Below are 72,089 nucleotides of genomic sequence, written 5' to 3'. Positions count from 1 at the left end.
CAACAACGAACTTGTATTAAATTTTGCGTAAAAAACGGATTTAGTGGCGCACGGACGTTGGAAATGTTGGAAAAGTGTTTCGGCAACGATTCTATAAAAAAAACGGTCGTTTACCAGTGGCACGAGCGGTTCAGAAGTGGTCGTGAGTCAATCGAAGATGATGAACGCAGTGGCAGACCATCGACATCGAAAGTCGGTGAAAAAATTGGTAAAGTAAAAGAAATGTTGGTCAATAACCATCAGAGAAATAGCGGAGGACTTGAACATTGCCTATGGATCCGCCCAAGACATTGTGGTTAATGATTTGGGTTTCCGTCGTGTAGCAGCAAAGTTGGTGCCAAAAGACCTCAATTTCATGCAAAAAAGAGACCGTGTTGACGTCGCAAAAGACATGATTTGCGAGGCTGAATCCGATCCCACATTCATCAAAAGGATCATTACTGGAGACGAGACGTGGGTTTATGAGTACGACACGCAATCCAGACATCAGGCAAGTGAATGGCGTTCACCAAATGAGCCGAGACCAAAAAAACCACGTCGTTTTCAGTCAAAAAAGAAGGCAATGCTGACGGTTTTCATGGATTACAACGGTGTAGTGCATCATGAATTTTTGCCAGAAGGCCAGACAGTAAACAAAGAGTATTATTTGGGCGTTATGAGACGTTTGCGTGAAGCAATTCGCCGAAAGAGACCAGAAATGTGGGCAGAAAACTCGTGGATTTTGCACCATGATAACGCACCGTCGCACAGTGCTATCATTATTCGTAATTTTTTGACGAAAAATGCAACAAATACCATCCAACAGCCACCGAATTCACCTGATTTGGCTCCCTGTGACTTCTTTCTGTTCAATCGAGTTAAAAAACCATTACGGGGAACGCGTTTTAGCAGCCGAGAGGAAGTAATGGAAAAATCGCAGGAAGCACTGATGGGCATACCGAAAACCGAATATAAAAAATGTTTCGAGGATTGGATCAAGCGCTGGCATAAGTGTGTTGCAGTCGATGGGGATTACTTTGAAGGGGACAATATAGATTTAGATGAATAAACTTGTATTTTTAATTTTATGAATAAATTCCGGGAAATTTTTGATCAAGGTAGTATTGCAGAAAATAGGAATAGATTGGAGGGAAAGGAGGCTAATCCGCAACCTGTACATGTCTCAGACTACTCAGGTGCGGGTGGGAAACGGGGAGTCCGGTTGGGCAGTGTTAGGAAGAGGTGTAAGGCAGGGTTGCCCATTGTCACCGTAGCTGTTCAACCTGTATGCAGAGGAAATGATGAAAGAGGCATGGGAAGAACTCCAGGTAGGAATGAAAGTGGGCGGGGAATTCGTAAAATCAGTTAGGTTTGCTGATGACCAAGCTTTAGTTTGTCAGTCGGCCAAGGGGTTGCAAGCATTGCTGAGTGAATTGGAAATTCAGTGCGACAGGTATGGGATGAAAATCAATATTAAGAAAACAAAGGTTATGCGATTTTCTAGAAAGAAAAAGACTAAACGAAACATTAAAAAAGGACGGCAAAACTGGAGCAGGTAGAACAATTTACGTATCTCGGTAGTGTTTTGGACCAACACGGTCAAAGTAGTAGGGACGTAAGGAGAAGAATTGCGCTAGGCAAAGAGGCTTTCACAAGGAGGAGGGATTTGATGACAGAGAAGTTGAGTAAGGATATTTAGAAAAGACTCGTAAAAACATTGATATGGAGCGTAGCTATTTACGGTGCGGAAACGTGGTCATTGAAGCAGGAGGATAGACGTAGATTGGAGGCTTTTGAAGTGTGGGAGTGGAGAAGAATGGAGAAGGTGAAATGGACAGAGAAGAAAACAAACGAGGAAGTACTTGGTATGGTGGGCGAAGAGAGGGGTTTGTTGGGAGCAATCGTATGGAGGCAGGAAAAGTGGATGTAGGGGGTATTGGCCGGCAGTGGGATGTTGAAGACTGTAATTGAAGGGAGAATGTTAGGCAAATGAGGAAAGGGAAGGAACAGGATAGGGATGTTGGACGGGATGAAGGGTGGAAGAAAGTACTCAGAGATGAAGAGGGACCTGATATAGAGTAGGATGATGGATTTTGTGTTTTGTTAGGAGTAATAAAATGTTTGTTTGGTAGTTGTGTCCATCGAAAAACCTACCTTAACCGGTAGATAACCTTAAAAAAAATATGCGCGATAGATTTCGATTATTTGGTTCGAAAATCGATTTTCGGAAAATTTTCGTAAGCACGTCGTTTTACTGTTATAAAAAAATAATATATTGTAAACAGTTGAATTAGTTGTTTAATTTTAAATATTGTCGAAGAATATTAAACAATATATTTAAGAATTATTGATATGAGAAGATTTAATTTAATTTAGACTGATTAATTTTGAAAATATTAAGTGTTTAATATGACCGTGAGCGATGCATATTGGAAAGAGAGAATCTCGGGGTTACATGGGAATCTAAAGTTGGGAATATAGTTCACCGATCGGGGTCTAGTGTGGAAATAAAGGTGCATCACGCAAATCAAATCGATGTCGCGCCCGCGTTCCTCGACAAGGCGAAGCAGTGCAGTCGGGCGCCCAAGTTCCTCCCAATTCTCGAGTACACGACCTTGAGATTCATCCATTGGTCTCGATAAAAAATACTGTGGCTGTCGAGATGCGACAGCTGCTAACCCTACCACAATAGCCACCAAGGTCATTGTTTTTCTAAGGGGCACGAACAGGTCCTTTCAATAGAACCTCCAGTTCTGTTGAATTGTGTGCGGAATGAACTGTTGGATTGTTTTTCATACACTCCGGATGCCACCAATGGAGGGAAGCGCTCAGAACGAAATCTTATATTCGTAGAAGATGAAGAATTTATTAAAACACGAGGGTAGGCTGAAAACAAATGCACAAATGCTGGTAGACCACAGACAAAATTGTAGACCACAAACAAAAATGTAGAACACAAACAAAACAACAGAAGCACAGCTGGTGGAATGTGGAAGTAACATTTCCCCTCAACACACATGCGCAAGTTTAAATTCGTTAAATTCATCTTGTATTTTGAGAACGGGAAGACACGTATGGAGACGTGCTCCAGTGCTATGTCAACGCCAGTCAAACAGCGTGACCTAAGTAGTGACTCCTACTGAGATTCGTCGTCGTTTAACAGCAGTTTATTACGACGCTGTTGAAAGGTCTACTGTAAATCGATGGGTAGTAAAATTTCGTGGATGCGAGCCTGGAAAAACCATGATTGTTGATTAAACACGTATCGGACGTCCAATCACTGCCACAGCCGATAATAATTGCAAACTCGTCGAAGATTTGATTCAAAATGGCCGGCGAATCACTCAAAAGGCTATCGCAAATCATACAGGGACGCACCCAAAAGTGGTAGGACTGATTTTCTCTGGCGCGAACGGAGTGGTGTAGGGGGATCTGCCTGGCAGAGTAAAGTGGAGGGAGCTCTTAGCAACAGACCGACACCAACATCAGTCGCCTGCGGGCTATCGTTGAGTGAGGACACCGTTTTTAGTGAAGCAAGTTTTTTGTCCGCGTCGAAAAAAAAAATGAATCTGATTTTAGAGCAACGTTATCCCGCGAAGTTTTGTGCGAAAGTCGGGAAGACGGCAAATGAGACCCTCGATATGATCAAGCAGGCTTATTGGGACACTGCCTTAAGCCGTTCCACAGTATTTGAGTGGCACAAGTTGTTTAAAGAGGGTAGGGAACTCGTTGAAGACGACCATCGCTCCGGACGGCCGTCGACGGCAAGAACCGACATGAATGTGGACAGAGTGAGGACACCGCTGAACACAGACCGACGCTTTACCTGTGAAGAAATTGCAGACCGGTTGGGTCTGTCTGCATCCAACGTTCAACGCATTATTTCACAGGATTTGGCCATGCACAAGGTGTGTGCCAAGATGGTGCCGAAAATTCTGCCCTGGCGCGCTCGTCGTCAGACAGCTCCTGGCCAAATACGGCGTTGCCACGTTGCCGCACCCGCCCTATCCTCCCGATCTGGCACCACCGGACTTCTTCTTCTTCCCCCTGATGAAAAGACAGCTCAATGGACGACGTTTTGACTCGATAAAGGCCGTTCAAGAGGCTTCAACGAGGGTCATCAACGGCATCCCCAGAGAAAATTTCCAGCAGGCCTACGGGGAATGGAGCAACGTTACACTAAGTGTGTAGCAGCTCAAGGAGCATACTTTGAAGATTATTAAGTCGATGTAAGTATATCGTCCATAAAATTCTTGTAAAAAAATCAGTCCTACCACTTTTGGGTGCGAACCTGTTTAGGAATATCCGAGGAAGATGTTTGTCGTGTTAAAGGCAGTCTGGCGCCAATAACCTTGTAGCACGACAACGCTCGTCCCAACACCTCGCGCGCAGCTGGAGAGGCTATGAGAAACCTGAAATTTGAACCAATTCCACACCCTCCTTATTCCCCCGACCTTGCGCCTTGCGATTCTTATTTTTTTTCCTCAACTCAAGAGATACCTCAAGGGTAATCATTATACCTCGGACGATGAGGTGAATGCAGCTGTCAAGTCCTGGATTCGACAAAAGTCGGAAGAGTTTTTCACTGACGTATTGGATAAACTTATTACACGTCGGGAATAATGTGTTAGCCTAAACGGTGACTATGTTGAAAAATAAATATATGATTTTGAAACTTAAGAATAGTACTTTAATGTACTTTTTTCTTGATCTTGCTTTTTGTTTTTGGTCTACAAGCATGCGCGCATTACCTTTCAGCTTACTCTCGTAGTAGCAGTTACGTCACGCAACCCTTACTGCATCAAAAACACGAAAATAACAACTCAGGACTCGATTGAATCGGTCACATCATCATCCACGACCTTTCCTGGGGTAGGGAACGTATGGTATAAGATGCGGAGAGGGTGGAGAGTTAAGTAGAAAATCGTGATTTGCTTCGATGAAATGGGTAGGGGGGAAATGTCATTAGAGTGTGAAGGGGCGTATGGAAGTCTATGTACTTCAGATCGTGCTGTTGATGCATTCACGTGATCCTCTGAAGATCTGCTCCACTGCGAAATGAAATCGAGTGGGGGAAGAGGATTTAGGAAGGGTTGCTACGCTCAAATTTATTAGAAAATCTTGATAATGCAAGAAATTAGATTGGGAATCTCACTCTCAAATTACACGCTATTAAATGTCATTCATGAACCGGAAGCACGGGCCCGTTTCTCGAAGCTTCGGGTCAGTTTGCAGGCACTCATAATTCGCAGAAAAGCAGTTAACTGATCGTGGCGAATTGGGGACAAATTAACCATTCAGAGATTTTGTAATGTTCACATAATATTTCTACTGTTTCAGAACTGGAAATCGACTTTAAACCATGAGAAACTGGCCTTCGGTTTCTTCCACGATGTTGATGGAAATGTCTCATCGTCCAACGGTGGTAGAGGTAATTTAAAATTAGATTAGAGTAGAACCGACCAATTGAAGATGTTATTTTTCCCAAGAATGATATAGGATTGGAAATAACCGAAATAAAGACTATGGGGAAGGAATTTTTCAAGCTTAAGCCATTTTTTTTGCCAATTTTGTTGGTCATTATTTCATTTAACCGTAATTAGATTTTTCTCCTTTACTATCAGGGCGTCTCGCAAGCGTATGCGAAATATTTGCCACTTAAATATCGCAGTGAAATTTACCTGTTGCCCAAATTATTCCCATTATTTGAATCATTAAGCATTTCTATTGGTAATTAACACGTAAATAACAACATATTTTAATATTCTAATCCTAGCAAAGGGTAGGGACACCACTTGTAACAGACATTAGCGGTCGATTGTTGGGCAACATGCATATGGAAGACTTGCAATTAACTTAACGATTTCATTCGCATTTCAAAATTAAGTGAAATAAGTATCAAGTTCCCAAACAAAATGAACCTCCTCAACCACCAATGTCTTAGGCTACTCCATTTAACCCCAAGGCCGCCGGCAACGCACGCAATAATATGAAACGTAATAATAGTACATTTCTCAGTTATTTCTCGCGTAGTATTTTGTTTCTGTGCTGGGAGACTCATCTCCGCGCCGGCGCAGGCGGTTATGGGAGGGATGGATGGATGGGGGGGGAGGAGGGGGGGGTTGCTGTCACGGTCCGTGGAGTGCGCGCCACGAGTGGCGGGCGGGCCGCCCCTCCACGGCGGCCCACCCTTGGGTGACGCGATGTTGGAATCATTATTGCGCGTCGCTTTCGCTTGAACGCCCACTTTCGCGGAATACAAAAAGGGGCGCTGACGACGCCAGATCGGAAATAGAAGCGAAGCGCGAGGCGTCAGGGGAGATATTTTAAAGTCCGCCGCGGGGGCGGGAGATGAGAAAGGGTTCTGTCGTCGGGGTGCGCAATTTGACCGAAGGGGGATCCGAGAGAGAGAGGGGGGCGAGGCCAAGTTCGCTCGGCGTCGGCCACCCCCGCAGAACTGCGAACCCGGCTGTTCTGTCACGCTCGGAGATTCCTAAGAGGAGCGAAAGGAAAATTCCCCAAATGCCTATGACGATTCCCTCATCAGCATGGATGGACCCGAGGGATCGTTGGCAACAGCACTGAAGAAATTAGCGGTCCACGTTAGGCAAACCAATCTTGGATTGATTGAACCTTCGAGTGATGTTGGTCATTCTACGTAAAGAGTCCTAGCGGATAATCTATTTTTGAATAACAAAACGAGCACAGCCATATAAGCAACAAGAAGATGCATAGAAAATTAATGAAAATACTGCATCATGCAGCGTAGTTATGTACGGCGCGGTAACGTGGTCACTGAAGCAGGAGGATGGATGTACACTGGAGGCTTTTGATATGTGGGAGTGGAGAAGAATGGAGAAGGTGAAATGGACAGAGAAGAAAACAAATGAGGAAGTGATTGGTATGGTGGGCGAAGAGAGGGGACTGTGGGGAAAAATCCTAAGGAGGCAGGAATAGTGGATGAGGGGCGTATTGATCGGTCGTGGGATGTTGAAGACTGTGATAGAGGGGAGAATTTTAGGCAAACGAGGGAAGGGAAGGAACAGGATAGGGATATTGGACGGGATGAAGGCAGGAAGGAAGTACTCAGTGATGAAGAGGGACTTGCTGTAGTGGCCGGATTTTGTTTTTTTAGGAATCACAAAATTATTATTATTATTCACATTGATTGTGGCATAAAAAATAAAATTTCCAGCATTCTGTCAGCATAATGGGCATACGAGACACGCGACAAAGAAACAAAGGGAGATTTAAGTTGTTAAGAATACGCGGTACAGGTTTGGTATTGGTTTGACTTCATTGTTACATCAGCGGTAGGCGTTGTATTTGAAAAAAAATGCTCAGAAAAGTCAAAACAATGTTTGATAAATGTTTTCTACGGAGGTATCTCTTCACATGAGGTTACTAGATAATTTGGCATGGACTCTTGGAACATCGCAATGATTTACGGGAGATGACCTCGATTTGGCTGTGGACCGTGCGAAACGTACCGAGCGCCAACTAGTTCTATGCGCTGTTCTTCTTTCATCCACGTCCGTTTCTCAGCCAATACAATATCTGATAGTACTCTGGTTTGTTCATAGAAAGTAAAATTTCATCGCGGCGTCGCGTGAAACCCGCCATAGCAGCCGCAGGCGATCCCAAAACGCTTCTAATTACACCGGCAGCCGCTCCTAACTCAATACTGGAGGCTAATCAATGAAAATTGTACCACACATACGTACATTGCACAATAAGGTACCATACAACTTAAACCTAAGTTGAATCGACTATGCTCTGTGCTTAACACGCTTCTTTCCACCTTTTGTTTATCGATATCATTACCTCTCCCCACTGGCCTTCCCCTCCTCACTACAGGGTGCGTTCCACAAGTAATACAATTATTTTTTTAAAGTAATGTATTGAACAGATTTGCACAAACGCTTAAAATTCTTCAAATTACTGTCCTCGGGCCTCTACTCATTTATTCCAGCGACTCTGCCATGACCAGTACGCGCCCTGGAAGGTGTCTTCCGGGACCTTACGCAGGGTCTTCGTCCCGGCTGATTGGATCTCTTCTACGGACGAAAAACGGGTTCCTTTCAGGGCCGCCTTAATCCGAGGGAACGAAAAGAAGTCTGCTGGGGCGACGTCAGACTATAAGGGGGTTGAGGCAGCTTTGGCAACTGGTGGACTCGTAGAGCGTTGTGGCAAACAATGCGATACACAACAGTAGACGACAAGTTCAGTTGATTGGCCAACATCTTGATACTCAATCGACAGTCAGAGTCCAACAATTGTCGAACATGAGCCGCATTGTTGTCGGTTTGTCTGGTTGACTACCGCCCAGAGCGCTGTTCGTCGTGAACCTCTTCCATCGGCCCACCTTAAAGGCCTTTAACCGCCTCGATACTTGTGAGTAGTCCTGGACAGTCTTCGTAAGCCTCCCGAATCACTTTGTTAGTGTCCTCAAGAGTTTTTTTTTCCTGTGAACACAAAACTTAGTAATCGCTTAACGTTGCTCGATCGTCCATTCCATTTATTTCGTGACACACCCAGTGGTTTACAATAACTGACGTCCTGCCGCTTCCACAGCTTGGAGAGCACTGAGACCGGTTTCGCGGCAAAGCTAAGCGGCCCCCCCCCCCACATACTCCAAGCGGTCCGATCCGACCAAAAGGAGAGGCGCGGGAAATTTAATTGCATTACTTTTGTCACGCACCCAGTTTATTACTCGAATTATACCTATCACTCCTATGATCCCATTTCATCTTGAATAGCCATAATACCTCTTTATTTCTGGGCAGATGACTAAGGGCGTCATATCCTTTAGGGTTGAGAGCGATATTGCTGAGGATTTTTTGAGAGCTAAAGCAACGTTCAGCGCATTGAAATCCACATCCGCTTGCACGCACGCTCGGCTGCTTCATTTAATACACGATAGGGTAGTATATGACGACGAGTCTACTGTACGGTGGAATATCGAAAAGCGAGCATTATTCGTTCCGGAATATTTCACATAAAGGGAAACACTCGTTAAGGGAGTCATTTTTACAGAATAAATTATGATAACGCGTTCAATACTGGAAAAAAATAAATTATGTGCAAGGTTAATCAAACAAAAATTATACACCCATTGGTAATCATCGTGAATTATCATTACCTTTTCTTCAATAACGGAATGAACCAACCTGGAATTCGATCTGTAGAAAACATTTAAGAACCGAAATAATTAGTTTATAATTTTGTGTTATAATCCTGATACTTTTTTACTTAAAAGCTGTCGAGAGACATTTCTTTGCCGACGCTTCACAATTTTGAGTTTCTGAATGGGAAACAAGTCACCTCCTCTAGAATTGGCGCAAAAAAGCAGCGTGAGATGCCTTTCATTGGCTTGTGGCCAGGAAATACATTCTCCTCGGCTGTTTTTTAGATTCGATTCGACATTTCCTTCTAGAAGAGACCCGACTTGTCATTATTAAAAATCAGTTGTGGCAGTCAGCCCTCTGGATCCACGATCTTTTGAAATCGCCGATGAAGTTCCCTGCTGCCTCTAGTCAGAGCTCACTGCTTTACCATACCACACAACGCCGTAGATGCCGGTTCTTCTCTTGAACTTCTCAAACCGTCCACGGCTTCCCTCACGTACTTCTTCAGTCGTTAATGATCCTGAGAAATTCCTAATGAGATCGGCGAAAATCACTTTCACCTTCTCACAAATGATGTTCTCGTCAATATTGAAATTAAATTTAAAATACTTCGCCTTTCCACATAAACTACTTTTATTACTACCTAGGTTTCGCTATGGTATAACATCACGAAACCTAAGTAGTAATAAAAGTGGTTTATGGGGAAAGGCGAAGTATTTTAAATTTAATTTCAATATGAAGAATTTCCACCAAGTGACGCCAGAAACTGTTTCATTTCTCGTCAATACGTAGTATCACATTACAATTGCTTCTTATATATCCACATGAGAGTCTACCTGTCAACATCGGCGAGAATACGTAACCATTGCGCAGATATCCTTGTCACACTCTCTTTGAAGCATCTATCTCCTTAATTTTGTCCTTGAGGATAGCGCGACTCGTCGATGTCAACCGATTGTTGACCTGCGTGCTAGATAAACCACACTCGCACCTCAGTCTCGCCTCTCAATGCTTTTACTTTTCATTTCTACGGTTATCTTTAATCTCTAATGTGTGCCTTCTTGCGGATTTTTCTTCGGTTCTTTAAAACAATGCCCAATTAATTATCAAACTTTGCATATAAAAGCCACAAAAATGTGTAAACGCAAGTTTGAAAAAACGTTTCACTAGCGACACTGAGATGCTAGCGGAACGAGTGCTAAGCACAAATTGAAGCAGCAGGCACGCCAGCATTCCGGGAAACCCCAGCTACTTGTCACTCGTTATGCGAAAAGCCGCTCATTAAGCGAGTCATTTTTTAAGTATTTCCCCCGTTATGGCAAATACGCTCTGCATGGCGCTAATCGAGGGTTCACTGCAATTGGTGTGGACTTATTTGTCCTAAAATTTTGCTCAAAGTATTTGTTCAATAATTATATTAATTAATGCTATATCGAAGTTGCAAAAATCACGTTTTGAAATACTAATTCTGATTTCTTTACAGTTCAAATAGAGAAATCAAAATAATTTTTCACAATTATTCATCCAATATCGATCATATTATAATAAAATGCATCTATTTAGCTATCGAAAGGCATGCTATTGACTGGAAATCATCGTGCACCGAGTCGTTTTCCTGTGATACCTGTCGGACTCCCGTGGACGAATGAGCGGGAGGGTTTTCCTCCACACGGAATCGAAGGAATGAGAGACGATGTATCGAAAATAGGGCTCATCCTAATACTTTACTCAGAAGCGAGAGATTAACTTCGCAGAAAACCCTTTCGGCTGCACGTAAAACATTAGGCATTGTGAATACTGTGATATAGAAACTGCGTCACTCTATATAAAAAATTGAATTTGATTTTAATTAAGCAATGTAAAAAATTACTTATCTTTACGGACCAAACAGCTGTCGGTATTTTTATCATGAGCTTTTTTGTTCCTCTCATTACTCCTAGATACTCCCTTGGTCATTTATACTACGAGGGTCATCCGGAAAGTAGTACCCGTTCGTGAAATAAAGACACAAAAGTAAATATTAACAAACATAAAAAATTTTATTTGAAAGAGGATACTTTAAACTACTTCTCAACATAATCTCCAAGCAAATTAAGGCATTTGTCATAACGTGTGACAAGTTTCTGTATTCCTGCTGCATAGTCCTTCGCCGCCAGCTCATTGAGATACATGAAATCTGTGCTTGAGCGAAAGAGTGGGTACTCATTGCGAGATTCGCCAGTAACTGATACTTTTCATTTCCCACTTTACCTAGAACTTCCTCGCTCTTTTTTCTTTCAATCCGTTTCTCTTTTCTTCTCAACACAATCACTTCTTAAAACTCTACGTTTATTCTTTTGCCACGATGACAAAGCAACCGCGCCGCACGCTACTACCCACAATATTCAAATTTTCACCAGTCTTTTATTTATCTTAACTCACTCTTTACCATTAACTTCATCCTCTAAGTAAAAGCTGCCATATCTGCAATCAATTGGCAAAATTATCCAAGCGGTCGGTTGCCTTTCGTAATCACTAATCACAACTACTACCTAATTGCAATTCTTCCCGCTACACCGTTACTGCCAGGAGGAAACAAGTTCAAACAGTTGGAATAGGATTATAACAGTTTTCCGACTTATTCTTTGCCTTCTCCCCGCTGCTGTCGATTCGACCTTGCAAGGATTTTGTTTCAAATTTCGAGGAATCTCAAACTCTTGCTAGGTTTCTAAAGAGTTTCTATTTCGACACACGAAGAGACATGTGGAAATCCAAAATCAAACCGGCTGTTCTGATCATGACAAACCGAAGTGCAAACTACATTTAATGCAACGGAAATGCCCGAACCTTTCGTTTGTACGTAATACGAGCAAGTGTTAGTGATGGCAAGGTTACCTCAACTGGTTACGAGCAAATGATAGTTTTTCAAATTTATCTATAATATATTCAGTCTCAAAATTCTCTGCCACTCCCATTCAGCGCCTTTTGTTTAGTTTCGCAGTGTAAGATGAACCGCGGACTACTTCGAGAACTGTTTAATGGACCTATTTCGAAAAGGAATGCCAGGACTTCAGTCCACATCCTCGGCACAATCAATCGAAGTGTGCTCGGAGGTCCGAGTTTGAGTGTGAGCGAAGTCACAGGCTTCGAGGGTCCTCGGGCCCCGAGGCCACCGATGCCGGGCCCTGTTTTGCAGGGGCGGGGTCCCACCCCTCGTTCCACCCCCAGTGACGGCGACTGCCACACGCGGGGGGAAGGGGGGGATCATAGGGCGTAGGGTAGGTAAGGGGGTCGTCCGCTGAATACGTAGCAGAGCTATATGTAGATTGGTGAGGATGGCCGATGAGTGGGCGGGCGGGAGTGGCGGATTGAGCGACCGGATCGGATTGCCAGATGGCGTGGGAAGTTTGTGAAGTCATGAGTCGGGAGTGTTAATCCCAGAGGGGGGGAGGTGACAGGGTCGGAGAAAGTGCGCACGTTTGGGCGAGGCTGAAAGAAGTAACATACGAAGAAGTACTCGAATTCCAAATTGGAAGAAACTAGAATTTTTCCATTTTTGATAATTAATTACGCTAAAATTTACATTTTGAAATTATTTTATGACCAAGATCTATGGAAATTATTAATGATAACAATGTAGTCATAATATGACCTCGATCGTATTTTCGGTCGAAATAAAATATGAAACTCACCGTCTAACTGGTGCAGCGAATCGTAAAAATACACTTGGAAGAGAGAAAATCAATTTTCCTTCCTGGAAGAGAAGTTTTTACGTTTGCCTAACTCCCTAAGTATCCCTTGGGATCCATGACCTTATTTTACATATCCCTGCAACTTGACCAAGCTAAATTAAAATAACAAACTCTTACTAGATAATCAGAACGATGGAATAAGATTCGTTTGACGATGAAAAAGTAGTTCATTTGTTATTGAAAGGTTTAGCAATTAGCTTTTTTGTGTCTCCATAAATAAAACATTTGATGGAGCATAACCTTGACTGTATTGTGCGTTCCGGTGACCCCTGGATCTATGCTGGAGGGGGCAATGATAATTGCTCCTGGTAGGGTCATCACCCATACCAGATAGGTTAAAGGTTAGGAGTAAGACGAAAGGTAGTCCACGCAGCGTCTGTTCCTCAGTGAAGCGGCTGAAAAGGCGCCAGTGGGGCGGCCATTGAGTGATGGTGTCACGTTAGAAGCACTATTGAGGAAGACAACGGGAAACCATCTCAATCCCATGCTTTTATGATGATGAGTATGCAGCTATGGGGTTCAGTCTATACTGTCGAGCTTAGGCAGAGGGAAAGCCATAGTTTACGCGGTCGTCACCACAGGTCGTAGCATACAAAACCGACATCGGAAGCAGCGGAGAAGACACGTAAAGGGGTAACCCAGGAAGGATAGGGTCTCAGGGAAAAAGGACTTTTAGAAAGATGACTTGAGGACAGAGATATTAGAAAACACATATCAGATGAAAGATAATGGATGTATACATGTACCGCTCTGCGAGGTGAGATGGAAGAATAGAGAGGATTTCTAAGCCAACAGATACAGAATAATTTACAACAGAGAGGAGGTAAATCGCAAGCGACGGGTGGCAGTAATATCGAACGAAGAGCGACGAGGATTGGAGGAGTATACAAAACCGCTCAAGATATTCACGAAAACAGAAGCGAATATTTACCTAATAGTGACATGGAAATCGTTTATTGTTCCATAAAAAGTCCTAGGTCGAAAAGAGTCAACGTTTGTGCCTTTTGCAGACCTCCCGATTCCGAGAATGGTTCAATTTTAGCAAAAGAGAGAGATTGCTAGTTTGAATTCCCATTTACACAATAGGATATTAACAATCGAAGGGGATTTCAATCTTCCATCCATAGAATGAAAAAACTATAGTTTCATAGCAGGAGGTCAGGACAAGGAGTCATCCGAGTCACTGCCTCGTGTTTTCACATCACACTCGTTAAACCAATTTGTACTAACACTAACCAGAGGAACCAATATACTTGATCTACTAGCTCTTTTATTTAAATTTTTATTCAAATTTATCCGAAGAAGTCATAAATATAGCAACACTCGAAGGACTTAAAGACCAGAGAATAGTGCTAGTTAAAGTTAACTTGATGAGTAAGAAAATTAAGAAACCCTAAAGTAAAATTTACTTGTTTGGTTTCCCGGGCCGATTACGAAGGATTAAGGTGTGAGCTGCAGCTGTCATATACGAGTTGTTCATTTAAGGAAATAATTAATGGGCATTCGAATAAAAACCGAACACCCGCCATAACAGACAGTCCGCGAGAATGGTGTTGAAACACAAAGCGAGGATATGAAGCAGAGCTAATGTAGCGCAGGCGATTGCAAGTATATTATTAGTGGAGGTGAAAGCTGATTCAAGGAACTTGATCATTACTTATGTCTAAATGCGAGCAATCAATCACGGTGGAATAATTAGTGAACGTATACATGGTCTGTGCAATAAATGCGCGAACTGGCGCAATATGGCGGCCATGACGCGGACTATACTATACCAGCGCCCACTAGCGGTCTAGTTCCCTGAGACCCAATGAGCCGTCTGCGCTTGGCGGATCGTCGAGCTGTGCGCATGATGCCAGTTATGTTAGTTTCTGTTGCCTTTGTTTTTACTGTTTGTCGAGAATGGAAACTGACGAAATCACGGAGCAACGAGTCAGCATCAAGTTTTTTGAAGAAGTGCGGTAAACGTTATCAAGAAATTACTGAAACGTTTACAGCTGTTTACGGTGGTAATGCTCTGAAGAAAACACCCGTTTTCAAGGGGATTAAGCGTTTTAAAGATGACCGACGAGACGTCACGGATGATGTAAGGCCGGGACGGCCTTCAACTACCTGTGTTGACGATAACATTGATCGTGTGCGGTCCCTTGTCCTTACCGATCGTCGAAATACTGCCCGAATGATAACTGATTAACAGACCTGGACATTCAGTATTGATTGTTCGCAAGTTTTTACTAGAAAAATTCAATCACCATCTTTGGTCATCCTCCTTATTCGCCAGATATCGCCCCCTGCGACGTATTCCTATTCCCAATATGAAAAAAGGTGATTATTTCACTGGGAAGATGTGGACACAATAAATCAAGACACGACGAGAAACCTAAAAACCCTCACTGAGGAGGACTACCTAGGATGCTTTAAACAGTGTAAAAGAAGATGGAATAAGTGCATAGCAACGAATGGAGAGTACTTTGTTGAAGGGGACAAAATCGATGTAGACTAAATTTGCAAAAATGTTTTATTGCCTCAGTTCGCGTATATCTTGGACAGAGTACTATTAATTGGTCAAAATAATCGCGGGATTCCCTAGGAGAAAACATTTAAAATTTTTGGGGTTGGAAAGCGGGGTAGGGGGTAGTAAGAGATGCGAGTGAGGCAGAGAATTACTGTTTATAATGAAGAATGAGCGCGGGAGAAGATGTCTGCTGTGAATTTGGGAAATGCGACGAGAAGATTCAAGAGGATTCATCTTTCAGTCGCTGGATCTCATTTAGAACATCCTGCTAGTATATGGGATCCTCACCAATTGGGATTAATTGCCGATTTGGATCGCGTGCAACATAGAGGAACGAGATTTGCAAAACGTTGTCTTGATGAACAGAGTGGGGTATCAAAATTATTAGAGGAGCTAGGAGTGGGCTGGGAATCACCCAACGGTGCGAAGGTTAAATTACGGATTAAAACTCTGGCGAAAATTGGGAGAGCCTCTCTTTAGCAACTAATTTGGAAACTGTATTATTAAACCCATCGTACTACACGGTAGGAGAGATAATGCCAACACAATTAGAAAAGTGTAGAAGAGATAGATTAAATAAATCATTTTTACGCACGATGGAGATCGGAATAACTGTATTGGACCGCGCCAGGAGGAAATTTTCTTTTCTCATTCTAAGTTGCCTAGTACGTGGTCATCATTTCACCTAAACTTAGTTCATTGGCTTCTTGTTACTGGAAGCTCGCTTTCGACGAGGTCTGTTCAGAACGTAACACGAAAGTTTTAATTACGAGCGTTGCCTAATGCACCATAATTTATTGTCACAACTTTAAACGAAGAGTACTACGTACGTACTTATAAGGTCAACTACGTTTGCGTGAAGCGATGCGAAAAAAACGCCCGCATTTGTGGCGACACAATTCATGGCTATTGCGCCACCATGAGATAATGCACCTGTTCACTGCTTCGTGGCCTGAATTATTTTTGGCCAGAAAAAGCCCCGTGGCAATGATGTCCCAGCCTCCATATTCACCAGACATGGCTCCAGGTGAGTTTTTTTCTCTTCCCAGAAATAAGGAGAACCTTGGAAGGGCCGTCGTTTTACAAATACGTAGATGTGATTGAAAGCGCATCGCTGAGAGAGTTGAAAAGATATACCAAGGATCGAGTTCCAGAAGTGTTTCGAGGATTGGAAAAAGTGTAGGCTCAAGTTTATAACATCTAGTGGGGATTAATTCGAAGGGAATAACGTAGATACAGGCTAATAAATGAAATTATTTCCAAAAAACTCAACATCTCATCACTTATTGAGCTCACCTCGCACATATCACTAAGGTTCTATAGTGCAAGTGTATAGAGTTATCAGTATTATCTATATTTTTATATGTATTTGTATTAATAAATAGTTTGAAAAACCTAACTGTTAATGCTGCACATATGTCTCCCCTTGGCTCAGGCCCTTTCGGGGCTTGCAGAGTGCTATACGATATGCAGGTGGGGATCGAGATGGTGCGGGGGCTAACGTATTGGCTTCCCACCCTGAGGGCGCGGGTTCAAATCCCGGCGGTGTTGAATATTTTTCAGAGGTATCTCGATCCCTACTTGAGGTGCTTTGTGGAGGGCACTTTGAGTGAGTACGCCGTCCGTCGGATGGGACGTTAAATTGCGGACCCCTTGGCGCCTTTCGTAAAGAGCAGGCTAATGCCGACGCCGGGTTTCTCTCCACCCTTCATCCTTTCCTGTCCATCCCCTATGGCGCAAATGACCTTAGCTGTCGGTCGCCTCCCCTTAAAACTACTACTACGATATGCAGGTAGGTGGTTGGCTTAAGTGGACTACATTAAGCATGGCATTCGTAAGGTTAATAATTTTTTTATGTGCACATAAACTGTTATTACGAGGGTCATCCGGAAAGTAGTACCCGTTCGTGAAATAAAGACACAAAAGTAAATATTAACAAACATAAAAAATTTTATTTGAAAGAGGATACTTTAAACTACTTCTCAACATAATCTCCAAGCAAATTAAGGCATTTGTCATAACCTGTGACAAGTTTCTGTATTCCTGCTGCATAGTCCTTCGCCGCCAGCTCATTGAGATACGCGAGGGACCCATCTTGCACAAATTTTTGCATAATGCAGATGGTGTTTAACAATTTCATGAACAATTGTTCGAGAAACATTGGGAAAATGCTCACAGATGTCATCAATTGTGACGCGCCGATCGTTCCTCACGAATTCGTCAACTGAGCTCACCAGTTGGTCTGTAATGACAGACGGTCTCTCCGAACGCTCATCGTCGTGTGTGTTCCCCCTCCCCATGTTGAAGTTGCGACACCACCGCCGAACAGACGACTCGTCCATTACATTGTCTCCATACACCTCCTTTAATTGGCGATGAATATCACATGGGCGAACGTTTCTTGCATTGAGGAATTTAATCACTGCCCTCACTTCACAACTGGCGGCGTTCTCAATTTTTTTAAACATTGTAAACAATCACAGAAACAACACAGGCAACGCAACTTGGCTCAGAGAAGGCAGACAAGCCACTGAAGCTATCTGACCTCGTCCAGCGGCTACTCGCGTCGTCAGCACTTCATGCGGCACGAACGGGTACTACTTTCCGGATGACCATCGTATGTAGGTCCCCGTAATACGGCCTCGTTTCGTGCAACAATCTGCCAACTAGAATTATAATGTCAATGCGCCCCTCGTCCTTCAAGTATCATCTGAAAAGCCTTTCGCCGAGAAGAATGCTCTGTGTGTGCACCAGTGCCCCTCTTGTCGCTAATGTTGCCCATCCTCATTGGACGTGCCCTACACCAAACTTGCACATTTTCTTTGGTACTATATGATTTTCCTCGGACACACACGACCACACATTATTATTATTATAGCAATATTTATTCATTTCCTCCTCCTAATTAACGAATTTCATTTTTTTAATTTTCCTTTGCCCTAAGTAATAATCCGCAAACAGCTAAGAATTCATCATCCCTCTCCATCACCTCCTCAGCTCGCCAAGCGAAGAGGAGTGCTCTGTTTGAAGTTTTTTTAGCGCCCGAAATAGCGCCGGATTTCATAAACGCCGCAGCGACTACCACAATCCGAAGGCGGTTGACCCGGATGCCGCTAGGAGCGCCACTTGTGTGCACATTCGCACACAATCCGAAGGGGGTTGGTTGGGTGGGGTGGGAGCCGCGGCAATCTCTTCGGAAGGGGCGGTAGCCACGGCGCTTAATCCGCAACAACCGCCAAGGATGCAGGCGCCCACCAAAGTCTAATATAACTATGACGATTGGCAATTAAATTCAGCACTCACTTAAAGTCACCTTTCCACAATGCTGCCATGTTAGGGAAGGGAGCGGGAATGGGAAAACTCACCCTCCTCTCAGGCGCATCGCCCGCTTGGCTTCGTGCGCTCAAAACCCACCCACAAAAAATCCAAACAACAGAAAATGAAATTATACGTAAATGGTGAGGTGCACCCTGGCTCGCAAGAAACGGTAACATCCGGGAAGACCTCAAAATGAAACCACTCCTGATCGTCAAATAAATGACAAACATTTGCAGATACATTGCGAAACACAAACAACCCACTCAATAAAACCTTCTGGAACTACGATGCAAAATTTTAGAATGTAAATGTTTCTATATGCATGACCATGATTTCCCCTCCGTACGCAAAATGCCAAAAATCACCCTTAAACCTACACATGCTCTCCCACAATAATCCTCTAAATTATAATAGGTATATAAAAAATATGTAGAGAGCACAATTCCAGCAAACACCTCAATGTGAAACCAGTCGTAGATAGCCGTTGGGTTAGGAATGGCTTATATTAGATTTCCCAAATGGTGGGTCGGTCGGTCGGTCTGGAAAAGGGCTTTAATGAGTTAATTAATTAAAGTAACTCGAGACCAAGAAATGGTCGAGACCTATGAGGACGGTGGGAGGATGATGTTATATGTTGATTATAACGTCGTCAACAGTTGTCATGCGGGTAGTATGTGGCCAAGCAGTTGCGGAGGGCAATGGCCCTGGTTCCCTTAGCCACGCAAACGTTTCGCTAACGAAAAACTGACCAGAGAGAACCAAATCAGTAGAAAAATATTCCACTTCAAAAATAATTTGATGGATTACGGTGCTGGAGCGTAGAATGGCGGTGAAACCTTCAGAAGAATATTTCAATTAAGGAATGAGCTGTCTGTCATTTAATGGGCTATTGCATTTTATTTTCAATGTCAACTCGGCTTTGTGAATTCTTTGTCATCGTCATCAATGATGTGTTGCAGACTATAATTGTAAGCTAGTCTTCACATAATCTGCATTGTTATTGTGCTTAGAGGTTTATGGGCTAATCAATGAAGTTTATGCCCACTACACGGCCATCCACATGACTTGAACGAATGGGTTAAGAAATCACAAACCTAAGACATCAATATTATGAAGGATGTTGATATTTTCAAGATTCAATCGTAAATGAGTTTTCTCAACGTAAAATAAACTTTTAATTTCAATAAACATCTGATTTTTTCTGGGGAGGTTGCTTGAAACAATTTCTCAACCAAATTATTTTCTATTTTTTTCATAAATATTATTAAAATACTACATTAAAATTCCAATGATTGTTGTAAATATGTAGATCACATTAAATACTCCAAAACTTTACTCGCATTCATAATATTAAATACTAGCCACATTATCGGCGATCACTACATACTAATGGGCGATTTCAGAGAGAAAAATGACCAGAGGAAGACAAACTGAGGCAACAAACATTTCATTTGATCCGAGGACAAAGGAGTTTCTCATATCCTCAATAATAAACATGAAAATTCTAATTGGCACTCTTCAGCTACGGGCAATTATACTAATGGATAACTTTAACGCTTCCCTGAAATGATTTCTGGAATATCCATCCTCTGGCTGAAAGGTACAAAGTCTGGTAACTGGTAAGCTCTTCCTCAAGAGAAAAAGTTCAGAAGTTTGGACGAAGACAATAACCAGCTTCCAAATCTTATTTCTTTATTTTAAAACATTATTTTACTCTTGGGATTTAATTGTAAAAAGAAGTGATTTTGTGTTCGTCTTTTTCATGTGATCTTATTCCTTCTCCTTGCATTTATTTCAATTGAGTGATGCTGGCACGTTAAAAAAACTATTGAGGAAGGCAACGGGAAACCAAATCAATTATCATTAACAAGATTAACATGATGGACTATACAGAGATTTTGAGTCCTGGCAACTACGGGGCTCGGCCCAATCGGCCGTGTATCGTGCCCGGCAGCGGGGGGGGGGGGCAAGGCTTCCAAGGTCGTCATCCCACGAAATCCTTGCAAGGTAAAACCAGCAGCAGCAGGACAGAAGACGCAGGAGAAGAAGTCTAAATTAGTTAGAATAGGGAAGTGGTATGTAAGGACACTGATGAGGACAGGGAAACTGGAGAATATTCAACGAGAGGTGGAAAGGGGAAAAATAGGTATTTAAGGTCGATGCGCGGTGAGATGGAAGGATGGCGGGGATTACTGGAGTGATAAGTATAGAATAATACAGGGTTGGGACGTATAATACGGGGTGGGTATACAGCGGTGGGGACGAGAGCCAACGAGGGGTTGCCATAGTATTAAATGAAGAGGTAGGAAAAAGCGTAGTCAACATAGAGCGAGTAACGGATAGATTATTACTAGTAGAGATAAAAGCAGAACCGACGAACTAGGTTATTATTCAGGTATACATGCCACCGAGAAACCATAAGGAAGAAGAGGTAGATAGGATGTACGATCAGTTAGAGGACATAATCGCGTATGTTCCTGCAGGAAAACATTTGATAGTGATGGGGCATTGGAATGCGACGGTAGGCGAAAGAAGCGATGGTGGAGAGGGGGGGTATGGGGAGTACAGTAGGCTGAAGAGAAAACCATTTGCGAATGGCAAATAGCTGAGGACTATCGAAGAAAAATGGGATTGTATCAAGGAAGGGTTATCGCGAGCCGCAGAAGGCACTATTGGAACCGTTAACGCGAAAAGGACTAGGAAACCATGGATCACGGATGAGATGATTACAAAGATGGATGAAAAGGAGAAAATGAATGAATGAAAACAAAGAGTTAAAAACAGCAAAACAACAAAATGTAGTACAAGTAGTTAAATAATAAGTTAAGGCGGGCAACAAATAAAGCAAAAGAAGCATGGTGGGAGACGCAGTGCGAGGATATGGAAAGTCTGCAGATGAAGGGTGAAATCGGTGTGCTTTACAGCAAAGTTAAATCTTTATCGGGAAGTAAGAAGGGACGGTCTATGCTAGCAGTTAGAGATAAGGCTGGTAAAATAATAGTTGACAGAGGAAAGATCCAAGAGAGATGGAAGGAATATATAGAAGAACTGTATAGTAAAGAACTTTGACCAACAAGGTTAGACATAGAAAAGGAACATGACGTAGAGGAAATAGCTTAGGTCCAGGCATACTAGACGTGATAGAAAGGGCATTAAGGAAATGAAACTAAATAAGGCCGTGGGGGTGGATAACATTGCTGCGGAACTACTAGGTTTTAGGAAAATGTCGGAGGATGAGGCTATATGGACTGATTTGTTATATCTATGAAGAAGGAATCTGGCTGGAAGACTTTGTGAGATCAATGTTAGTTCCTATTCCGAAAAAGACAAAGGCTATATCTTGTGAGGACTACAGGACAATAAGTTTGATATCCCACGCAGCTTAAGTTGTCTTCAGGATCATAAACAAAAGGATAGAGAGTAGGGAAAATGATTACTTAGGGGATAATCAGTTTGGGTTTAGGAAGGGGAGAAGTACGCGTGATGCCATTGTAGTAATGAGATTATTAATCGAGACGAATATAGAATACAACCAGGAGGTATTTGCCTGTTTCGTAGATTTCGAAAAAGCATTTAATAGAGTAAATTGGGAAAAACTAATGAGGATATTGCAGGAAATAGGGATAGATTGGAGGGACAGGAGACTAATCCGCAGCCTGCACAGTTCTCAGACTACTCAAGTGTGAGTGGGGAACGGGGAGTCCGGATGGGCAGTGCTAGAAAGAGGTGTAACGCATTGTTGCCCATTGTCACCGTAGCTGTTCAACCTGTATGCAGAGGAAATGATAAAAGAGGCATGGGAAGAACTCCAGGTAGGAATGTAAGTGGGCGGGGAATTCGTAAAATCAGTTAGGTTTGCTGATGACCAAGCTTTAGTTTGTCAGTCGGCCAAGGGATTGCAAGCATTGCTGAGTGAATTGGAAATTCAGTGCGACAGGTATGGGATGAAAATCAATATTAAGAAAACAAAGGTTATGCGATTTTCTAGAAAGAAAAAGACTAAACGAAACATTAAAAAAGGACGGCAAAACTGGAGCAGGTAGAACAGTTTACGTCTCTCGGTAGTGTTTTGGACCAACATGGTCAAAGTAGTAGGGACGTAAGGAGAAGAATTGCGCTGGGCAAAGAGGCTTTCACAAGGAGGAGGGAGTTGATGACGGGGACATTGAGTAAGGATGTTAAGAAAAGACTCGTAAAAACATTGATATGGAGCGTGGCTATATACGGCGCCGAAACGTGGCCATTGAAGCAGGAGGATAGAGGTAGACTGGAGGCTTTTGTAATGTGGGTGTGGAGAAGAATGGAGAAGGTGAAATGGACAGAGATGGAAACAAATGAGGAAGTATGTAGTATGTCGGGTGAAGATAGTGGTTTGTCGGGAGAAATCCTATGTAGGCAGGGAAAGTGGATGAAGAGGGTATTGATCTGCAGTGGGATGCTGAAAACTGTAATAGAGGGGAGAATGTTAGGCAAACGAGGAAAGGGAAGGAACAGGATAGGGATGTTGGACGGGATGATGGGAGGAAGAAATTACTCAGAGCTGAAGAGGGACCTGATGTAAAGTAGGGTGCTGGATTGTGTTTTGGTAGGAGTCACAAAATATTTATTTGGTAGTTGTGTCCATACAAAACCTACATTAACCGGTAGATAACCTTTTAATAAGTATATATATACTAGGTTGAGATAGGTGATAAATGACCTTAGTACTCGGCGCAACCAAAAAAATTTGTTACTTCTTCTCACTCGCCACATTACACGTTAAAGCTTTGTGTGTGTTTGTGCGTACGTATATATATATATATATATATATATATATATATATATATATAGAGAGAGAGAGAGAGAGAGAGCCACATATATATGTTTTTGGTGCGCCGACTACTAAGGTCATTTATCACCTATCTCAACCTAGTGCCTTCATCTGAAAAATATGAAAATAACCAGTGCACTACCAACATGAAAATATCATTGTAGCAATAGCTGAGTTGTGCCTTGTATCACCTCCATGTTACAAGAGTCGCAAAAGGTTGGATTTTTTTAAAAAACCATTACTCAGCTAAGGGCACTTGGCTTATCGCCTGCCTTAGAAACTAGGTCTTCTGGGTTTGTTCAGCCCCCTTTCCGTCCGCCTTGATCTCAGATTGCGAGAGCTACCACGAAATTTGACTACCAATCGATTTACAATAGACTTACTATGTCACCATAAACAGCCTTTAAACGACGATGAATCTCAGTAGGAGTGACTTTTTAATTCACGCTGTTCAACTGGCGTTGGCATGGGACTAGAACACGTCTCCGTATTTCCGCTTCTTGAAACACTTTGTGAGAATGAAACGACCTCAAACCTGCGCATGCGTGTCGAGGGGAAATGTTACTTCCACATGCCCCCTGGGGTGCTTCTGAAGGTCATTTTGTTTGTGGCCTGCGAGTATGTGTGCATTAGTTTTCAGCCTGCCCTCGTATAAAGATTTGACCCTTATGTTGTGCCATGGGCAAGTGTCGGACGCGCACGAAGGATACGTTGAAAAGGCGTGTGCATAGTGTTGTGTTGCTGTGTTTAATATTTTGAAATTTATGCCAAAAAAGGGCATTAGTGGACAGCATTAATTTATTTTTTCATTTGAAGAAAACTGCTGCTGAATCGCAAAGCGATTACTTTGAGAAATTTAAGGTGAAAATGCTCCATCGCAAGATATGTGTGAAGGATGGTTTCGGCGTATCCAAAGTGGTGACTTCAAAGTTGCAGACGAGGGACACGGATATCCGCCAAAATTATGAGAACAAATTACTTGATGAATGTTTTACTGCAAAAGGGAAAGGTTTTTACTGTCCTATCATCCACAAATTTCCCGAAAGATCGGAAAAATGTCTAATTAACAATGGAGCTTACTGTGAATCAAGTTCTTTCTTCGTTCTTCAATATTTTTATTTTTGCGTAAAAAAATCCATGATTTGTACTCGGTATTGATCACGCCGCGATGATAGTCTGCCGTGGGAGGCGGTGTTTCTCACGCGGTGGGTCTTATACATTCCCCAGTCATACTTCAACGATATTGCGACATCATGGACTGCCGTAAAGCTTCGAATATTAGAAAGATGCATTTGCGTTGAAATTGCCCGGAGCGTTTCCTTCCTACGAAAGGTCAAAGGGCGAGCCCCTTAGGACACGAAATCTCTTCAGGATATCAAAATATTTAGTACGGCGCCGAATAATGGAGGCACTGAGCACACCGTCTACCAAGACTTGCCTAAAAAAAAGGAGGGGTCATCAGGGGTCGGGACACACTGCGCCTGCAGAAGAAATTGGTGAGAGACAGCCTATTAATATTTATGCCTCATCTAGTGAAATGGATCACATAATCACAGAAATATTTCTAGACGAGATTTCATACCTCAGCTGATTCATACGAAAGGTCATACTGGCAGGATATTTGACCTGTACGAGGTCTGTCCGATAAATACGCGAACCGAGGTCATTAAAAACTTTAGTTTGCTAATTTAGTCCTCATAGAGTTGGTTTCCTTCAAAGTACTCTCTATTCGTTGCTATGCACCTATTCTAACTTCTTTTCCACTGTTTAAAGCACCATTTGAAGTCCTCTTGGCAGCTAGGATTTTTAGTTTTCTCGTCGTCTCTTGCTTTATTGTGTCCACGTCTTCCCAGTGATATATCCCCTCATCACATAATCGGCATTACGGGAATAGGAAAAAGTTCCAGGTGGTGAGATCTGGCGAATAAGGGGGATGATTAAGGATGGTGAATGAATTGTTTACCAAAATTGGTGAACAATCAATGCTGAATGTGCAGGTGCATTGTCATGGTGAAGGATCCATCCATTATGCTCGGTTAAAATGGTGTGCAATGTTGATTTTCCTAAATTCAGTTCATCAGCTACCATTCGGACAGTTTTTCGACGATCTGTAAGGACAAGGAACCGCACACGATCAATGCTGTCGTCAACACAGGTGGTTGAAGGTCGTCCCGGCCTTGTATCATCCGTCTTGGCGTCTTGTCGGCCATCTTTAAATCACGTAATATGCTCAAAAACGAATGTTTTCTTCAGGGCATTATCACCGTAAGCAGCAGTCAACATTTCAGTAAGTTCTTGATAACTTTTACCCCCCTCCACCAAAAAACTTGATTCTTTACTCCGTGATTTCATCAATTTCCATTTCCAACGAACAGTAAAAACAAGGACAATAAAGCTCGGTAGAGTGAAAAAAATTCAAAAGAGCTAGTACATGGGTGATACCAACTAAACGCGAGAGAACAATAATCCCATATATACCTTTCAAGGTCCCATTGGTGGCCACGGTAAGTATTTCACGAATATAAGAAATGGGAGTGGGATGGACCCCTATCGTCCCTCGCCCTCTGATCTTCCTGATCGGACAGGGAGACACTGAAGCGCTCCGTTTAACAAGGAAATCTTGAAAATGTTCCCTAAACTAAGGCTCAATATGAAAATCTCCCGACTGGGACAGCCTTTCTTGCAAATTTCATGTCAATTACGTGAAATTATAGTATTTTTTCACCTACGCATTAATCCCTATTGTAGAAAGTGGTATTTTTTCCAATGGTAAAAAACACGCGTTTTTTTCATCGGAGATAAAAATATCAAAGCCAAATAACTTCGATTTTACGTCCGCTGCTGCCTGAAATAGATTTATAAGATTTTAATCCATACGTTTAAAAATAGACTTGGGGTCCATCACGGACACCATTTGATAAAGTTCCCATTACGTGGTTTCTCCATCGTAAAAATATATCAAAGCCGCTCTGCTATTATTTAAGCTAAGATACTATGAGCATACGTCCAAACAGAGGATTTTCTGAACCCCTCCTCGTTCCTAGTTCATTCTTCGGAATTGTCCGCACCAAGGCAATCTTCTCCCTTCTGTTCTCAACAGTATCTTCCTTGGCAAATTCACTCTTCCTCTGATTACTTAATTTGGAATATTCCGTGTTCATCTCGGAACTCCGCCACTTCTACCTTCTGCATCCATCTCTAGGGTGCGCCATTGACTTGCCAGTATTTATTACGAAGTGATGGTAACATTTCGGAGTAAATTTCACTTATTAATTGGAATAAGTTCTATTCAGCGATGATTCTTAAAATGTATTGTTGGAGCCTTACGGCAGGAGAGATTATGAAAATAAGATTAGTGAGATCAAGTGTAGAACTGACTTATGATGACTTTTTTCCCTCATCTACCCTCTGCCAGACACCCTATAGCAGGTAGCTTTCAGGGTAGCATATATGAGAAAAGATGTATTAATACCCTTTCTTCTTCGTTGTGAAGGGCAATATACCATATCATGTGATCAAATAGTTCAGTCGCATCATTTTACAAAATTTCCCGGTGAATGAATTGGCTTTAAATAAACTTTTCCTATACTGTATAGTATCCGCCGTCACTTTGTGGAAACGATTCATAATGAATAAGAAATACTTGGTTTTTCCACACAAACTTTATTTTTACGACCGGGTTTCGACGAGGATCGTCATCATCAGGTCTCCCTGATGATGACGATCCTCGTCGAAACCCGGTCGTAAAAATAAAGTTTGTGTGGAAAAACCAAGTATTTCTTATTCATTAAACTTTTCCTGTATATTTACATATTTTACCGGTTAGTTATGCACTAATTTTTCTTCATAATGAAAAGAGAAACTTTGTCACGTTTGTCGTTGTGAAGTCACGCCCGAGACAACGAATTTAATTTTTCTTCAATTATCATGCATGTGAAGACCCAGAAGTACACGGCCTGACCAAGACATGGCGGCAGTTGTTGGAAAAATATCACTGTATTACAAAGTACGCAACCTATAAAGCATATGCCTCAAGTTAGAAGACGCCACGCTGTTTAGTATTTGTTTAGCAGCCATCCACAATGAGCGTTTTTCTCTCTCATTGACTATCTTGAAAAAGGAAAATGTATCAACGGCGAGTATTATGCAAACTTATTGCAACGTTTGAAGGAAGAAATCAAGCAAAAGCGGCCACATTTGGCTAAGAAGAAAGTGTTGTTTCCTCAAGACAATGTTCACCAGCTCACAAATCCGTCATTGCAATGACCAAAATTCATGAACGAAAGTTTGAGTTGCTACCTCATGCCCTCTCGGATTATTTTCTGTTCACGGCCTTGAAAAAATGGCTCGGTGGTCAAAGATTTTCCAACCATGAAGAAGTGCTGTCGATAGTGATGGCTATTTGAGGAGCTAGACAGTTCTTATTATAAAAAGGGTATCTAACTTATTGAACATCGCTTGGGAAAGTGTACAGAGCTGAAAGGAGATCATGTTGAAAAGTAAATACATTTTTATCCAAAATTTCCTGTTTTTTTTTTGTTGGGTCGGGAACTTCTGTGATTAACCTTGTATATAGTATAACCATTAACTCCTTAAAATCCCTCCACCCGTAACTTCTTCTAACTACCTGCTCTTTGCTAACAACCCAGAGGTGCAGTTCCTGTGACTAAATTCTAGCTGTATTTTAGCTGAAGAGTTTTAAATATTTTACTTATGCTATACTCTTTTACAGTGCTTAGTACTTAGCAGGGTTTCCCTAATCTCTAGCGTGGAATCCTAACTACGAGGTCGGTTCAAAAGGATAATGAACTTTTTTTTAGCGCGCCTCCAATCAAGTTATTTATTAATCCGCTTGAAGGCGTTTTGTCTGTGAAAACATTACAAATAACCGCCTTTAATCAATTTGCTGGCATCTTGCCTTTTGGCGATTAGTTGCGGATGTTTATGTAAAGGGGTATTCGTGGAATGCGGCGAAAAATCGGATCCGTGGAAATTAGCTCTTTGAAGGAGCAGCGTCGTTCTGTGGATTTCTGCGTGAAACTCTGTAAATCCTGAACGGATAATTTTCGTTTAATTACCAAAGGCTTATGGTGAGGTTAATATGAAACGTACCGCGTGTTAAGAGTGGTTTAGTCTGTTCAAAGAGGGGCGGCAAGCAGGGGAAGAATACGAGCGTTCCAGAAGACCAGCATCGTTGACTAATGACCCCCACATCGAGAAAATGAGTGATCTCGTTCGTGCAAATCGACGCTTGACTATCAGGAAACTTATTTAAATGTGTGGAATCTCGATTAGATCATGATAGGAAACCCTGACTGAAAAATTGAGGATGCATCGGTTCGCCGCCAGATGACTCGCACCTCGCCTGATGACAGCAGACCAGACGCAACATCGAGTTCTTGTCTACCAGGAGCTGTTTGATCGAGCTGAAGAGGATGGAACATTCTTGCCCAGGTTAATAGCAGGCCATTGGGTTATGGATGACATCGAAACAAAAGTGCACTCTTCACAATGGATAGGGGAAACATCCACCTGCCCCAAAAGAGCTCCACAAGGTCGCTCGAATGTCATGGTGATGTCGACTGTTTTTCGATATAAGGGGCTTATACATCACAAATGCTTACCTAAAGGCCAGGCAGACAGCAACGAGTAACAACTTGGAGTTATTTAACGCCTGAAAGAGGGAACCAGGCGAATACGGCCCGAACTTTGGAGGAGCGACGAGTGGCTTTTTCAGCACGACAACGCGCCGCCTCGTTTGACTCTCAGAACTCGCGAGTTTGGAGGCAAAAATAAGACCGCTGTGCTTCCCCCGCCCACCCTACTCTCCAGACCTTGCCCCATGTTACCTTTCCCTTTTCCGCAAACAAAACACTACGCTCAAAGGAAAAAAAGGTTTGCCAACATTGCAGAAAAAGGAAAAATCGACCTTATGAGCATTCTGGAAGAAGCGTCGAGGAATGTTTCAAAAAGTGGACACACAATGGGGATAAGTATATGCGGGGGGAGGAGATTACTTTGAAGGGGACAATGACCAATAATTTTTAAGTGAAGGTTTTTGTAATCAAAAGGTTCGCGAACCTTTTGAACGCACTCAATACTTAAGAAAGCAATTGAAGTTCCCTATGTGCGTTACCTGGTGCATAACTGTTTTAGTGATGTGATTTTGTAAGTTTCATACTTATCTCCAGTCCTTCTCATGCCTTTTTAATTATACCCTCCATAAATACGTTGAACAGCAACGGTGATAATGGGCAACCCTGCCTTACACCTCTTCCTAACACTGCCCATCCGGACTCCCCCTTCCCCACTCGCACCTGAGCAGTCTGAGACATGCACAGGTTGCGGATTAGCCTCCTTTCCCTCCAATCTATTCCTATTTTCTGCAATATACTCATTAGTTTTTCCCAATTCACTCTATCAAACGCTTTTTCGAAATCTACGAAACAGGCAAATACCTCCTGGTTGTGTTCTATATTCCTCTCGATTAATAATCTCATTACGGCAATGGCATCTCGCGTACCTCTTCCCTTCCTAAACCCAAACTGATCATCCCCTAAGTAGTCATTTGCCCTACTCTCTATCCTTTTGTTTATGATCCTGAGAACAACTTTAGCTGCGTGGGATATCAAACTTATTGTCCTGTAGTCCTCACATGATGTAGCCTTTACCTTTTTCGGAATAGGAAGTAAAACTGATCTCACAAAGTCCTTCGGCCAGATTACTTCCTCATAAATACTACGAATCAGCCCATATAGCCTCTTCCTCCCACATTTTCCTAAACATTTCAATAGTTCCGTGGGAATGTTATCCACCCCCACGGCCTTATTTAGTTTAATCTCCCTTAATGCCCTTTCTATCTCATTGTCTAGTATGTCTGGACTTAACCTATCTTCATCTACGCCATATTTTCTTTCTTCGTCTATGCTTGCAGCTCTATGCTTTAGCCATACACTTCCTCTGTATAAATTCTTCCATATAATTCTCTTATTTTTTACTTCCATCTCTCATCGACCTTTTTTGCTTCAACTAATATTTTTCCTGATTCATCTCTAATTATCATCATAGGTTTTCCCGTGTTTACTTCCTGAGAGTGTTTTAGCTTCCATGCAAGGTTATATGTACTCGTTGTTTATTACCTACTATTTTAACCCTTTATTTGTAAGCCCTCCAAATTCTTACTCTGCTTCTTCCTCCAAGTCTCTTTTACTCTGTTTTACCTCGTGCCATAGTTTATTTATACTTCCTCCAACATAAATCTGTGTTTAAAATCTCTCATTTCCTCTCTTGTCTATCTTTCTAATCATCTCGTCCGTTCCCATTTACTATTCCTGTAGTTTCGTTTGCGATTTTCGAAATCCCTATTCTTATTTGTTCCCATTCTTCTTCCCAGCTCTCTTATAATTGAGGTGGCTTCCTTCCTCGGTAGTGTTTTTAACGTGACACCATCACTCAATGGCCACCCCACTGGGGTCAGACGCCATTACAGCTGCCTCACTGAGGAACGGACTACATTCACATCTACATCTACATAATACCCTACAAGGCTCCGTAAGGGTGTGTGGCGGGAGGTGTCAGGTCATTACCCGTAAGAGGGCAGAAAACCACATTTAAAACCAACACATACCTGCAAACCCATGCCCACAGAGGCGCAAACATTCATGCAAAAATCCCTTCATCTACACGCACGCAAAAACATATACTATCATCTAACAAATAATTCTACCTTAGGATGCAGGAAGAAATTTACCCAATGACGTGCAAGTTTGAATTTGAAAAGTAAAAAGGCAAAACTCCGCTATCACATGGTCATGCAACGGTCTCCTTACCCAAGGACACAGGTGGGAAATGCTGCAGGTGGCGGGAGGGTCCCCCCGCAGAGAGAGACGAAGGATGGAAGGGAATCTTAAGAACAGACAAGGCAGAGCAATCAATACTGTAAAGAGCACTTCATTATTCAATGGTTTACCGATGCGGTCATGCGGAAAGAAAAGGTTTTGACAACAAAACACACGAGGTTGGTGAAATTGCATGCCATTCAGTAGAACTAATTATTCCCCAGGCATCGTAGGACTTGAGTAGAACTAATTATTCCTTACTACCTTACACGCATTTCGAGTCACCAATTTTATTAAACTTACGTGGGTTGTATGTTGTTTTAACGCAAGTGTTTGTTTGTTCTATTATTTATGGGATCTGAGAGGCGTGACCTGATCTGAAGTGGCAAAAAGCGCTGGATTCTACTTTATTTCTCCCAATATGCGACTGGCGCTCTTGCCTACCAGCTATGCTAAACCCTCAAAACGTGTTCGTGTAAACTACGCGCTACAAACTGCGATGCCTCGGCAGTGCCTTTCGTATGGTTCCTGCCCCTCGACCGGTCGTTGCTATCCCTGCCATGTGCATACAATCAATATTGTAATGGAACATATAATCGCTCCCTCCAATAGGAATCGGCCAGTGAATCGCTCAACCCTTTTCACAAACGTCAGGATTTAATAAAAAGAGACGTTTCAGGCGTGATATGGTGGAATGTCATGATTAATTGAAAATTGGCCATTTTTCACAAAATAAATTTCTTATTTTGTGGAAAATTGCCAATTTTTAATTATTCAGGACTTAAGCCAATGTGGAGGAAAAGACGGATGTAATAACTTCAAACTTTAGTTTGGAATTGAGTAAAATAAAAATGGGATAGTTTTACATTTCGTAGGTATTTAATATATTTTAATGACCATCAGATGTATGTCTTTTTTCGACTAGCTCAGTGGCATAAAAAACTGACCCTGATGCTCAAAAGCACACCGCCAAGGCAATCGGAGTCTACACACATCCGTGGCGGCTCCGGTGATGGAATCGGCGTCGGAGCACAACCGTGACCGTGCGCGTGACTCCCGCCCTCCCGACCCAACCCAGCAATAAGGGTATCAATGCTTTGTGGTCCTTCAGTTCATACGATCCGTCTCAAGGAGGGCTGGATCTCTTTCTATCCAACACGTTCCTCCAGATGGTAACTCCTGCGCGAAAACGGCCGTAACCCTTGGGGGCGTGTATTCAAGATGAGGGCTAAAACCAACGCGCAACAACACCTATTATCAACAATTCATTTGATGAACCATGGTTTCTTCAATGCGTCTGCGTAGTACGTACGATAAATACGCGAACTGGTGCAAACTAGCGGCTATGATGCGGACTATAGCCCCACCCATTAGCGGCTCTAGTTGCCCGAGACCCAATGAGCCGTCTGTGCTTGTCGGATCGTCGAGCTGTGCGTATGGTGCCAGTTATGTTAGTTTCTATGGTCCTTGTTTTTACTGTTTGTCGAAAATGGAAATTGACGAAATCACGGAGCAACGAATCAACATCAAGTGTTTTGGTGATGTGTGATAAAAGTTATCAAGAGATTACTGAAATGTACTTGACAGCTGTTTACGGTTAAAATGCTCTGAAGAAAACATCCGTTTTCAAGTGGATTAAATCAAACCAAAAAAAATCAAGAAAAACCGATCGAAAATCAAAGTTATGCTCCTGGTTTTCTTTGATGTCGAAGGTGTTAATTTCTTCCTGAAGGACAAACAGTAAATATTGAGTTCTTCCTCAAAGTTCTCAAGCGTTTGAGAGAGATCGCGTGCGTCATGTGCGAACAAATCTGACTCAAGGCAATGGATGGAACCTTCGCCATGGGAATGCACCGGCACATTTAGCTTTGATTGCTCGCGCATTGTGGCAAAAAATCCAATGACCTTGATCCTTGATCATCCTCCTTATTCGCCAAATCCCTCGCCCCCTGCGACTTTTTCCTATTCCCAAAATGCAAAAATGTGATGAGGGGACATCACTGGGAAGATGTGGACACAATAAAGCAAGAAACGACGAGAAAACTAAAAAGCCTAACTGCCGAGGACTTCCAAGGGTGCTTTAAACAGTGGAAATGAAGAAGATGGAATAAGTGCATAGCAACGAAGGGAGAATACTATGTTGAAGGGGACAAAATCGATGCAGACTAAATTTTGCAAAATAAGGTTTTTATGGCCACAGTTTGCATATTTATTGGACAGACCTCGTATATGTTCCTGGCATGCTCTCCCCACATTGCCCGATCAAACGACTACTGTGAATCCCATGAGTGTTACATGGTGCGTTATTTCTGTACTTCGGGGGATTTATATTTTCGGTCATAGGTCTTTTCGCTCTCACGGGAATGTAATGTTATTCGGAAATCCGAAATCACACCAAATGGACTCCTCGCGGGGGTTTGAGGAATGAGGAGAGAAACGAGGCCGTCAGAGGCCCCCCCCTCCTCCCCTCACCCTCCGCACCCACCACGCCCACACGCCTCGCCCCCCCCCCCCGTCCCCCCCATCCCCCCGCGGCAGACGGCGACCGCTGTCGTAGGAGGGGGAGAGGAGCGATAAAAACCCCGGCGCGCCCCCACGGAGGTCCCAGTTGCACCCCCCATCTCCCGAAGCCTCCCCCTCGCACAAGCACCGACGCAGCAGCACCATGTCTCTGGAACGCGCAGTTAGGGCCAAGGTAAGCCCCTCCCCCCCGCACCCCTCCGATGGCGCCCCGTGTCGAGATGACTTTGGCACGGGGCGATGTTCGAAGCACGACGGCATCTCTGAATATTATGTTTGCGTGGTGCTGAAAATTCGAGTGTTTGGCGGTGCTGCTTGCACTAAATGCATTAATTTCGCAGTCTCTGCGAGCAGCCTTCCTCCCTCTTTCCGTTCGCGCGGCATTCAGTCACCTCATTCCAAACTTACACGAAAAATACTTTGTAAAATTTTCTTTATTTAGATTTTTCATCTGTTAATGCCACTTTTGCTTTTTCTCAGGCATTGCTTGAGTTTACTCAAAGACCCTTTCTTAGATTGATGTTGACATTTATCGTCGTTGGAGATGATTTTTAAACGTTTTTAGTGGTGTGTGGAAATGATGGTTGACTTTGAAATAGCTTTGACTTTGATACTTAATGAAATTCCTCGATGAATATTTTTAAATAGTGTCGCCATGTATGTTATATGTTTCAAACAAGTATATAGTTTACTTCTGGTCACTGAGTATTGTGAACAAACTTAGGTTGCACCCAAGTCTGAGAAGTTTTGACCCGAGGTGACCTCCCATTCACTAGATCCACCGAAATATAATATTTTGCGTCAAAACTTTCTTTTTGCGGTTCTGAAAATTTTCCCAACGTTCTGCAAGTGATCTAAAGGGCACTAATAGTCTCCGCGATAGTCAAATGCCCCCATAAATATTTCGTGCTCTACCGTACACCCTGACTGTGTCTGACACACGTATCCTCTCTCTCCCCCGTACGGTGCAGCTCGCCGGGAAGCGGGACCCAGAGCAGGAGAAGCAGGCGCAGGAGTGGATGGAGACCATCCTGGGGGAGAAGTTTCCCCGCGGCGTCGCCTACGAGGACCACATCCGCGACGGACAGGTCCTCTGCCACCTCATGAACAAGATCTCCCCCGGCTCCGTGGCCAAGATCAACAGCTCCGGTGGGCAATTCAAGATGATGGAGAACATCAACCTGTGAGTCCGCGGGGGTTTATTTGGGGACAAATGCTGGTCGCGGGGAAAGTACGAAGGCTTCAGTGGAAACACCATGAAGAATTAATTTCTGTTATTGAGTGCCTTATAACATTTATCCGTCAGCGCAGAGACAACGAACGTAGCCTTCAACATTGAAGTCTTCGCGAACTCGGTTCATGGCGAATATTCTGGTGTGCCCAATTGTGAGTTACGTTTGAAAATACTTCTGAGCGAACGCTTGCTGCTTCCGAGAGCGACGCCTGGTGATCGGGGTGGGAGAGCCGGGGAGGTTGTTTCCCTCGGGCAACGGGCGTCCATCGACCGAGCCAAGATGTTGGCCGCCGTCGGAAAGAAATGTCAGATTATTCCCATCGGCCAAATTAATCTGCTTAGAACAGGACAAATCCTAGAACTCAAACAAATATTTCATGGCATCATGCTTTCCTTTCATCCGGAAGTAATCTGTTCTCGCCCTAACTTTTCTGCAATTGGATAAAATTTGTGATGTTCTTGGAGTTCGAAGGCTAATTTTTATCCGGTATTAACTTACGGCGAAGGCGCAGAACGTAAAATTCCGCGCACGTGAGACCAATTATTGTCCCGGACCGCAAATCTAAGGAAATGACAAGTCAGCGTTTCAACCCGCACAGCAAGGAATGAAAGTTCCAGTTCATGGGAAGGAATATGTTGGTAGGCTTAGGGAACGGGAAAGGTTATGGAAATCATCGAGACGGCATTGAGAGAACGTTTGTGAAGACATTTAATTGTTAATTCGCCCAAGAGAGCACAATGCCTCCGAACGGTTTACTTCAAACCTCCCAATCGTCGTTCATTTCCATGTTGCATTTCCGTAAATGGATGTGATACTATCGAAATCCGTTATATCAATGCAATAAATTTAATTGAAAAAATAAAACAGTAAGCACGACTAGGTAAAAATCAAAGTAAGCGTAGGCTATGATATGTCGGGATAGAGTTCACCTTAGATTGATTCCCGTACCCATTTAATCTGTGGTAGTCACGTAGTTAAATAAAATCTGGATTAGGCACAAGGATCGTTTCTATTCTATTTTTATGGAGTTATAATCTCGAATGAGATGTTTCCTATTTCTCTAATAATCTGCGCGATAGAATAAGATTCCTTATACTTTCAATTGATTTTAAGCTTTTGATTTTCAGCGTCAAGAGTTGCGATGCGAGGCCAAGAGTTATCTTGGTGCAGCATGCAGCCTGTTGATTTTAAATGTGGCCTTTGGCCATCCAGGTGTCCACAAAGTATTTAAGAATATCTTATACCACGTATTTATAGCCGCGTTCTCTGGCATGCTCTCGCACCATTCCCTGAATAGCTTAAAATGATGCGACCATAATTTACTCAACAAAAGCGATGGCATGTCGGAGATTTCCTCACTAGAGCTATTTTGCTAGCTCTAAGGATGTAATTATGTAATCAAGGTTCATCTGCAATGATAATCTACGAGAAAAGCTCCAGATATCATTGAGACATCACCTCCAACGTTCGAGTACTCCTGAACGCCGAAAGTGCTAATGAGCGGTGTCGTAGCCCAAGCACGTCCTTTACGCTATTTTTCTGATTGGGCAGCACCAATGAAGTATTTCCACATGTCTGATATCCCCTTCAATGATGTCCTTTTTACAATGGCAGCAGAAGTGTTTACTACCGTGAGGGCAATGTCCGAAGCATCGGGTCAACCGTCCGTTTCAATTGAATGAATTCCGTCTTCGAGCATTCTTGACCATCTTCCAACACTCTCCCCAAAAGCCTATCGGAGCATTATCATGGCCTTGCATAGCATGGGCCTTGGCTAACGCTGTTTTCATTCAGGCAAATGCGTCACTCTTTTCCTCGGCCGAAGGCGATCTCATTTTGTTCCAACTTTCAGCAGCCCCTAAGCTGACTCAATACTCGATTCAAATCAATGAAATGTTCACAAAATATATTTGCACAACAAGCTAACTTAGTATAACTTGATTCCAAGTTATCGCACAATAAATAATGCGAATTAAAATTTTATGAACGTCTTTATTGGGTGCACCAATAATATATAATATTGCCAAGTAAAACGTGTCACTCTTGTGTCAGAAATAAACCCGAACGATTTTCGAGCCTCGTCCGACGGTTGGGCGTCGAGCGTGTAATCGACGAGGCCATGAGTCGAAAGTATGACACAGTGGCAGCAGATGAGCCGAAGAAAAGGTACGGTAGTATTTTTGTCACCGGCCTTATCCCCCAGGGAAGAAATTAGGTCTCACTCCTTTTTACATTTAAGTAGGCATATGCAATACATGAAATAATGCATAAGTACCCTTGAATGATCCGCTTACAAAATTAGGTCACTAATTGGATGCTGGCTTTTGGAATTTTAAGCTTTGGATATTCGTGGTGCCTCAATGGCCCTCTCTCGTTTCTCCCCAAAAAAATGCTTTTGGGGAGAGACATGCAATTTGTGTATTACGTTTTCCGTTGGAAGAGAGACCTCAAGGGACCTCATGCAATAGTCCTCTATGTGTGCATTGTTTTCGCCACATTTATTAAAAATAATTTTAATAAATCTTAATCGCTAAGGGATCTATCGTACAAACGCTTGCTTACGTATATGCTCACAACTGTAACCTAAGGCATAATTAAACATTTATCAGCCTGTTAAAAGAGTTACGAAATATTTATTTAGCTGATAGAGCATCAAACATCATTAAAGAACTAAAAAAAGATTTCTAATAATGTGCTTACTTCAGCACAAACACGAAACTGATCAGTAGCCAAAAACGTGTCGAAGTCAAATGGGATCTGTCATTTATAAAAGTTGCATTAGTGTCATTGTTATGGTGTAACCATTCATCCCATGAGACGAAGTAAGGGGAGATCGTATCACTCAGGTCGTTTATAAAAGAGAGAAGCCTATAAATGGCCAACACTTGCCGCCCGTAGTTTCAAAAAGACCCCCTACCATGCACAGAGCTCTTTGTTTGTTATCCTTACCATATCCCTTTGCCTCAAAGAGCACGTTTCCGAGCCGTACGATAGAAATAAATCAAAGTAATAGGAATTGTTAAAGAATGCGCCGACCGTACGGCAGACGCAACTGAATCACCTTAATTAGTTATCGACGCAATTATGATGGAACCATAAAACAGTGCCATGGCATTTGTAATTGGACAATGCCAGAGAAATTGTAGCTTACGATTAAGATAGAGCAAGTACAAATGCATGTTTTCAAAGTATCATAATGAAAGGTCATTCTTTTTGCAAAATGTAGAGGCTTGCTAGATTGCTTTCTACATGACACCGTTCCTCACGGAAAGAGACGTGGTAATGAGACTGGTCTCAGGCGAATGTCCACATACACGTACTATCATCCACAAAAAACATTCCATACATCTTCCAACAAAATCCCAGTTCGGAGGCTTCGTGCTTGGACTCTCCCCCCTCCCGCCCAATCCCTCCCTCCCGCCGCCCCCATTTCGTGGCTGTGGCAGTCATTAGGGGAGGCGACCGACAGCTGAGGTCATTTGTGCCATTAGGGATGGATGGGAAAGAATGAAGGGTGGAGAGAAACCCGGCGTCGGCATGAGCCTACTCTAATAAAGAAAGGCGTCAAGGAGTCACAAACAATTTATCGTCCCATCCGACGGACGGCGCACTCACTCAAAGTGTTCTCCATTGAGAACTTCAAGTAGGGATCGGGACACCACTAAGAAATAACTGCCGCCTCCAGGATTCGGGGCCTGTCGATCAGGGAGGGAAGACAGTACGCTAGCCACCGCACCAGCTCGGCCCCCCCATTCCGTGTCCCACATTCCATGTCTCCCATATCCAAAGGTCACGCCAAACATCGTCCAGCGTCACCTGGTCCAAAGCCTCTTCCCTTCCCTCCGCCCACTCTCCCCATTAGATGGCTTCCATTTGACCACAGTGGTGTAACATCGAACTGCTTCTATGCACCACGTCCTCCAGACACCTCCCGGATTTCGTATGAATTCCAAGAATGCCAATATTTCTTGGCAAGATTGTTACTTAACAAAATTGCATCGTTCTTATCCGGCGGTGGTTATTTTTTCTTGTGCGAGTCTCCAGTGTTCTTCAAAAGTCTTGCGAACACGTGACATTCAGGTCATTCGCAAATACGTTGTTCGATCAGTGAACCATTAGGAAAAAATATAAAAAAATTATGTTGGCTTTATTTTTTAAAGGTAATATTTAGACTCGACACACTTTCCCCAGAGCGTTTCCTCAAATTTTTTAACGCCATCCAAAAAGTATGACTTCGGAGGCTTCCTTCCATCCACCCATTTTTTCTAGTTTGAGAATAAAAAAGTTACTGGAGGTTACTGGAGGAGCGACCGGCTCCTCGCCGGTCTTTTCGCTGCCCAGCATCTTCTGCTCTTCAGCGAGGGGACATTCGGACAAATTCCCGGGGATTCCCTAGGGACCCCGTTCGTGTCGTACCATTTCGGAGCTAAATGGCCCCGAAATGGCCGTTACACTTTCGCCGCTTCGCTGGCGGCTGGTCTTTCTCAATCCCTGTCGCTGCACAAGGACGTGGGTGCTTGTCCCACGGGAAGACCACGACATCGGTGATGCCGCGGACTTCCCCGTGGGAGGAGGATGCCGCTTTCCGCCGGAAGGTCCTTGCCCGCTCCTGGAGTGCGCTCTGCAGAGGTTCGATCCCGGACAGCGCCGGAAGAGACTCGTTCCCCGTGATCCACCCGATCTGGAGTGCCGCTCGGAGGTTTCTCCTGTCCGCAGCGTGCAGCTTATTCCTTGCGCCGTCGCACATCACGCCGCACCATGCGGGTGCGGCGTACGCAAGGGTTGGGCGTAACACCGCCGCGAACAGGTGCAGTCTCCTTCGCAGCGGAAGGCATGGATTACACAGGATCGGGCCGAGGTCTTGCCGCCGGGATGCTGCGATGCCGGATGCCCTCATCACATGGTGCCGCATGGAGAGACGCTTGTCGAGGACGACGCCCAGGTACAGCACCGTCTCCGCCCAGTGGACCTCCGTCGCGCCGACGAGGATTTCGCCGGGCTCCTTCGGTCCCCTGGAGAAGACGATCGCCTGGGTTTTGTCCTCATTGACTCCGAATCTCCAGCGGGAATACCAAGTGATGAGTTCGTCGACCGCCCTCTGCAGGTATCGCGCCGCCATCTGTTGCCTCGTCGATCTCGCCAGGATCGCAGTCTCTGCTTCTGGAAGTCCCGAACGATCGATTGTGCTTTCTTTGGTCGACTGTGAAAATGAAATCACATGATGGATATATCTTAAACATTAACAGCAGTTTAGTGAGAGATAACAATAATTAAATGCAAAAACCATTTCCGATTCGTCGAGCGCCATCTCTTGGAGTTTTAAGGAATTATTGAAATAATCCCACATCATGACGAATTCTGAGACGTCAAGTTTCATCGTATCGAGATGATCAACGAAGGCTGCTCCAAACTTTAACTTATCACAAAGGGAAGCGAGTATAAGCGCCGGCACGCACTCATTTCATGGTGTCGCGGTGTTTTTGCGATCACCTGGTCAAATGGAAGCTTGCCAAATTTACTTTGCTAAGTCTAATTTTTCCTCCAGAATTAAGTCAAAATATCATTTACCAGAGGTGGAACGTCTCTTCTCGATAACGCTACGCTATTTAGGCTTCGTACATCTAGTCGCAAACTGACCAAATTGGTTTCTTTAGGAGAACGCGCGGATCGACACATGGGGTTTTCTCCCTCTGAAGTCCCTTTCGCAACATATCAGTGTTATGGGTGGATATGGATATGGGTGAGGCATAGGGCTAACATTTTATGCGAAAGGGGTATTTTCTATGGACTCAATCCTATTACCTCTGGCTGGATTTGGAATGTCTGATGATAAGAAAGGATACTGCTCAAGAAGTGCAACTACACGCTCGTGAGCATATATAGTATATATATATATATTATATAAATAAAAAATATATATGAAGTGTTGGATAAAAAACTTGGACAGCAATAAACAATATAGGTACACATAAAAATAACACTCACCGGTTATTTCTTGATAATTTCTACGGGAGTAGCTCTGTATTCCTCGGCAGAAACGATAGTAATCAACACAATACACGATAGACCTATCGTTTCTACCGAGGAAGACGGAGCTACTTCCGTCGTACATATATTGTTTATTGCTGTCCGAGATATATATATATATATATATATATATATATATATATATACACACATACATATATAGTACCTGTGTGTATGGGTGCGTATGACGCTGATTTCATTTCCCATACGCAGTCGAACTTCGACCTGAATGCCACTGCCGGCATTATTAATGATGGGACACATTCTGATAATTGAGTGACTGGTCCAAACTTAAATGCTATCAAATGGTCGAATATTGCATTTGACATGTCGGGTGTTAGTTCCATATGTGATGACTTAGGAGCGGTACTTATCTCGACGCATTCGCCTCGCGCGTGCCTCTTCGCTTTCCGGCGAACGACTCCGGCGGTTGAATCGCCTCCATCGTGGGCAGTCGCTCGCCACGTTGCTTCGGTCGATCACCCTCAAGTGCCGTCTCCAACTGTGACCTCTCGAGTTAATATAGCTAGAATATCGACCATCATCCGTTTTCACCAACGTGATAAATCCTCGGCGTGCTTTTTTCATGGGGTTTAAGCCATATACCACATAGTCATCTTAATTACACAATACGAGTGCACATGTACGTGTTTGCGATTGGACCGAACTCCTTACCTATTTGAATGTGTAAGCACGACGCTGGAATAAAGACGCAAATGCTTGTGTTTTGTAAGAAGCAACCGCTAATGCTTTCGTCGTGCTTGAAAAATACATCAAGGCATGCACACTATTCTGGCTCGTCATAATGTGCCAGTTCAAAATGAATCTAGCGTGCCTGATCAACGGACCTCACGTTCAGGCGCCAATATCAAACCCTTCCTCATCTCTCACCGATCCGGGGACAGCAGCGGAGACTCATGTCCTCGATGTTGTCGATGAGACAACACCCGTCAGTGCTCTGGATTCAGTTCCGGGGTCCTTCACCGCCTCCTCATTGCCCGGGGCGACCTCCCTCACCGACGACGTTTCTTCCTGGGGTGTCGCCTTCTTCTTCTTCTTCCACCACGGTGCATTCTGCAAACTATCCTCGATGCATTGCCCTTTCGCCACCGACTAGCACCTCCGAAGGGCTCTCCCAATGCTCATACGAAGGTGCACGGAATAAATCTCACCTCGACACCTTGATAATCAGGAGCTATTAATGAAAAACCAGCACGGTTTGCGAAAAGATAGTTCCTGCGAGACACAACTTGCGCTTTTTGTTCACAATATCATTATTTCGGGAGAGAGCAATGTTCCAGTGGACGCGATTGTTCTAGATTTTAAGAAAGCCTCCGACAAAGTAGCTCATAGTAAGTTGCTCGCAATGCCGGGAGCATATGGCATTGATGAAAATATTTGGGGTTTGATTAAAGACTTTTTGAATGGTCGGGTTCAAAGAGTAGTGATAGATGGAGTTGGCTCAAATGCAGTAGAAGTTACTTCAGGTGTTCCCCAGGGAAGTGTTATCGGACCTTTTTTATTCCTACTTTACGTTATCGACATTGACTCTGTACAGTCACGAGTAAGATACGTTTATTTGCCAATGATGGAGTGGTTTAGCGTAATCCTGAGGACACAGTGGCTTTATCAAACAACCTCAATGGTATGCAATTCTGGGACTACACCTTTTAGTTAGAATTAAGATTCAAAAGAGTGCATAGTCCTAATGTTTTGGATCCAGTAAGAGCAATTCCCTCTCGAACGCCTACTGCATTGGACGCACCGAAATGGAATTTGTAGACTCAATTAGATACTTATGTCAATGCCCTCACTCAAGACCCATCCTGGGTGAAATACATTAGGGGTATATTTGGGCAGGCTAACAAAAATTAGGATTTATCGGAAGAGTACTGGGTAAATGGGATGAAAAGATCAAAGAGAAATGCTATCTTTCGCTGGATAGGCCTAAATTAGAATATGCTGCAAGTAAATATTCAATTGTTTCAGGCTAAACTTTGTGGAAATGCATTTTAATTAAATGAACAATACGATGTATCTTTCCACTGTTTTTAATTAACGTACAACTGCACATATTCTTCATTTAATTATGCTACAAGTATATGGGATCCTCACGAAGTTGGATTGATTGCCGAATTGGATCGCGTGCGGTGTAGAGGAGCTAGATTTGTAAAACGTTGTTATTTTAAGGTTTGTAACGTATCCAAAATATTAGAGGAGCTTGGCCGGGAATCATTTAATGGAGCGAAAGTTAAATTACAGATTGAAGCTTGCATAAATCGGAAGGATGTCTCTGTAGCAATTAATGTGGAAAATGTATTATTACCCCCATCGTACTATGGTAGGAGAGATGAACTCAATAAAATTAGAGAGATTCCGTGTATAAAAGATAAATTTAAGATGTAATTTTTCCCACGAACGATAGGGGATCATAATAATCGATCGCGGTAGCGAATGTTCGGGTAAAAATTTGTCTAATGTGTATTCACCCCGTCACGCACCCTAGCGGTGGCTTGCAGGGTATATAAATAAATAAAATATAGTAAAATGTCTCCACCCGAGTTGCCCCACCCTGACCACTCCTGAACTGACTGCATCAGCCGACTGTGTCCTTCATAGGTCACATTCCGGCATTTCCTAGGCACCCCCCTCCAGCGACTAACCCCACGCCCCCTTTCCAGCGCCGCATTGACACGGCGTCCGAACACCCCCGTGTCCATCAGACGGGAATAGTGTGCGCCCCTCACATTCACTCGATTTGCTATCAAAACGGACTGCCGAGGAAACTGTGCTAGTATTCCCACTTAACTTTGAGCAACGTAAGTTGGTTGAAGAATGCAACAATTTCAAAGAACAAAAATCCTCCCTCTTGACCAGGATCCCGTTCCCAACTTTTGGAATTGCTGCATTTTAACGCATAATGGACAATTACTCCGTTAAAAACTATTGATGCGCCATCTCCCGCCGTTCTTTGGATTCGTTAGTTAGTTGTTCGAGCACTCTCCTGGAAAGTCGAAGGACTTGGTTCTGACCCTGGATGTCAATCCTTTTTCTCGTGGAAATTTACTCAGTCCTTATGGTCAACAATCTATTTTTATCTAACGCCTTCTCTTATACTCTTTTTAAAATATGTTTTTAATTGGCTTAAGTTTGCCTTCACCTTACGACGAGGGAAGTGGTTTTGCAACCAATAATTTTAAATAGCAAAATCATGAGGTGCTTTATATCTTGCTGTCTTTTAAGGAGATTGCTTGATCCTCCTGGCAGGAAGCTCGAAGCCCAAATATGTGCGTTGTTTTATCTGTTCCTGCTGTGTGTCCTAATCTCATTCCATGATTTGCATGGGAGATCGGTTGAACCAAAAACTGCGCCACAGTGAGACTCATATTACGTCAACCAATGTTGCCAAAGGCTCCATTAACAAAGAATTGCCATGGTTAATTGTCACAAGACTGGCTGGCCACCACTCAGCGGAAAAAAAATCTCAAAATTTCACCTCATTTTCAGGTTCCAGCAGGCGCTGAAGGCATACGGCGTCGCAGACGTGGACGTCTTCCAGACTGTTGACCTCTGGGAGAAGAAGGACATCGCCCAGGTCACGACAACACTTTTCGCCCTCGGCAGACAGGTAGGAATTCTATTTCCCACCCACATTCCTTGTACATATTTGGAAGAGGTTTTCATTGTACGGCAAAAAAACAAAATCATTGGAGATGAAATTGTACCAAGAGGCTAACTAACTAGAAGTTAATCCGTGGTGAAGTTCATTCCATGAAGTTGAATCGTTCATATTTTTTTAATCGGCGTAATTTCAAATCGAATAATTGATATGTTTTGTCAGAGAGTCTTCTAAATGTTTTTCATTTTTACAAGACCTTTAGACGTAAGTATACCTTCAGTCCATCGCGTAAGTCGTCTGAAATTCTAGTCAATAATCATGGCGGAATATGATAACAAAACTACGAAGTTGAAGAAAGTTCAGTTAAGTAAATTCACATCAATAGATGTCAATTCACATGTTTATTTCCCATTTGATGGTTTTCAATTATCCATTCGATGATCAATTCTTGAATTAAATCATTTAGGCGTGAATGTAAAAGGTATACATGATGGGATTGTTCAATGCAATACGGCAGAAGGGGTATGGCTGTATCACAATATATTGTTTTTTCTTATTTTTTTTAATTTTGTAAGTCTACTATATGACTAAATGACACTATGATATGTTTTAAGACTGACTACTGCATAGTTTATAGCTCTTGTTATATCATGTCATTGCCACCCGGCTTATCGCCTAACAGCAATGTATCCTAAATAAATAAATTTCAATTTTCGAAACATTGGTAGTCAGGGAAACAAAGGAGAAGCAACGGTGGCTCATCCCACCGGATGCTCCTTTCTTCACACTCGCTCTGCTCGCGAGACGACAAAAGGTGACAGCGACTCGTGCGTGCTTGGTCTCCGTCTCTGGGAGTGACCCGCTCTTCCGGACGGAGGAATCAATGATTATCAAATGACATCGATCAGACAAAGTGCCGGAAATGCTTTTTACTTTGGTGACGCCGTTGAAAATATAAAGTTAGTCTGACGGTGGCCACACGGGGAACAGCACCGATTGGTGAACGCCTCAAGTGAGTGTAGCGGGTGGTGACCAAGCCCCTTCCTCCCCCACCACACACCCTTGAGGCGGCTTGCAGGGTATTATGTAGATGTAGATGAAGTGCCCCCCAAGTGAGGCTCTTGGCCATTGGCAGGGCGGTCGTCAGGGTACCCTCGGAAGCCAGCATGGCAGGGGAACAAGCTGGCCAGGTCATTTCATCCGCAGCTACACCGCAATCCGTCGCGGAAGTTACGTAGCTTCCGGTCACGAAGCGCTGACGGCTTTCTTCCAAGAATAAGTTAAGAATTCTTTGTAATTTTATGTGCCACGTATTCAGGAAGCTCACTCAAAATTCTTCAGGGAATATTTTCATTGCAATCTTGTTTGCTTCTTTATTCCGGAGCCGTTTTTTTATATTCCTTCCAAGGGCAATGGTTTGTCACTCTCTTTAGATGTGTGAGGAATTACTTTTTGTAAACTAATACGAGCATGTTTGCAGTAGATGCTCTGTTTGTATGTAAATATTTTGCCATTTAGCGCCACTTGAGGGCAGTAGGAAATTTTCCTTGTATTTCTTTGACGCAAGAAAAAGGTTGTGGGATTATTCCTTACACATTTATGTTTGCAAAACAATTTGTTTCGAAGATAAGTTAAACTACCCGCATTATGGTTTTCGTATTTTTTCGAAATACTTTGAGTTTATCTCCTAAGATTCTCTTTGGATTTTTATAATTCCTTTTGAATGATCCTACGGGAAAGATGAGCGAATTTCCTCGACTAAATAAGAACCCTCCGATTTATAAAACTCTCCAGTTCGTAGTTTCCTGACAAATCTAATCACAACGAGTACGCCGAATTAATGGATATGTACGCTCGGGCGAAATATTGCAGAAAACTGTGCCTTAAGCATTTAATTACTTCCCATTTCGCACCCTTATCGTATGGCAGTAGTGACATCCGGAAAACGATGAAATTTCCACGTCGCTTCCGTTTTTGGGCGTTGAGATCTCAGCGGTCCATGCACTGGGGAGCCGCTAAGGGTTCTTTGGAGCCAGGGGCGCCTTCTCTCAATTCCAAGGGACGGGGGAAATTGCGCCTTCGGAGGGTAGCAGACCACGCCTATTTGGTACAAGAGTGGATGGCCGCGCTCTCATCAGGAGTGCACTCTGCATTCCAGAGTATTCCGGCAATCTTCGAAACTTGGACCGCAAAGGAACAATATACGAAATCCTACGTGAGCGCCCCATTGAAAAGTTAAGCCTAATTTTCAACAAAGAACGAAGTATTTGTCGACGCACTTGTTACATTCAGGAACCGAGAAAAACCGCCTTCTTTGAATTTTTTAAGGAGTTTTAAAGAGTTTTTTTAAGGTTAAGGCTTTTTAAGAATAAGTGTATAGCAGCCACTGGGTGATAAACTTCATTCATCATTTCAATAAAAAATGACGAAGCGTGAAAAGATTAATGGAAAGAGATAGAAAACCAAACTTTAAAGGGAAAAAACGACCACAGTTTTACAATAAAAATGAGAACGAAAAAAACAAATAGGAAAAAATATTCTTATTTAAACAGAACTATTGTTGATTGGAACCAGCTGCCTGGAGGTTAATTTGAGCCCTTTTCATCCAATTTTGGGAGTTTTAAGATTAAGTTTAAAGCAGTGACTGGGCGATAAACTTCATTGATCAGTGATTATTATGCTATTGTACTTATTAAAATATTGTTCTGAAGGTGATGTGGAGGGCGTGAGAAGTTGTATTGCAAAAGTGTTATGTTGTAAAGTGTTGTGTTAACGGTGCGTGATTTCGAACGGTATATGAAATTGAAGAGTGCGTGATTATGGACGGAGCGTTGTAGGTGTGGTGTAAGCCTAGGCCTTGTGTGATGGTTAAGGTGCGGTTGGTAATCTTAAAGTGTCATTGTATGTTCGAGCATTTTGTCCCATATCTGTTCTTCTTGTGTATGTATGTGCATTATAAGAGTGACCGTTGACCAGACTTGACCGCTGCCCCCAGGACAATTGCCTAATTGCAATGAGGTTTATATGATAATAATATCACCACTACACGCGAATAGATAGGTCGACTGCCAATGTACGATGCCTCATCATCTCACTCTTTGCCAAGTTCAGCGATCTCTTCTTGAGCTGTGCTCTCTATTTCTCTGGTATTGCGCTTTGCTCGCTCATTTGTTCCGATTTTAATTTGCCTTCGACTTAGCCTTTGCTTTCCGCTCCGGAAAATCGTTCGGAGTCATTCCACAGTCATGGTGGATGCTCGCACCCGCCGTTTTGGCCTCAGTGGTTCCACTGGTGCTGCGGCCACGTCCGATGGTGCTCGATCCCTCACTCGCTGTGAGAAGGCTATTCCCTGGAGGCGACGTGTCTCACCCCTCCCTCTCTCTCTTCCCTCGCCCGCAGACGTACAAGCACGCCGAATGGAAGGGGCCCTACTTGGGGCCCAAGCCCTCCGACGAGTGCAAGCGGGAGTTCACGGAGGAGCAGCTGAGGGCCGGCGAGACCATCATCGGTCTGCAGGCGGGCCAGAACAAGGGCGCATCGCAGGCGGGTCAGAACCTTGGCGCCGGCCGGAAGATCCTGCTGGGAAAGTGAGGTGCCCCCGCGTGCCGCGCCGCCCCCGCGTCACCGGCCCACGCACCCCTCGAGGGGGGCGCACGCCACCTGGCGGGCCGTGCCGCGCCGCCTGGTCACGAACCGCCCTACCCCCCCTCTCTCTCTCCTCCAGCGCCCGCACTTCGGAGACGCGGCGGCGCATATATGTACTATCCGTCAACTCACGAAACACTCTTTTATAAATAACAACGGGAGAAAAACAGGACATTCTGGCAAGGGATTGGTAATAAAAATATTTGACCTAGTGAGCTAAGAAGACGTGAAAGAGAACTTAATTTTCTCTGACTATTTTAAAAGCTGGCGAAGTTTCAAAAAAAATTGTTCATAAGTGTAAAACCAAAGTGTTTTTCTTTTCTATCAATGAAATGTACCAAATACTTGAAAATACATTAATGTTGTGCCAGAAAAAGTTTCTTAACTGTTTTTTAAATGATTTGCAATGTTTGGTAAGACAAGGGTTTCGGTTATTAACTGCATCTTTATTTAAGATATATAGAACTAATAAGGTTTTTATTTATTTTTATAGAGTTTTTAGTGATATAAATTATTTATTACTATGAAACTTACCACAATGGAACCCTTACCAACATGCACCTCAATCCTTCTAAACATTCAGAAAGAGGGCGCAGACATCAACCCGAAAGCAGGCGAGGGCAGAGGTCGCCTTGTACTGAGCCCAACGGCGTTCAGACATTAGTCGTCTGACATTCACGGGGCAGCGTGGGGGGTCAGTTGCTTCACCTAGGCCGCTTGTCGTTTCCCTGGTCCCCGAGAAATCACGCAACTTGACTGAAGCTGAGGATATCCAGAGGCACCACCGGGAATCGAAACCGAGCCCTCTGTTCAACAGTCCAACGTTCGGCTCACTCGATCAACGCGTCCCCTAACAATTTTGAGGAACGAAAGAAAATGAAAATCGCAAAAAACTTGGCATTATTTTGAACCCTGAGAATTCAAAATTTTCTATTTGTATGCGACCATTTCACATTAGATCTGGATTTTGACTGAACGACTTCAAAATTAATAATTTGCAACAGATCGAATAATTATAGTTTTTCATTTCGACGCTTTGAGATTTACAAATTTACACTACAGGTGGTCCACCTGAAGATGACGTTGGACGTCGAAACCCGGGTCGCATCGAAATAAATTTTCATTGGAATCACAAAGTTACTATTTTTTCATTTCCTTTATGAATCGATTCCAGAAATTTACACCGAAAACCATCAATAAGACCGGTGGTCCTCATCAAACACCAACTCCATACTACCAGCCATGCGTATAGCCTGCTTCGCCAGTGGGAGGCATACTTCAAGTTTTACGAATGCAATTTTCCTTCTGGAGCATAATAAAACCACACAATTAATGAATACTTAATTGAACTACCGACTTATTAAAATTTTCGCTATGAAATAGCAATCAAGCGACTGATTTCCTAGCTGGCAATGTTTAGTACGTAATAATCAAATCATTAAGACCACCTTTTATCCTTGGACGATTGAATGCTCCACCTTATGGTCTGCGGCTTGAGCACCGTCTTTTTTTTACACCAATCGAAGCGTGCCCGGACATTTCCAAGAATTCACGACGTGGAACGAGTAAGATAAACATATGACAAACGGACTCGGTTGCCAACGGCGCGTCCTCATCTCTGAATATCCCTTGGCAACCGACCCGCCATTTACTGGATACGAGAGTCGTTTATGAAGCCGTTTCAGTACCTCGCTCATTAATAACGTTCACGCATGCCTACGAATAGATACTACTAAATATAGTTGGCGCCAAAATCGGGTTAAAATTAAAATGGGTGAAAACACACGAAAAAAGCTGGAATGGCGTGATGAGAAAAGGAGAAAATTAGTTGATTACGAATGAGAGGGGGATACAACCCCACCCGACAATATCTTCAATGATAATATGATAAAAATCGAGAATATTAATTTATTTCACGGAGCAAGTTCAATTATGAACGTGGCCAACGGGCATTACCAAAAGGGCGTGGGGTCTCGTCTGTCCCTTCCATTCCCACATTTCCCATTCTCCTCTTCCCCGATCAACCATTGCCCTTAATCCCACTCCGCCTCCTCTCAGCAATCTCCTCTTTGCCCTCTTCCCGTTCGACCTTGCGAATTCCTCCCATCTCCCGCGATTCTTAAATAGCCGTCGTTGGTCCCGCCCTCTGCCGCAATTACGTATTTTCTCTGTGCACATCCCAAAGGCCTTTAAATCTACGCTTATCCCATCGTGTTAAAGGTCACATTTTTGTCCCATGGACCATTATTTTTTCATTTGCATCGCTAATTAACTTTTCTTACAGTTTTCACTTACCTTTTTCCCTTAGACATGATTGATCTCTATGATCGATATTTTGACTCATGAAGTCACTTACTAATCCTTCATGAATTCTTCGGGCTGAAAACTTTCGTCAAATAGCACTCAAAATCGAAAAAAAGTTTCAAATATTAACTGAACCGCTCATTTAATGTCAAAGAAGCCTCACAAGTTTGGACCTCCCGGTGACAACCCACCGCGCTCTTCCGATCACCCTTTCTGCTTCTGTCCTCGTCGGACAACCCTCCCCTCTCCGCCGTCGGGAGATTCCTTGCCTTTTACGGCATTTAGTGTCGGCATTGTGGAAATACTGCAAGATAAATATTTTCTTAATATTTTTTAGAAATTCAAATTTTTTATTCATACGAAATTTGATTTCCAAATTTTTTATCCATTCTTAGATATTTCTACATTATATTTTTCTTGACTATTAAGTGTGGAATCAGATATCGAAGATTTAAGTGGCGAGAATGTGAATTTTAAGTGTGGTTTACTCAACATGGACTCCATTTTGGCAGTTTTAGATATTGTTTGGTGGCTTTAGTGTTTATCTGTCGCCATACCTTAAAAGCAACGGATGTTTCACTGTTCTATTCGAAATGGTCGCGGAGTAGTGAGATGAATTTGGTAACTGAAAAGTCTAACATGGCTTGGGCCGTGGGACACATTTGCGTGCATTATTTTTCCAAATACAATAAGTAGAATAAACCCATGAAAAAGATACATTGCAGATCAACGCACAATTTGCTCCAATTCTTCAAAAATAGCCAGCACCCTTGTGCGTCGATGCATCGATGTCAGCACCGCAAACCAGTGCTTCCGGAAAGAAGTCGACTGGAACCTCGTTCAGGCACCTCGTCACGCCCTCTTTGACGTTACCCAGCGTTCCAAAATGGTTTCCTTTCAAGCTCCTTGTTGTTTTTGGAAACTATAAGAAGTCCGGCGGTGCCACACTGAGGCTGTAGGGTATCTGGGGCAGCGTTGTCCCATCTTGTGCTCGGTACTTAACGAGGGAGGTACGGTGTGGTTGTCGTGGTGGAGCATCCAGTTGCCCAATGTCTCCTTCATGACGCAATGCATTCTTATCCTTAGCCTTTCGAGGACATCCACTTAAAGACGGTAAATCTGTTCCTGAGACACATAAACCCTTTGTGGATAAGGCTTTTTGGAGTGCGAAAAAGGCGACGAATTATTCTATTTTTTTGGGATAGACCCTGTATAAGGCGTAAATGTACGTTCCATCAAATCAGAAACTTATCTAAATATCTCTGAGACCACTTTCCAGTACTCTCAATCGATCGTTTTCCTCGCTCGCCACTCGTCTTGTTTCAGCCGCCGGAAAGTACCCGTCGTGCCCGGCGCCACGGGATAGCGGGGGTCGTCCACACCGGGGTGCCCCCTCACCTCTTTATCCTCTCTTTCCCTCCCCTTGCCTCCTGCAGGGGGCAAACGTCTCCCCCCATTGCGGGGGAGGGGGTATGCCCCCGCTTCCACCATGCGCGGATTCAGAAATAAGTCCCGTGCCTCTGTAAACCGAGGTCAGCGGGCGGAAGGCATTAGTGGGGGGGGGAGGGGGATAAGAGGGAGGGATGGAGTTTGCGGTCTCCCCTCCCCCCCCCGCCATCCCCGTCTCCCCTTCCGGTCATTTTTCCGCTGGAATCCATCGCGATTTCACGTCACTCAGATATGCAACTCGCTGTAACTGAACGAGTCCTCAGAAACTCGGAGGAATTAAAAAAATAAAATTATTAGAAAAATGTATTTCGCGAAGTCCATGATTTATTGATTATATATAAAACGCCTGATTTTAGCTCCGGGGCATCATGAGGACCACAATGGCGCGTTGACATTCGGAGGAGTAGATTGAGTTGAAGGGTGTGGCGGGAAGGAGAGGATGAAGGGGAGGGCGGGGGAGGGAGGCTGCAAGTCGGAAGGTGCTCCAACCTCATCGACACATTTCCCCAGCCCCTCCCTTCCCCATCCCCTCCCTTGTCCGCCCCTATTTTCCATTCCTCCCCGCCGCCCGGACATTCTCTTTCCTATCCTCCATTTTATAATATTTGACTCGGTGCACTCAGTGGCCGTGACTGGTTTCCGAGCCAATCACATCGCCGTAACAATGTAACGTGACAATGTAACATCCCTCTCGAAAAATAACGTATAAAATAATCTATACCTGAAATTTTTCTTGATGAAACGATTAGCATGTGACCTGCAAAATTTGTTTGCTTTTCGCAAAATAGCGAACTACGGAATCTTCAGTACCGTGTCCCGATCGGATGCACCGTCTTGGACCCCCTCACCCGAGGTGAGATTCCGTTTTCAATAGAAGTGAGATGCACCGGCGCCTTCCTCGAGACACCATTGGGTGGTGTGGGATGCTCAACACCACCGCACCATTTGCGGCATTTATTGAGGGATTCACTTTCACACTTGAAGCATGAATAATATCGATATAAATGCTAACCGCGTAGCACACATCGAGGCCGACAGGGTGCGTTCCGAAAGAAATGCAATTACATTTTTTGCGCCGCCCCTATTGATTGTAGTAGGATCAAACCACTTGAAGTAGGTGGGGAAGGGGGAAGCTAAGATTTGCCGCAAACCGGTCTCAGTGCTCTTCAAGCAGTGGAAGTGGCAGGACGGCAGTCATTGTGAAACCTCTGCGCGCCGACCGTGCCACGAAAGACCAACCGAGCGGATATTTCAAGGAACTTTTACTTGTGCAAATCTGTTCAGCAAATTTCTTAAAAAAATAAAAGCATTACTTTTGGAACGCATCCTTTATACCCCTTCGCGGATTTTCAATCCTTCAATCACTCTTAAGTCCGAGAGGAGAGTGGCCCTCCTTTCGGACGCGGGGGCCCCTCGCGTCACCTCGAAGACACGAAGTGCATCGGTGAGGAAGGTCCGAGGGTGCGGAGGGAGAGAGCCCGAATGGGACTCCCCCCATTCCCCTTGGACGAGGCCCAACACGACCGCGCGCGCGCCCTCCCTCGGCCATCCCACCCAACTCTAAACGGACATTGCGGCGATTGTGGTCATCATCACCGATTCATAGAGTAGTACGAAGTAGCACTCGGAATTGAGAAGAAATTTCAAATGCGCTTAGAAATATCCCCGCCATGTTTGATAGCGCAGTGGAGCCGCGAGGAAGCACACCGAAGCCACGCTATTCGCGGTGTGATCGTGTGAACGAAACGAGGAATAAGGTCTTAGCTCGTTTAAATTTGCCTGAATATCTCTTAAAACTATGTGATTACAAAATATAATTCGTCTATTTTCCCACACTTCACAACGAGCAGAAAAACTGCAAATGAATTCCTTTTGCACAAAATTCCGTCGTCCGTTTAAAACGAAAGGCTGAAACTCCCATGTATGAAATGCATTACTCAACGACGATTGGTAAGCACTAAGAGTGATAGTAAAAACTGTTATACCCTCCGGTGATACTTTGATTACGCGTAGGAGGGAAACAGGAGGAAAGAAAAACTTCATTCAGGGCTGTAGCTGGTGGAATGTGATAATTGCGTACAGCTGGGACCGCTCAAATGCTACTCGACAATATATGCAAAATAATGTCGAATTAATACTAAAAGTTGAACTTGAGTTTATGTGCTTCAGCAAATCTTGCGTAAGATGGGAAGGGAGTTGGGCGAGGACCTTGGGAAATTTTAATTAACGGTACATCAGGGAAGGGGCGAATAAGTGATATTAGTAATGAACAAATGATAACACTTTTCCACGAGATATTGATTTATTACAGGATCGGTTGTTTCGATGCACCCCCTACATCCACTTTTCCTGCCTCCATAGGATTTCTTTCAACAAACCCCTCTCTTCGCCCACCATACCAAGTACTTCCTCATTTGTTTTCTTCTCTGTCCATTTAACCTTCTTCATTCTTATTCACACCCACATTTCAAAAGCCTCCAATCTACGTCTATCCTCCTACTTCAATGACCACGTTTCCGCGCCGTACATAGCTACGCTCCATATCAAAGTTTTTACGAGTCTTTTCTTAACATCCTTACTCAACGTCCCTCTCATCAACTCCCTCCTCCTTGTGTAAGCCTCTTTGCCTAGCGCAATTCTTCTCCTTACGTCCCTACTACTTTGACCGTGTTGGTCCAAAACACTACCGAGATACGTTAACTGTTCTACCTGCTCCAGTTTTTGCCCTCCTATTTTAATGTTTAGCTTAACCTTTTTCTTTCTAAAATCGCATAACCTTTGTTTTCTTAATATTGATTCTCAGCCCATACCTGTCGCACTGAATTTCCAATTCACTCAGCAATGCTTGCAGCCCCTTGGCTGACTGACAAACTAAAGCTTGGTCATCAGCAAACCTAACGGATTTTACGAATTCCCCGCCCACTTTCATTCCTACCTCGAATTCTTCCCATGTCTCTTTGATCATTTCCTCCACATACAGGTTGAACAGCAACGGTGAAATGGGGAACCCTGCATTTCACCTCTCCCTAACACTGCCTATTGGGACTCCCGATTCCCCACTCGCACCTGAGCAGTCTGAGACATGTACAGGTGGGATTAGCCTCCTTTCCCTCCAATCTGTTCCTATTTTCTGCAATATACTCATTAGTTTTTCCCAATTCACTCTATCAAACGCTTTTTCGAAATCTACGAAACAGGCAAATACCTCCTGGTTGTGCTCTATATTCCTCTTGATTAATAATCTCATTACTGCAATGGCATCACGCGTACCTCTCCCCTTCCTAAACCCAAACTGATCATCCCCTAAGTAATCATTTGCTCTACTCTCTATCCTTTTGTTTATGATCCTAAGAACAACTTTAGCTGCGTGAGATATCAAACTTATTGTCCTATAGTCCTCACATGACGTGGCCTTTACCTTTTTTGGAATAGGAACTAAAACTGATCTCACAAAGTCTTCCGGCCAGATTCCTTCCTCATATATAGTATACTACGAATCAGCCCATATAGCCTATTTTTCCCACATTTGCCTGAACATTTCAATAGTTCCGCGGGAATGTTATCCCCCCCCACAGCCGTCGGCTAATCGTCGAGTATGCCTGGACCTAAGCTATCTTCCTCTGCGTCTTGTTCCTTTTCTACGTCTTTGTTGGCCTAAGTTCTTTACTATACAGTTCTTCTATATATTCCTTCCACATCTCTTGGATCTGTCCTGTGTCAACTATTACCTTACCCGCCTTATCTCTAACTGTTAGTATAGATCTCCCTTTCTTACTGCCGGATAAAGATTTAACTTTTCTGTACAGCGCACCAATTTCACCCTTCCTCTGCAGACTTTCCATATCCTCGCACTGCGTCTTCCACCATGCTTCTTTTGCTTTATTGGTTGCCCCCCTGAATGTATTGCTGAATTCTTTGTACTTCATTTTGCCTAACTCTGTGCTTACATCCTTCCATTATATATATATATATATATATATATATATATATATATATATATATATATATATATATATATATAATTGGCTGACACAATATAACACAAATAGAATAGAATAGCAACATTTAATAGGACACTCACACGGTAATTTGTTTGAGCTTTCGGCCCTCTCAGAGGCCTTCAAGTAGACTTAAATTGAAGAAGGCCTCTGAGAGGGTCGAAAGCTGAAGAATTTACCGCGTGAGGGTCCTTTTAAATGTTGCTATGCTATTCTATTTGCGTTATTGTGTCAGCCCATTATTATGCCGCTTGTGTGAGTTTTTCCGTACAATCAATATATATATATATATATATATATATATATATATATATATATATATATATATATATATATATACCCACACACATGCATAAAAGAGGATCGGGATGGTGCGGTGGTTAACATACTCGCTTCCCGCTCAGAGCTCCCGGGTTTGAATCCTGGAGATGGCAGATATTTTTCTGTGGCATCCTGATCCCTATTCTCCCTGATCCTTGAGGTTCTTTAGGGAGAGCAATTTAGGTGAGTACACCGTTCGTCGGAAGGGACGTTAAACTGCGGACCCCTGGGTGCCTTTCATCATTAAGAGTAGGCTAATGCCGACGCCGGGTTTCTCTCCACCCTCCCCCCTTTCCCATCCATCCCTAATGGTGCAAAAGACCTTGGCTGTCGGTCTCCTCCCGTAAATCAACTTTAACTACCTGGCATCCGTCCACGCAATATTTTGAGAAAAATAGAAAATAGTCTACCTAGAAAAATGAGGAGGCCTTAGTTGCCCCCTTCGAAGTACTCCCCTTGGGACCCAGACCGAAGTAGACCCCTTGGGACAGTTATCCCTGGGTATCCTCCACTCTTCAAAACAATCGGCAAAGTCCTTTATTCGGAATGGCCATCAGCTGCCCCTCGTCGCATTTGCTTTTACTCGCCAACGTCAGGAATTCCCTGCTACAGTTGCAGGGAACTTACTCCAAGCCGCAAACGATGACCCAGGTTTTCTAAAAAAGGTGATTACTGGAGATGAAACGTAAATCTACAGTTATTACCCTGAAACAAAAGCCCAGTCTTTCCAACAGTGTGTTGACCAGATGATGAAGAATGCGACGAGGTTTTTAAATAACATTTACAATTGAAGATGAATGCTTTTTTCAAAAGGGCGAGTTCACTGAAGTGGATGAGAAATGCAGCGGAGGGTGCATCTCTCACGGAAGATTGAAAACGTGGGATCCTTGATGAGGATGGAGGTATTCAGAGAGGTGACATCTATTGTAGCCATCAGAAGGTTGGTGTTTTGAGGTATTGGGATGAGTGTAAACAGTGGAGCGTGTTTACCAAACCTTTGCTATAGTAGGGGAGTGACGTAACTATAGGTAGAAGGTTGATGGTTTTGTTAATGCGGAAATTCGTGAGGTGGGACCGTTGGTGCTGGCGACAATGGCACGTTCCGGGCTATTTGTTCGATGCACTATTTCCGGTGGTAAGTAAAAGCGTAGGACCTTGGGATTAAGGCGAGGAAGAGTGGACATCTTCGCGGGTGAGTGGTATCTTTAGCTGCTAATTCTATTGGAATGGAAGGAGGGGCCATTTGGTCTCAATTTCGCTCAAATAAAGACCTCTATCTATCTATCTATCTATCTAATTCTATTTGAAATTATCAAGGGGAGTATTTCCCTCTGGTGAAAAGGGTTATGATAGTGGAGAGCGAGAAGAGGGGTTCAATGACGCAATTTCTCAGATACGACATTGTTTGGTACGCATAGTTGGTTTGGGTCCATGTCGGGAAAGTGAACGGAATTCGGTTGGAAGGGTTGAAGGGCGTTGGTGTGGATTTCCAGTGAATGTGCCAGCATAGGTCATGCCACAAATTTAAAGAGCCGGTGATGATGCTTGTTTGGTTAATCTTCGGAGTGGGGGTGAAGAGAGGCTTTCTCTCTATACTGAGTGACGAGAGCATGCTTTCGTCAAGGGGTGCGGATGAATGGTTCGCTACTTTGTTTTTGTAAAATTTATATTATCAACGTACGAAGGTGGGCTGAAAAGTAACGCACATCGCGAGATCAAGTAATGAAAATAGCGAGATTGGGCAAAAAGTACATTAAAGTGCAAATCTGAAATCATATATTTACTTTTCAACATGGTCGCCGTTAAGACTAACTCATTTCTCCCAGCGTGCAACAAGTTTTTTTCATTTCGTCAGCGAAAAAATCTTCCGCCTTTTCTCTAATCCTGGACTTGACAGCTGCCTTCACCCCATCATCCGAGGTGTAATGATTACCCTCGAGGTGTCTCTTGAGTTGAGGGAAAAAGTGGAAATCTCAAGGTCGGGGGAATAAGGAGAGTCTGTAATCGGCTCCTATTTCAGGTTTCGTAGAGCCTCTCCAGTTGCGCGCGGGCTGTCTTGTTGCAAGATTATCGGCGCCAGGCTGCCTTTAACACGACAAACTTCTTCCTTGGATATTCCAATTTGGTTTTCGATACCCTTTTGAGTGGTTCGTCGGTCATTTTGAATCAAATCTTCGACGAGTTGGCAATGTTTATCGCCTGTGGCAGTGATCGGACGTCAGTTGCGTGTTTCATCAACAATTGTGGCTTTTCCAGGCTCGCAACCACGAAATTATACTACCCACCGATTTAAAGTAGACTTATCAATAGCATCGTCACGCTAAACAGCCTTTAAATGATGATGAATCTCAGTAGGAGTCACTTTTTAAGTCACGCTGTTTAACTCGCGTTGACATAGCACTAGATCACATCTCCATACGCGTGCTTCCGCTTCTCATAATACGCTGAATAAATGTAACGACCTTAAACTTACGCCTACGTGCTGAGGAGGAATGTTACTTCCACATACCACCAGGAGTGCTTCTATAGATCATTTTGTTTGTGCTTTACAAGCATGTGTGCATGAGTTTTCAGCCTACCCTCGTATTTTATTATCCTACCCAATACATTCCTCGAACCGAAACAAACCGTCCAGCATGCCCTAAATCTCATCACTACATTATTCCCCGAAACTCAGTAAGTTAGACATGTGCGATACGAATCTACCTAACTATACAAAACAATAAGGCTATTATCGCTTCTATTCCCACATAATCTCTGCCTCATTTAAACGTCTCCCGAACTTGCGCGACAATGTCAAATCCCCTTGTTTGTGTTGTTTCTTGTTCGCCTTTCTCCGCACCACTCAACCGCCAAGGCTGTCAAATCTTTCCCGAACTCTCTAGCTACAGAATCCCAGGATAAAAATCAACCCTTGGGCAACTGTATGAAAACTAATGTTATATACTGCCTCTGCTGTAGATTGCTTAGCCTTTTATGCGTTTTAATACAACTATAATCATTCCATCCGCGCGATAAACTACCGTAAGCCAACTAAATCTCTCGCCTTCCGTTTTGGTGATTGAAACCCTCCCCGGGTTCGTAAGCAGCGTAGAAGGAAGATGGCCGGCCCACACATGGGTGCTTCATAAATACCACTAGTGTCGATTCATCCAGCCCCAGTCTGCGTTTACTCACATGAGTAATGTGCCGTACAAAATGCATGCATCGCCTCAGCAAGGGCAAAATCTTGAGTTTGCCTATTGCCGTTCGATGCCTGGCATGCTATTTTGAGTCCGCTGCGAGATAAGCTCACTGACGCATAACGGCGTTTGACCAGATTCAGGGGGAGGACACATTTTCTTTTTTAATTTGTAACTGGATGGAAGTTTAAAAACACTACTCCGAATATCTGTAAATCTATAAATCTACATCTTTGTCCGACTCATGAAATTATATATAAGAACAACCAAAGAGGTGGAATGTTTATATTTTATGAAACCTCATTTTGTGGCAAGTTATATATGTATATATGTATTCAAATTTAAATAGATATAAGAAAAAGGGATATGGAAATATTTTTGCGCCTGTGATTTGCTCGATTTCGCCTTCCCCATTTTTCTTGTGTTTGCATTTTATGTTTTCCAGTCCCTTTTCCTTATATCTACACATTTCCATCTGGAATGAATATATGTTCGCCATTTGCTGAACTTATATTCATTTGTGTGTGTGTGTGTATATATATATATATATATATATATATATATATATATATATATATATATATATATAAGGAGGTAAAGAGCCACCCCAGAAGTGATTTCGACTTGGTGGAGGAAATCTCCGTCAGCAAGTCGCCGGAAGTGACATTTACTGACGGATATGACTGGGATGGCTTCAGGATGGCGTGGGAATTGAGGAGGCGTATTTTATTCCTGAGGAGGGCGTGGCGCGGGGGGGGGTCTATTTCCAGGCGCGTGGGTTTCCTTTCTTCGCCCCACTTCGCCGTATTCATAAAAGGATTCCCCCGAGATGGGGTCGCGTTTCGCTTCTGGGCGGACGGAAATACAGCGGGGCGTGGGCGTGTGCCGGCGCTCCTCGCGGCGAATGGGTGGCCACTTGCCGGGGGGGGGGGGCGGCGAATGCCCGACGAAGGCTTTCGACTTAGAAAGGCGTCAAATCACTGCCGCTGAAGCTAGAGATATCGTTGAGTTTGCACTCAATGGCGCCTGGGTGGACGTGCATGGCGAAATGTCGAAGCGAGTGAGTGCATCTCGTGCATTCTCCGACAGCGAGTCGTGGGAAGTCGCGTTGGGAATGTGAGCCACGTTGGCAGACTACGTGGTGGCGCCCCATTGGTGCTCTCGAGGCGAACGCTCGAGCAAGGATGGGGTCAGGGATGTGTGGAACGAGTGACTGCTAGTGGGAGTACCTGCCGCTCATTGGAGAGGCCGGGGTTCGAACCCAAGGTTGCTGTATCCCTCGTAGGACACAGGAACCTTTTTCTTTATTACTCCTAAGTTACATTGGAATATCACTCGGCTGTTACGTTCCTTCCGCGGCCACGGAGGTCACTCCGCGATCCTAAGGCACCCGCTCTAAGAGGACTAGCTATCAGTTATATCACGCTCAAGGGGTCCGACCTTCGCAAAATATAAAAAGAACAATATTTTATAATTTTTATAGAAGAAATTTTCTCGAATGAGCATTACTTAAACAGTTCACATAAACTTCCCCTTGCCGTAGTCCACTAACTGCAGACAGTACAGTAATATCTCCCGAATGAAAAACACAAAAACTTCAGAGTAAATAATAAGCTGGATACATATTTTTCAATTATACCGTTTTTAAAATATCATTAATTTTTTAATCTGCTACTTTCACTTTTCACATAAAAGAAAACAGATGAAGCAGATATTAATTTCAGAGGTATTGAGTATTTTTCATATTTAGAGACTACCGCAAGAAATCGGCATTAATGTAGCGGACGTACGAGTGCATTCCAAGCAAATGGGAATCAATACATGGGATGATTCAAGGAAGACTCCGTTCTTTTTCAATGTGGACATCGTAGTCATAATATTAGGGCTTAGACCAAACACCTTCCGAGAGCAATAGTTCTTGGCCTTCCTCCGTCGCTTATTACGAGGGGAGGATGAGTTAGCTAAGCCGTATTCAGCGACGCACAGGGGGCTCTTTTATGTGCCATTCCGTTTCCCGCCGAATTCTAGTGAGCAGAGGTTTCTACCCATTGGGAATTTCGGGATGGATTGGCGGGAAAAATGCTTGGAGGAAACATTCTGGGCTATTCTCGGAGAGTTTTCGGGTCCACCTCTAGGGGCACATCGATGAACACAGGCATATTTCCAGCATTAGGATCAAGATTATCTCTTTCAGAGATTATCTCATTCATGGTAGGATCGGCTGTTTCAAAGATACAAATCTCGCTTCTTACGCACGTATAACAATAAAAATATGAATCACCATGCATACACAATTATGTATTAGGCAATTTGCTCTCATTTCCTTCTTATAATTTCTTCTCTTAGATACTGCCCACCCCCTGATATTCGATTAATTTTTTTCCCAAAATGATCAATGATTCTCATGATTTTTTACTAGTATATCAGTGTGATAGGCAGAACCAGGCAGAGTCCGGCGAAGTAAAATTCAGCATTAGTCAGATACATATTTTTCGCATGTATTATGTATGAACCGTAAGCGCATTGCTATAAATGAAAAGGAAATTTCACAATCCACGAATATTTTTCACGCATAGCTTTGTTCATCGGAAATCAAAAAAATGATTTGGTGAAAATATTATTTATATTCGATAGTTTTTCAATGAATTTCATAAAAATATTCAATTTTTGTTGAAAACATCCCAAAAAAGTTTGTTCATACGCTAATTAAGTTAACATTTATTTGAATTCGTGAATTTACTATATGTATCGAACATGATATTAACCCTCTACTCTAGATGTCATGGAAACAACTTAACCCTTTATTGGTCACACACAATTGCGATGGATTAAGTTTTTGCGTTTTCTGTAACCCATAATGAGAGCTATATTTTTTGCAGTTCTACGTTCCGTTTTTGTGACGTCCCATTTCCATGTGTGGCGGGGCCGGGTGGAAACAGAAGACGGCGATGATGCGTGTAACGGGTGCTTTGATGGAAGAACAATTGCCAGACGGTGAGCGTCGCTGGAGGAATAAATATTAATAAATAAAAAAGAAAACTCATATTAAATAGGATATCCTTAATTGGAAAAAGCCGTTGACGTGAGGTCCAAACAAAGTTGTTGCGAGTAAGGCTTTGGCATGTTATGGGTTTGAATCAATATTTTGATGAATGAGCGCTCGATTCACCGCCATCTTATGAGTGCGTATGTATCCATGCAGTTACTCCGAATGGTATAGTATTATAAATGTTAGGGCTAAATCTAAATAAGAGTTATTATTGAATCTCCTCTTTTGAACATTCTAAAATGATCTTAATGGCATGACAGCTGTTTACAGTGATAATGCTCCGAAGAAAACATCCGTTTTCAAGTGGATTAAGAGTTTTAAAGATGGTCGACAAGACGCCGCGGACGATGGAAGGCCGGAATGACCTTCAACCTCCTGTGTTGATGACAGCATTGATCGTGGCGGTCCCTTGTTCTTACCGATCGTCGAAAAACTGTCTCTATCACCTAAAAAACTGTTTTTATGACCTCAGTTCGCGTATTTATTGGGCAATGTAGTAGATGCTTTAGGGTGTTGTGAGCTGAGTCGGAAGGATAGCGGGGATTGGTTGGAGCGATAGTGACAAAATGTAGTAATACACAGCGGAGGGGGAGGCAGCCAGCGACCGGTGGCAATAATATTGAGCGAACAGGTACGGAGGAGCATGGTAAACAATCAATAGGTAATTGGGTATGATTAGGTGAAGTTATCGCTGAAACAATGAAAGCAGTCATAGGTCTAATCCATACAATCAAATCACGTATCAAAAAATGGAACAAATTGACAGGGTCTACATTCAATTAGAGGAAATAATTTCCGGCGTTCCTGGAAGGAACCCTCTTGATGGTGATCGGTCGGCTATTGGAACGCGACGACGGACCAGGGAAGTGCTGGAAAGGAAGCGGGGAACGGCTGTTAGGGAATGAGGAATGACCACCAGTGACAGCAGAGTTCTGCAAAGTGGGGCTTAAACGTGATGACCAGCTGATTTGAGCACCACGGCAAATGGAGGCATGCGTGACAAATGCCCAGGGATTCAGTGGGATATCAGGAGGAATGGATCCACACAAACACTTCCTCGTTTGTTTCCCTTTCTGTCCACTTCACCTACTCCAACATTTCCCCACCCACACTCCAAAAGCATTAAATCTACGCTTACCACCTTGTGTCAATGGCCATGTTTCCGTGCCGTAAATGACAAAATCTGAAATGTTACAGAAATGTATTGAAACTTAAAATTAAGAAAGACTTATGAGTGAAAAAAACGAGAAACTTCTCCTTTATTTATATACACCCTGCATATCCCACAGATAAGCTCTCCAAGCTAGGTGCGCTGTGTGTCAATTACAAAGACCCCGAAATGGTAAATATATGGAACAGTATGAAAAATACAATAAAATAACATGTACATTTCAACGAATTTTCCTCAGTTTCCACTTGATTTAAAATTAAAATTATTATTTATATATTTTTTCAACGCACCCTGCAAGCCACCACTAGGGCGTGTGGCCAGTGAAAAATGCACACCAAAATAATGGTACCCGGACATGACCCCTATCGCGGTCGGGCGATGTTATTATGATCCCCTATTGTTCTTGGAAAAAATGACAGCCTAAATCTATTTGTTCCACACTGAATCTCTCTAATTTTGTCAGCATGATCTCTCCTATCGTAGTACGATGAGAGAATAACAAATATTCGACATCACTGCGGAAGAGACATCCTGTATCCTGATCAGGGCATCCTGATTGCTGAGAATGAAACTGGTAACTTTTCGTGACGTAATGAAATCAAGAGTTATTACTCCTGATTTCATTAATACGGTCGATAAGAAACGCATTAATTTATTTATTTATATAAATAAATAAAATAATGGGTATCTTATCGACCGTAGTAATGAAATACATTGTTTCTCTAGTTCAAACATTTATTGATAAGGCAGGAAATAATCCTGCCTCAACATGGCTTATAACGCAGATCACCATTGATGTCCATAATGTTGTCGTTGCTACGCATTTAAGTCGACTTGGAATCCCAACTTATAAAGTGAAGTACGAATGCGACACATGGTGTGCCTTGCCTCATCGTCGCAGTCGGTCAGCAGATGAAAGTAGGCAAAGGAATCTCAGTTTTTCCATGGCAATCATATCGCACAACAGCAATTTCTACTTCTCCAATGTTTGGTGCTGAATGTGTGCGAGTAAGTGGATGCCAGTAGCGCACGTGCCAGGAGGAAGGCCGCCGCCAGGGGGTGCGGATGGTCATCAAGGCAACTCAGACAGCATCACTATAGGACCTCATTGAAGTGAGTGAATTGAAATGTTGATTCAGAGCAAAAATTTTCATTTGCAACTTCATTGGCGTTAATTATTTATGTATATATATATATATATACTACCTTGATCAAAAAGTTCCCGGAATAACCACCGTGTGGCGCTCCCATCGTTCCGATTTGAGTTCTGTTTTTTTTGTTAAATTGGTAAATCTGTTGTTGATATTCCCTTTAAATCTTAGTGTCATAACTTGACATTTGCAAAAGTTACGGTCGGTTTTCGGTATGTCCATCTGCGCTTCCTGCGATTTTTCCATTACTTCCTCTCGGCTGCTAAAACGCGTTCCCCGTAATGGTTTTTTAACTCGATTGAACAGAAAGAAGTCACAGGGAGCCAAATCAGGTGAATTCGGTGGCTGTTGGATGGTATTTGTTGCATTTTTCGTCAAAAAATTACGAATAATGATAGCACTGTGCGACGGTGCGTTATCATGGTGCAAAATCCACGAGTTTTCTGCCCACATTTCTGGTCTCTTTCGGCGAATTGCTTCACGCAAACGTCTCATAACGCCCAAATAATACTCTTTGTTTACTGTCTGGCCTTCTGGCAAAAATTCATGATGCACTACACCGTTGTAATCCATGAAAACCGTCAGCATTGCCTTCTTTTTTGACTGAAAACGACGTGGTTTTTTTGGTCTCGGCTCATTTGGTGAACGCCATTCACTTGCCTGATGTCTGGATTGCGTGTCGTACTCATAAACCCACGTCTCGTCTCCAGTAATGATCCTTTTGATGAATGTGGGATCGGATTCAGCCTCGCAAATCATGTCTTTTGCGACGTCAACACGGTCTCTTTTTTGCATGAAATTGAGGTCTTTTGGCACCAGCTTTGCTGCTACACGACGGAAACCCAAATCATTAACCACAATGTCTTGGGCGGATCCATAGGCAATGTTCAAGTCCTCCGCTATTTCTCTGATGGTTAATTTGCGGTTATTGACCAACATTTCTTTTACTTTATCAATTTTTTCACCGACTTTCGATATCGATGGTCTGCCACTGCGTTCATCATCTTCGATTGACTCACGACCACTTCTGAACCGCTCGTGCCACTGGTAAACGACCGTTTTTTTTAGAGAATCGTTGCCGAAACACTTTTCCAACATTTCCAACGTCCGTGCGCCACTAAATCCGTTTTTTACGCAAAATTTAATACAAGTTCGTTGTTGCAAATTTAAATCCATTTCTGAAATTGTAAAAAATCGCCAACACACACAGAGATAGATGTACTCTTGGCTACGTAACTTTTGCAAATGTCAAGTTATGACACTAAGATTTAAAGGGAATATCAACAACAGATGTACCAATTTAACAAAAAAAACAGAACTCAAATCGGAACGATGGGAGCGCCACACGGTGGTTATTCCGGGAACTTTTTGATCAAGGTAGTTATATATAGATAAAAGTCGTAAATCGTGTTAGTTACACCATTTCTAACTCGAGAACAGCCGAACCGATTTTAATGATGTTTGGTTTTTTCTATGCGACTCATTCCAGAAGAGCAGAAAAACCATTAAAACATCGTATCGTATCGCCGATTTTAACAATATTTGGTTTATCTGATTCATCTCAGCCAAGAATAGCAGAATTACTAATAAAATATCGTAAAAGTATCGTATTGTAATATCGTACCGTGAAATATTGTATCGTATCGTCCATTTGAATTATATTTGGTTTTTTAGATTCGTTTCGGCCCAGAATAGCAGAATAACCTTAATAATATCAAGGGGCAAGTTGACCTGGTAACTGGTCATCCGGATGTGCGTTCTACTGATGCTCTCGGCCGTATTAATGCAGTTCATCCGCAAAATGATGATTACTTCTGTTTGCGATTGTTACTGGTGAGAATGTGAAAAAGTCAGTATGGATCGGATCACTACGCACTGTTTATGGTATAGTGTGCCCAATATTTCGTGCTGCATGTCAAGAGCTCAATTTGCTTGCAAACGATAATCATTGGGGCACGACAATGACTGAAGCAACTATTTCTGCATCTCCAAATCAGATACGCACACTATTTGCTATCATCCTTTCGACATGCTTCCCATCCAATCCCCCTGACCTGTGGAACCAGTACAAGAATAAAATATAGGAAAACATTTTACATCGAATTCGTGTAAGTTCAAAAAATCTCAATATTGAGGTAAATGAGGAGATGTATAACCAGGCTTTGCTGTTGATTGAAGACATCTGTTACCTCATGTGCGGCCGTCTATTAGTGAAGTTAGGAATGCCAGCGCTAGATCGTGGAATGAATGACGCGTTTAATCGAGAATTGGAACGTGAACGTGAATGTGATCGATATGAATCAGACCAATCAGTTCAAACGAATATACCCCTGCTGAACCACAAAGGGAAGGAAGAATATGTTACATTAATGAAGGCAATTGATGATGGAAATGGTGGATCATTTTTCCTGGATGCCCCTGGTGGAACTGTAAAGACACTCCTCATATCATTGCTTTTGAACACTGTTCGTGTGAGTTTGGACATTGCGGTAGCAGTTGCTTCATCTGGAATAGCGGCCACATTGTTGGAAGGAAGCTGAATGGCTCATTCAGGATTAAAGTTGCCGTTAAACCTACAAAATTCTCAACAAGTGACATGTAACATTTCGAAACAGTCCGCAATGGCCAAGATTTTAGTATCGTCGAACATCATCATACGGGACGATTAGCACGATGGCTTACAAATGCACATTGGGAGCACTTGACCGGACATTGAAAGTTCTGCGCATTGACTCGAGATGCTTTGGTGGCTCAATGAGTTTACTGTCTGGCAATTTGCGCCAACCACTCCACTCAATCCAAAATCGACTGCTGCCGATGAAATAAACGCTCACCTCAAATCATCAAATCTGTTACGCTATGTGAAGTAACTTCAACTGACAACAAACTTGAGAGTTGCATTGCTGAGCGACCCATCTGCTGATGATTTCTCCAAGCAATTGTTGACTATCGGTATTGGCCGTGTTCCTGTCGATGAATTGAGCTGAGTGATTTCATTTCCTTGGAATTTTTGTAATTTCGTTTCATCTAAAGATAAGCTCATCAACAAAGTGTTCCCGAATGTCACTGATAACCACAAATATCACAAATGGTTTAGTGAGCGAGCAATTTTGGCGGCTAAGAACAAAGATGTGGATGACTTAAACTTCATAATTCAGAATGAAATCGTGGAAACTCTACATTCATTCAAATCTTTGACGTTGCAAAAACGAAGACGAATTCATCATACACACACACACACACACACACACACACACACACACACATTACTCTGTCCGATAAATACGCGAACTGAGGCCATAAAATCTTTTTTTGCAAAATTCAGTCTACATCGATTTTGTCCCCTTTTCAAAGTACTCTCCATTCGTAGGCGATGCACTTATTCCATCTTCTTTTCGATTGTTTGAAGCACCCTTGGAAGCCATTGGCAATTAGTCTTTTTAGTTTTCTCGTCGTTTCTTGCTTTATTGTGTCTTCAGCATCTTCCCAGTGATGTCCCCTCATCACATGTTTGAATTTTGGGAATAGGCAAAAGTCGCAGGGGGCGAGATCTGGCGAATAAGGAGGATGATTAAGGATGGCGATTAAATTTTTTGCTAGAAAATGTCGAACAATCAATGCTGAATGTGCAGGTGCATTGTCATGGTGAAGGAAGGATCCATCCTTCGCCTTGCGTCACACTTGGTCGCACACGACGCACGCGATCTCTCAAACCCTTGAGAACTGCAAGGTAGGACTCAGCATTTACTGTTTGTCCTTCCAGTAGAAGAAATTCATGATGAACAACACCTTCGACATCAAATGATGTGGTGACCCGGCCACGAAAATAATTGCCTTGAGCTTATCGATGTACAATTCAGATTGCTAAAAAACTGAATGCCATCAGCTGTTACTTGAACCCTTGAGTTCGTAACCAATTTTTCCTGCTTTGTCTCGTAACCTGGTTCCCTCTCGCCATTTGTTTCATTTTTGACTATTTAAATGACTCAAATCATTCATATAATTAATGAAATGTATTAATTAATATTATTATAACCTAATAAAATTTATCCATGGTAATTGTTTCAATGAATGAAAATCTAAAAAAATGTACCACGTGAATGATATATGGTGTAAACTTCTTCAGCTTAAGTTAAAAAAAGGAGGAAGTGGCTTAATTGAGGCCGGCGCGGGCACCCTGCAACTAGTTTTGACCTAATAGTACTTGTGTTGGAGGATCAAAACATTATCTTTTTCGGACAATTATATGAAAATAATTAGAATAGATATGTTGAGAATCATAATACGACACACAATTTCGAAGGCTGAGAAAAGGTAAGCAGAATACAATTCAACACCTCCAGATGAAACTCAAAGAGGCTGGGACCCATTCAAGATGCTACGCTCCGCAGAGGTGGTCAAACTTAGGTACGCCATGCGCCAATTTTTCACGGACGAGTTCAGATGTTCCATAAAACTCAAGCAAGTTCTTAACCTTCTTTATTGGTTATACCTGCTTTGCCTTAAGGGAGAAAAAGGAATAACGCAATCACGCAAATAAATTTACAACATTTCAAAAGGCACATGTTTATTATATAGAAGGGATCGTGGAATGCGATTCATAACAGTGTTAGCCATTTTAACTAAAAGTCTACTAATAGACACCTGTCTTTTACACCGCAAGAAACATTACTTACCTTCATTGAAACTTTTACGCCTACTTGGATTTCATTAGTTTTTTTAATGTTTGGTGTTAAATTTGTCGCTAACATCAGCAAAGAGTTCTTCAAATTCGAGTCAGTTATTCGCGAACTTGTTTTGCTTTTGATCAATTTCATTAATGATAATGCCTGCTCACATTCATATGTCGTTCCAAAGCGGCATAGATCACTATTGCATATTTTATCGGCTCTGGGAAATGCTCACTGGGTAATTAATGCCATAAATTACTAATATCAGAAGAATTTTGATCTAGAAAAAGCTCATCGAATTTCCTTTTCCTGAATGAATTCCGATTATAAAGTAATCAGTTCCATTAGTATGTTGCTAGGCATCTGCATTACGTTCTGTTCACTAAGTGAAAATGGGTTTATATTAAAACCATCATGCAGTCTTCTTCTTCGGCAAAATCATGACAATGAAAGTGGCTTTCAAATGACTCCTGCAATATCTTAATTTTTTAAATGTACTTAGTCGAACTGCTATTATCCGCAGCCCATTCACTAACCTCTTTCAAAAGTGGAAATTGACTCAAATCCTTATTTTCTGACTGGGAGATTAACAGATTTAATTTCATTTTAAATCAAGTGATGCTATTTACTAAGTGAGGAAATAATTCAATCTCTCCTTGTAATTTTAAATGTAACTAATTGAGATGGCTAGTAAAATCAATTGAAAATGCCAAACAAAGCAAGAAAGTATGAGAATGGACCGGGTCCTCTGAGATACATCCTAAGAGAGTCCCTCGATACATCTCGTAATTGTCTGCCTCGATATAGTAATTTCATTTGATTTCCTTTCTAAACTTTGTTATTACCAAGATGGCGTGCAAATATTTGGAGACAAGGCTTAATAATTTCTTCTCCATCCGAGAAAGGATCCTTTTTTATGCCAACGCTAAAGCAATTTCATACGACGCTTCTGATACCGCCAAGTCTTCACTACTTACTTTAACAAATTTACTTTGCCTTTTTCTAATTTCTTCCTTTTTCTTAGTTATATATTCTTTTCGTAACTCAGACTCAAGAACCAGATTCATATTTTCTTCAATGTTGGTCTGATGATGGTTGGTATAGTGTCTCTCAAAATCAAGTTTTCTATTATGTGAAATAGTAATACCACAAACAATTTAAAACGGGTTTTCTGATGAATTGGTTATCAATAGCGGCTCATTTCCCAATTTTCATTGAATTTGCGCTTAAAACCCCTTTCTTGGATTCTTTCGCTGATGTTCTTTTGAACTGCAATGGATAACAGCATAGAAAAGTATAAAACTAAAAAAGTGATAGAAATAGCTCACAAGTGCGTGCATCGTATCACACAGAATATCAAACGTGTGGTATTTATAATTCTATGTTCGCGTCAAGAAAAAGTGGAAGCGTTCTTGCTTTACAGATTCAATATTGCCCATCGTTCAATAAGTTCCGGGACCAAGTAAGAAAACAACATTTGTTTCGCAAAATTCATGTTTATCTATCAACATAATCACCTTTAAGAGCAATATACACTCATTCCAACGCTTTTATAACTTTTCGACACCATGTTTGTAATATGACTTGCAAACTTGTCCTCTCAGAATAAGCATCAGTTGATCAGCGATGACTTCCTCGTTCGAGCCAAATCTCTTTGTCCGCGGAGCATCTTTTCGAGATCAGCAAACAGCCAGTAGTCGCCGGGGGCTTGATCTGGAGAGTACATATGGTGGGTAGGAAAGCAGATTGAAGCCCGAATCGTTCATTTCGGCCATTGTTCTCATTGTCTTCATTGGCACGGGGCATTGTTTTGATGAAAGATAATTTTTTTCTTCTTCATTTGCGGCCAATTCTTTACAATTCCGTCCTTCAAAAGCACCAATAACTTAAAGTAATAGTCGCTACTGATAGATTTTCTTTTTTCAAGGTAGTTGATGTAAATTATACCTGGCGCATCCCAAAAAACACGTCATGACGTTGCAAGCTGACTGTTGAGGTTTTGGACCCTTGGGACGGCTGCACGTCACTCAGCTGACTGCCGCTTCGTCTCCGGAGTGAAATGGTGGATCCATGTTTCCTCCATTGTCACATACCGACGTAAGAAATCCTATTAATTGCGAGTAATCAGTGAGAAACAGCTGTTTGAATCGTCGACTCGTTGTTGCTTTTGTCCCATTGTGAGCAAACGCGGCACCCATTTGGAGCAGACTTTTTTCAAGCTTAACTTTTCCTGTAAAATCATCCACGCACTTCCAGTTGATATGTTTACCGTTTCAGCAATCTCCAATCTGCAACCGCGCTTAAAATCAGCATACCCCCACGGCAAATGGTTGTTTTCGACGGAGCAGAGCCTGGATAACATTTTACAATCCATCGCAGCTCACACGAAATTTTTTCCATTAAATAGTAATGTTTTATCAGCACACGAA

At 42.9% G+C, this 72,089-nt stretch overlaps 1 protein-coding gene across 1 annotated transcript; it reads left to right on the top strand.

Annotated features, from left to right (window-relative positions):
- Positions 1-33,883: 33,883 nt before the first annotated feature.
- On the top strand, positions 33,884-48,741 carry Mp20 (Muscle protein 20). The gene is made up of 4 exons (XM_071596262.1): positions 33,884-34,014; positions 34,811-35,022; positions 44,609-44,729; positions 48,120-48,741. Exons 1-4 carry the CDS (start codon positions 33,985-33,987, stop codon positions 48,309-48,311), a joined length of 555 nt encoding a protein of 184 aa, XP_071452363.1. The 5' UTR covers positions 33,884-33,984; the 3' UTR covers positions 48,312-48,741.
- Positions 48,742-72,089: the final 23,348 nt, after the last annotated feature.

The sequence above is a fragment of the Hetaerina americana genome, unplaced genomic scaffold (genome assembly GCF_022747635.1).
Source record: "Hetaerina americana unplaced genomic scaffold, ioHetAmer1.1.p SCAF_8, whole genome shotgun sequence".
Lineage (NCBI taxonomy): Eukaryota > Metazoa > Arthropoda > Insecta > Odonata > Calopterygidae > Hetaerina > Hetaerina americana.
The sequence above is the reverse complement of the archived record's forward strand: the minus strand, read 5'-3'. Positions and strand labels throughout refer to the sequence as shown.

Excerpts from the sequence above, each read along its gene's own strand:
- Mp20 (XM_071596262.1), top strand. The coding sequence starts at position 33,985 with ATGTCTCTGGAACGCGCAGTTAGGGCCAAG. Across the intron at positions 35,023-44,608 it reads ATGATGGAGAACATCAACCT|GTTCCAGCAGGCGCTGAAGG; the intron begins GTGAGTCCGCGG and ends CCTCATTTTCAG. Across the intron at positions 44,730-48,119 it reads TTTTCGCCCTCGGCAGACAG|ACGTACAAGCACGCCGAATG; the intron begins GTAGGAATTCTA and ends CCTCGCCCGCAG.